The sequence below is a fragment of the Leptopilina boulardi genome, unplaced genomic scaffold (assembly GCF_019393585.1).
Source record: "Leptopilina boulardi isolate dan_hultmark-lab unplaced genomic scaffold, ZJU_Lbou_2.1 LbouV2_261, whole genome shotgun sequence".
Lineage (NCBI taxonomy): Eukaryota > Metazoa > Arthropoda > Insecta > Hymenoptera > Figitidae > Leptopilina > Leptopilina boulardi.
This window is the reverse complement of record NW_026137820.1, coordinates 110-64428: the sequence shown is the minus strand read 5'-3', so window position 1 is coordinate 64428 and position 64319 is coordinate 110. Positions and strand designations below refer to the sequence as shown.

The following is a 64319-nucleotide window of genomic DNA, read 5'->3' as shown; positions in this document are numbered from 1 at the left end:
AATGTAGTTCAAAAAATTAATCAATCAATAAATAAATTATTTATATAATTATAATATAAATCACTATTGGTAATTTTTTTACTTCCCACAAAGTAGTTGAAATATTTGTATAAAAGAACTATAATAGTAAATTATATAGAATACGTAAAATGAAATTTATATATATTTATATATAATTCTAACATATTTTATATGTACATATTTATGTATTTCTATAATTTACAAATAAATTATATAAATACATAAATATGTACATATAAAATACGTTTGAATTATATATATATATCTACATATATATATATATATATGTTTAGCAAGCGGTCACTATTGGTACCAAAACAATAGAGAAACGTGCATTACTAGGACCGTACGGTAATTAACGGGACGTCCCATTAACGCACCTTCCTTTTTAATTATTTGAAGAGACTTATCAGTACCGTGCCATTATTTGATCTTATGTGAGTAAGGAGATTTGTTTCAGAATCGGTCATTATAAAGACATAATAAAATTAGTACATATCATTAACAGTCCATATAACACAATACTTATATGTTCAGACCTACTAAATGGTACCGCACCGATAATTACCTGTACATCAGATGTAATACTATAATTTATTTAAATATTGTATCCATTATTACTTTATGATCTTAAGTTATAAAGTATGAGAAATAATATTATTTTTAATTAAATCATTTTTCAAAATATTATTTCTGTATATAAGCATTACATAAAAATGTCATATGAAGGGTTCACTATCTAAGCCAGATAGGTTATAAAAATGTTAAATTAAAAATAAAATCTTTGTATTCATATAATTAATTTGTCTTATTTTAATCATTGTTTTGGTATATAAATAAGTTTGTTAATAATACATAATAACCATAATATTTTGAAAGAAATTGAAAGTTGGGGCATATGAATATCCCACAAAAATTATTAGTTGGAATTATTGTTTGTATACATTTCATTTATCAGCATTTATTTTAAAGCGAATTTTCATTTTCAAATTAGCATTTGGGTTAATTTTTTTATAAACTAAATTTTATTCAACATAATTTTTATTTTACCACATTTTTTTCAAACTTTAAATTTAAGAGGAATATGGTAATTTAAACCAATTTTAATTTATCGAATCTTCATGTGTCCAAATTTTTATTTACACGCATTGTAATTTATTAAAATTCCTAAAAGTGCAAATTTTCATTTGACAAAAATTCAAATAACAATTCGTGTAAATAAAATTTGAACAAATGGATATTAGATGAATTAATAATTCTGTCATTCGAATTACAAAAATTCTGTTGATATTAAATTCTGAACATTTAAACTTGGATTAAATAAAAAAAATTTGTTAATATAAAAATTATGTCAAATAAAAATTCGATAACTAATAATTATGTTAAATAAAATTTCCTTTACAGAGAAAGTAACTCAAATGCTAATTTAAAAAGTGAAAATTCGCTTTAGAAAAAATTCTGTCAAATGAAATGTATACAAATGAAAATTCTAGCTAATGATTCATATGGGATATTCATGCTTCCCGATATTTTAATAATATATTCAACAATAAATAAGTACGTGACTTATCTTTAAGTAAGTTACATTAATCTTCCTTAATAATATTAAGAAATTTTCAACTTTTTCGATACAAAAAAAGTAAAATTTTTTTAATGAAGATGAACATTTTTAATTGCAATTATGTATAAATACAAGCAAAAAGACGTTTGATTTAAAAAATGGTTTAGTTCTAAAATTTAAAAATTTCGAAGTAACTTATTAAACAAAAATTTTTCAATCAAATTAATTTTTTTTAATTATACAGAAGGAATTGTTTGTTTTTCAAAAATTTTAATAATGTGCGTATTAACATAGACTAATTTTTAAATTTAAATATTCAATATATCAACATTCACAGAAACATATTAAAGGACGTCACTTTAATGCACCATCTTTTTAATTAGTTTAACGAGACTTATCAGAACCGTACCATTATTTGCCCTTATGTAAGTGAAGATATTTGTTTCAGAAACGGTCATTATAAAGACATAACAAAATTAGTACATACTATTAACAGACAATGTAACACAATTCTCACTAGATCAGACCTACTAAATGGTACCGTATCGATAATTACCTATGCACTAGACGTAATCGTATAATTCATTTAAATATTGAATCCATGATTACTTTATTAATTTAAGTTAGCAATGATAAGAAGTAAAACACTTCTTTTTATCACTTTTCAAAAAATTATCTCGTTATTGAAGAATTACATAAGAATAATAAATTGAAGGTCCATTATCGAGGTCAGATATTATATTAAAAAAAATCGGACAAGTGCGAGTTACACTCGCATTAAAACCGAGGGTTCCGTACCCCTAATCCTAAAATTTGTTGTGGAGTGGAGGTCTTTCTTCTATCATTTATTTATTTTCAATATCATAAGTTTTTAAAAATTTTTAAATTTTTTTATCATTTAACATTTTCAATTTTATGATTTTTTTTAGATTTCACCAAATAATAAAAATATCAACAAATAAAAAATGTCAAAAGATAAAAAAATAGCAAATGGTAAAAAAAAGAAAATGGCAAATTATAAAGAATGGCAAAACACTACAAAAAATAAAGCAAGCACAATGGGAGTTCTCGCTATATTTTTTTTGTAATCTACACGCAAAAATACGTAAAAGTGAATGAATTTGAAACTCTTTAGATAAAATATTCTTCGTTTTTGGGGAGAAATCATGATTTTTATCGAAAATTATCAGTTTTTCCTTGAAAACACTATGATAATTAACTCCAATCGTTCTCGCTATATTTTTTTTGTAATCTACACGTAAAAATACGTAAAAAAGTATAAATTTGGACCCCTTAGGATAAAATTTTCTTCTTTTTTTATTCGAAAAATCCATGATTTTTTCTAAAAATATGAGATTTCCTTAAAAACAATATGAACATTAACTCCAATTGTGCTCGCTATATTTTTTCTGTAATCTACACGCAAAAATACGTACGCATACTAAATATGAACTGCCTTCGTCAAATATTGTGTGCGCTAGGAGGATTAATCGCTTTTTTTCGAAATTTTTTATTTTTCCTTGACAACGCTATGTAAATTAATCCGAATCATGTTCGCTATATTTTTCCTGTAATTTTCACGTAAAAATACATAAGTGTACCAAATTTGAGCTCTCTATGTAAAAAGATGTGGCAACCAGGGGGGGGTACATAGTCATTTTTAGGGATTTTTCTGAAAAATTCATGGTTTTTCCTTGACAACACTATGATAATTAATTCCTATGAGATTCGCTATATTTTTCCTGTAATCTACACGCCAAAATACATATGTATACCAAATTTCAGCCCTCTAGATAAATTCGTGTGGCCGCTAGGGGGGGGTACATGCCTTGCTTCACTAGTCTCATTAATAGGGTTCCCCCTTCGAGTACGGAACCCTAAAAAGTAGAAAAAAAAATCCTTCTATTTATATACCTAATTTAAGTCTTGATTTAGTTATGTGTGTATAAAATGCAAAACGTTGATAATAATAATAATAATCAATAAAAATAATATTTCTGGAATTGAATGAATTTGATTTTTTAACCCATCAACTTATTTATTTAAATCATTTAAATTTTCGCAATCATTATAGTAGTTAAAGGTTTTTAGAGACGCTAATTACGAATTCGATGTCAATTTTAAAAATTTCAAAATGACAAATCGAATATGACTGACGAAAATTTTAAAAATATCTGCTTCGGGGTTTTGTAGTTAATATATGAAAAATCGGACAATCGTTACACTCTCATTAAAACCGAGGGTTCCGTATACCTAAACCTAAAATTTGAGGAGGTTAAAGTGTGAAGGTCGATCTACACGTAAAAATGTATGAATTTGAAGCCCTTAAGATAAAATTTTCTTCTTTTTTGCTTCCTCTTCTCACGAGGAAGCTCTGTATTCGTGACGATTTTCGATTTTTTAAAAATGGGTTATATTGTCTTATTTTTATCTAGAATGCATGTATTTGAAATTAAAAAACTGATTTCTCGCATTAAAACAAAATTGATTTATCTATATAAAGTCTATATTTTACTTAAAATCTAAAAATTATATCATTTTTTAATTTTTGAAAAAAAATTATTCGCATTTTTTGAAATAACTTTTTTTTATGACAATTTTTAATAAATTTTGTAAAAACCGTATTCCTGGCACAAAAACGAATCGATTGATGTATATAAAGTTTACATTTTAGAAAAATTTATAAAATTGATAGCTATTTTAGTTTTATGTTAGATATATTTTATATAGAAATACTATATTTATCGCTGATTAAGAATTTTGAAAATCACGAAATTGAAGAATTCGACTTTATCAGCAAAGTGACATCTATTAGATGTCATTAAAACTCCTTGGTTCAGAGTTAGGTGTTTCATGTGATAATTATATCGATATGATTTGTCGACAAATAATTATCAATTTTGAATTAATTTTGATCTGAAAAAATAAGCTGCGTGCTCGAGTACACTGTGCATCTGTGAGGACTCGAACCTCCTTAGTTGCTGCCTAACGCGGGACTTCTGCCGACTAATGCACCATGCCAACACAGCCTGAACGACCAAGCTTCTTATATTCTCAGATCAAGCCCATAACTAGTCAAGAGCTATAGTTAATGTTAGATATATTTTATATAGAAATACTATATTTATCGCTGATTAAGAATTTTGAAAATCACGAAATTGAAGAATTCGACTTTATCAGCAAAGTGACATCTATTAGATGTCATTAAAACTCCTTGGTTCAGAGTTAGGTGTTTCATGTGATAATTATATCGATATGATTTGTCGACAAATAATTATCAATTTTGAATTAATTTTGATCTGAAAAAATAAGCTGCGTGCTCGAGTACACTGTGCATCTGTGAGGACTCGAACCTCCTTAGTCCTTAGTTTTAATCCTTCTTTTAATCTTGAATATAAGTGTATCATAATGAGGAAGCTAAATGGTCATGAATTGAACACCTTTTTATTCGAAAACTCCATGATTTTTTCTAAAATATGAGTTTTCCTTAAAAACGATATGATCATCAACTCCAATCGTACTCGCTATATTTTTCCTGTAATCTACACGAAAAAATACATATGTGTACCAAATTTAAGCCCTCTAGATAAATACGTGTGGCTGCTAGGGGGGGGGTACATGCCTTCCAGTGTAGAAATTTCCACATTTAGTCCAAGTTACCTATCAGGTCCTGATCAGGTTTTCCTAATGCGGCCCCTACAGGGCCTGAAGTGGTGGGGCGAAACAGGAGCTTCATCACCTCAGAGTTTGTGTACATTTGTCAATATACATATTATATTACATGCATAATTTAATTATAATTAAAATATGCCGAAAAAGAACAGTACTCAGCGTGTTAAGTTGCATCGTACATTTAAAGAAATTGAAAATATATTTATACGTATAATTCTTGTTTCAAATTCGTATGTCTTATTATACGTATTAATATACGCGTTTTTTCAATAGGGAAAGGACGTTTTTTATGGTTTCCAAATTTCTCTGAAATAAATAATGATTTCGGGTTAAAATATTCAAGACTTGATAAAGGAGGATGCAAAGCATAGGACTGTTCTTCACTTAACGTAAAAATAATAAAAATAAAGCAATAAATAGTAAAATAATGTATTATATTATAGTTGATTCAGCGGCCACTCCCTCGAATTGGTACTGTTTACTGGAGCACTGACACACTCAAGCTACGTCTATGTATGTGCCGCCATCTTTGTTGTCATTTTCGTTTAAAAATTAAACTTTTTAAACTTAGTTTTTAAAGAATTTAACGCAAAATTAAGTTTTTCAGGAGAACAGCGCGGTGCATTGTACCCAAATCTATCAACCCTCAAAACTTTAGCCTGAAATCTTTTTTCATTTTAGAGAAAATTGGGATATTGCAAAACACATTTTTCCATATTAGGTCACGTGGGTTTCTCCCATATGCCGTTAAACCACTCTAGAATTTTCAAAAAATCAAAAAATTTTCCATTAAAAGGTGTCTAAGGGTATATAAAATAAGAAACATTGTCAATTATAAGTAGAAACATTTTTTAAGTGCTTGAATTTGATCCCGATCGTGGTCCTCTACTGCGTGCTCGGCAGAGGTATTAAAATTAATAAAAATTCCACTGATTATATGGCGCAGGCATTGCAGATTAATAGTGTATGCAACAAATCACAAGTAAAATTTTAAACGCGTTTTTCTCAAAACTTCATTTTCAAAAATGACCTGAAACATAACTTTCACAAATCTTAACCGATTTATCTAAAAATTTAACTGTAGCTTTACTATACAATTATCTAGAGAAAGACGTAAGGATTTTTTTCAGTTGCATATTTTTATAGTTATCAACAATTTAGTGCCTATTTTTTAGAAACAAACTCTGTATTTTCGAAAAATGTTCGCCATTTCTGCAAAAGTTGATGTAATCCCCTAAATCAAAAATCCTCTGTCTTTCTGTAACTTTTTGAGTTTGTCTACGTCATTTAGCATTGGCTCATTTTGAAATGCAACAAAAATGAGACTAGGTTTTTTCTGTGTAGGATGAAAATTGTAGCCAAAACCTTTCAGGTCATTTAGTGATTCTCCTCAAAAAGGGTTTTTATTATGTACCTGTAAACCCGATATTAAAAAAAAATTATAAAGTATTTTTCTTCTTTAAAGAGGCTGCAGAAAACATATGGGTGATTCTCCAGAAACAGGTCACTTTTGAATAAGGAATTTTTTTTTCAAAATTATTTAAAAATACATGTTTATTGCATCCTTTTTATTAATTATGATTGGAACAAGTGATTCTAATAAATATTTGAGCTTAAAAACCGTTTTTAATGTAATTTTAACGATAAATATGTATTGTAGTACTTTCAGCGCAATAGCGTAGCAAGGGCGGCCGGGGCCCCAGGCACCATTGTTTTTGCGCAGACATGTAATTAAATTTTTAATATTTAATTTTTCGAGAACAAAACAATAATTTCTTTGCAAAAATTAATTGTTTTGTAGAAATTTATCTCGGCTTTTTTTATAAAAATAGAGAAATAAAATTAAGTTTCTTAAACGCAAGGGAACTGAAAAGCTGAATGACGGCCCTGTAGTTGAGTGTCGTTTCTGCTCGCGCGAAACTTGCGCATGCTCAATAAAATTTCGGGGGCCGGAGTTGAGAGAGCTGGAGTTGAGAAACAAATGAAAAACATTAATTACTTTGTTAATTAAGGACTAAATAAAAAATCCTTTAGGGATTTTATACAATTTTATTACTTTTATCGATACTATAGGTTGAAATTCAAAATTATTTTGAAAAACGATTGTTTTAAACAGGTTCGGAGTTGAGACATAATAAAAATACGCAAATTGTATTGTTTAATAATATAAATTTAAAAGTTAATTAGTTAATTAGTACCGTTGATTTTTATTCAATTGGGATTTTTACACATATTTATCAAAAAATTGCTTTAGTTACAATGAAAATAACAAGCAAAACCTCGAAAAACTAGTCAAATTCTCAACTCCGGATCCAGAAAAAAATTTACGAAGAAACATTATAAATAAACATTTTTTTATTTAAATGGACGAAAAATTAAAAACCCTTTTAGGGAATAACAGTTTTTCAGCCATACTTTAAAATGACTATAATGACAAATTTTATTTTTTTAATTTTAATGTCAAAAATCTTATTCAAAAATAGCAAAATCCATGTGTGGAACGAGCAAAAGTATATTTTTAGCATATTTTAGATGACAAAATAAATTTTGGGAAGTAAAATATCATTATATTGATAATGAGTTTATTAAAGATCCTTAAAATGAAGAAATTAAAAAAAAATAAACCAATTCTAGATAATATTTATTAACTAATTAATCAAAGAATCAAAAGTGACCTGTTTCTGGAGAATCACCCATTTAAACTCATTTTTCATTACTTTTAAACTTTTCTTTTAAAAAATTATTAAAATAATGCCTTTTTTCAACGCTCTAGAGTGGTATAACACCACGGAGTTGACATTTTTTCTGATAGCATGGAGCTGACATTAAAAGTAACCTAACTTTAACAATTCTGCAAAATAATTATTTTTAGGGTAGGCAGATCATTTGTTTCTAATGCAATCTTCAAGAAAATCGTAATAATTATAATAAAGAATGTTCACACTGAAAAAAATTTATTTGATTCAAATACTTCAAATTATTTGAAAAATATTTAATTGGTTCAAATACTTTTTATTTGGATTAAAAAAATATGTATTTGATTCAAATAACTTGAATTATTTGAATCGCATTGATTTGAACCAAATAAATCGTATTTGATAATACCACGGCACTTACCACTTTTTTGTACATTTCATATTTAAAAAGGCGACTTTTTCTAATGTAGAACATCAAATTTTATAACTTTTTTTATTGTTATTTATTGCTAATTGGTCTTATTTTATATTGTAATTCTCAGATAGCATTAAAATGTATCATAAACACTTAATAATTTTCAGACAGCTATAACTCTAAAATTAATGAATGAATTTTAAAACACCCAGAAAGTTTTTTCTGCAGAATTTCCTAAACTTTTAAACTATGTACCACAGAAATTAAAAAAATATATATTTCATAGAAAAAATAAAAAAAAAAATTTTTTTAATTTTTAACCGCTTATGCCCTTTTTGATTTTTTTCAAAACTACCTCAAAATGTTCCTTATTTCATTACCTTTTTACTTTCTAAAGGGAATTTTGGGACATAAATATTTTTATGAGTTATAAATTAAAAACCAGCTCAGCGCATCGCTCTTAATCTTAACTTTGCTTACCTAAAATATATCAATAGAAGAATAAGAAAGATACCCAGTGGTATTTTTTAGTACTCAAATTCTATACACGACAGCATTTTCTCAGGTTGATAGAGTTGCGATGAGCTGGTTTTTAATTTATAACTCATACAAATATTGCTGTCCCAAAATTCCCTTTGAGTGGTAAAAAGGTGATCAAATAACGATCATTTTGAGGTAGTTTTGAAAAGAATCGAAGGGGGCATAAGTGGTTAAAAATTAAAAAAAAATTTTATTTAAATTTTTTCTATGAAATATTTTTTTTTTAATTTTTACGATACACAGTTTAAAAGTTTAGGAAATTCTGCAGAAAAACTGTAGGTGTTTTAAAATTCATTTATTCATTTTAAAGTTATAGCGGTTTGAAAATTATTTTTAAAAAAAGTTTGACCCCTGCCAGTATGGCAACCCCGTATTACTCGGACCTGAAATCATGTTTTTTATTTTAGTTTTTACATATGTATACTAAAACATATATCATTGCCAAAAAAATTTTTTAAGTGGCTTTTTCAAAGAATGCCTCATACACTATTTATGTTAAAAATGCTGGGTTCCCGTTTCGTCGTTTTCAATAAAATTTTTTTAATTAAACGTAAAATTTTTAAAAACGGACACGCCACGGAGCTGACATTTTGGCGATAATACTGCAATTTATTAAAAATTATAATATCTACATGTTCGTATTTTTGGTTGTGAATTAGTTTTAGGTATATCTAAAACCTCTACACGGAAAGAAATCCTGTTAGAATATTTAATATTTTGACACTTATATTTAGTATAGATTGTCTTAAGTGTTAATGTGTATGCAATAAATAAATGATGAATTTCAGACTATACCCAATATATGTTAATTATATAATTAATAATTTTTACATTTTTTCCAAAGGTCGGCCTAACTTTGGCAGCCATAGTTGGCCCGACTCTTTTAGCCATTGGTCGGTCCAACCATTTCTACCAAAGGTGGGCCAACAATGGTTACCAATGTGAAGCCGACCTTCATTGTTTGCCGACATGGTCGGCAAAACTTTGGCGTCCATGGATGGTCCGTCTTTGGTACCAATGGTCGGTCCAACTTTGTCAGCCATTAGTCGGCGGATGTTATCAATTCGCTAGTTCGGCCGACCATCGGCTGCCAAAGTCGGACCGAACATTCACATGGTTGGCCCGACCATGGCCCGACCGACAATTCGCACCTGGGTATATTAAGTTACAATTGCGGAAGATTTTGGGGTGGTAATAGATTTCATTACTATTTTTTAAGAATGCCAAAAATAAAGATAATAAAGTTTAATATATTTAGAAACAAAAATTAGAATAGTTTTTGCGAAATTCATAATTGCATTATGAAAACTCAAAATGTTAAATTCTAATACGCCCTGTAACAAGTATTAGAATAAAATATTTCATTTTCTGTATTTAGAATTCCTCAAAAGTACTGTAATGATTTTCCCGCCAGTGCGGCCAACAATTTAAATAAAAATGTATCTCTTTAGCTATTATGGTATTCAAGATATTTAAGAACACGTAGTGAATACACATACACAAATCCAAAAATCGAATTTTTTAAAAAATTCGATTTTTGGATTCCTGAGATTGAAAAACATATAGATCGATTTCGGAAAATTTCTGAAGGTTGGAATGAACAAAATGTTTCTTTTAATCTATAATAATAATTAAAAATTATAATGTCAATGTAAAATTAAGCAGTAAGTTAAACAAATAAGAAATGAATTACTTCTTTTTAGATATTTAAAACAATATTTTGTAATAAAATTCGTACTTTAAGAAGTTGCAAAAAATATTTTGTTCATTTGAACTTTCTGAACTTTTGGCTCATGGTATTACAATGCTTCCTCCCTGAGAAAACAATTAGTAATAATTAATGTTTTTCAAAATATGTTTAAAATTTTTTTCCCTAATTTTACTGGATACATCATTAGCCTCTATACATACACGTGCGCTCATGCTGGTGTAAGTAGTACTTCCCCTAATCTAACAATGCATTAACCTTAAAATTATTCATTTTTAAACTCTTATATCTCATAAACAAAACGGTCAATGTTGTTGATTCTCTTTGTTTTAAATTATATAAATATTTATTTATAACGTACTAGGTAGTTTTTGAAAAAATCTATAGAAAATTTTGGAAGTCATTTAGTGAAATATGCTAATTATGTGCACTCTACTTTGTTTTAAAACAGTGGAAATATTTAGATCTTGATATTAACTGTTAAGATATTACATTTCATCCAATTCCAAGAAAAATGCGATCGCGCGATTACATCCTTAAAGGACGTTCAGTTGATACACCTTCCTTTTTCATTAGTTTAAAGAGAATTATCAGTACCGTACCATTATTTGCCCTTATGTAAGTGAAGATATTTGTTTTAGAAACGGTCATTATAAAGACATAATAAAATTAGTACATATCATTAACAGTCAATATAACACAATCAGACCTAGTAAATGGTACCGTACCGATAATTACCTATGCACTAGACGTAATCGTATAATTCATTTAAATATTGAATCCATGATTACTTTATTAATTTAAGTTAGCAATGCTGAGAAGTAAAACACTTCTTTTTATCACTTTTCAAAAAATTATCTCGTTATTGAAGAATTAAATAAAAATGATAAATTAAAGGTCCATTATCGAGGCCAGATATTATATTAACAAGGAGGGGGTCCTTTATGTTTACTTCATAAACATTTTGCTTCCTCAGTGTGTGAAGCAAAAAATTTGCTTCCTCGTGGAGGAAGCTATAAATTTCTCCAGTGATTTTTTGCTTTTAGGGGTAAAAACAACCCTTAAATGAAAGTTGATAGGAAATCTTGTACAAATTAATAATTTTTTATGAAACCTGGTATCTCGGGGTTTTCTGGGTCGCTGATTACGAATCTGATGTCAGATTTTCAAAATTCAAAATGGCAGATCCAATATGGCGGTCGAAATTTATAAAAATTCACCAATTCATTTGAAAGTTGTTACTTAGGGGTTTTTGGGGTCGCTGATTACGAATATGATGTCAGATTTTCAAAATTCAAAATGGCGGATTCAATATGGCGGTCGAAATTTATAAAAGTTTATCGAATGCACTTGAAACTTGTTACTTGAAGGTTTTTGGGGTCGCTGATAACGAATATGATGTCTGATTTTGAAAATTCAAAATGGCGGATCCAATATGGTGGTCGAAATTAATAAATGTTATTAATTTTTTATAAAACTTCGTATCTCTGGGTTTTGGGGGTCGCTGAGACCCCAGATGACCCCCTACAAAACTTAGTTAATAAATATACAAATTTTCAGATTAAAAATCACTTAAAATAAAAATTTTAAAATGTTGGCTTGCAAATTTTAACAAAAAATTGATTGAACATTTAAATTTTCCAAATTATTTTTCAGATTTGTGATCTTCACCTTTATTAGATTTGGCGTTTTTATCCATTTTTCTAATCTGACATCAATTTCGTACTCAGAGACGCCGAAAGCCATTAGATACCAAGTTTTATAAAAAATTAACAATTTTTATAAATTTCGACCGCCATATTGAATTTTAAAAATCTACCATCAGATTCGTACTCAGCGACCCCAAAAACCCAGAGATACGAAATTTTATAAAAAACTAATAACATTTATAAATTTCGACCACCATATTGGATCCGCCATTTTGAATTTTGAAAACCCGACATCAAATTCGTATTTAGCAACCCCAAAAACCTTCAAGTAACAAGTTTCAAGTGGATTCGACGAACTTTTATAAATTTCAAACGCCATATTGAATCTGCCATTTTGAATTTTAAAAATCTGACTTCAGATTCGTACTCAGCGACCCCAAAAATCCCTAGATACCAAGTTTTACAAAAAATAATTAATATTTATAAATTTCGACCGCCATATTGGATCCGCCATTTTGAATTTTCAAAATCTGACATCAGATTCGTAATCAACGACCCGGATAACCCCGAGATACCAGGTTTCATAAAAAATTATTAATTTGTACAAGATTTCCTATCACCTTTCATTTAAGTGTTGTTTTTACCCCTAAAAGCAAAAAATGACCTGATCTAGCAAAACGGCCAGACACGGGTATCTTTTTTTTGGTCATAATTTCTGAAAATCATTGATTTTTTCGTGTGTGAAAAAAAGTTGAATTTTGTCGGACGGTGTAATATTATTAATTGTCATTAACAAGCACCATAAGCAAGTGATTGTAAATCTTGGTTTTTGTACAATAGTTATTTTCGAATACATAACGTCTTCAAGGCAATAGTTAAAACACTACTTTTATGTATCGAAAACTTTATACGAGTTTTTCTCGAAACGTGTTTTTTCGCGCGCCCTGCAATGTAACTCAGCCAATTTTTAACCGATTTTAATCAAACTTACCACAAATCTTCTTTATCTTACTGGCTATTGCATGACATTGTTTAAACAAAAAGTGTTTTTTTTCAAGATGGTTCCAAATTTAAAAAAAAAATGTTTTAGTTTTCTCTTCGCCATGCAAACCGTATTTGCGTATTTTAACGGTAAAAATTTTGATTTTTAATTTTAGTTGAGATTTGTGACCTGTAGGCTGCACGGCGCAAAATCAAAGTTGCAAATTCAAACGCCTGTAACGCCGCCGATTTGTAATATTTTTTAATAAAAAAATTTTTTTTATAAAGCTTATATTGTGTTATTTAAGGTATGCTTTATTTTAATTCAATAAACTTTCCCAGTTTTTTAAATGACCCTCTGTGGACAAAAATCTACCGACAACACAAATCTTAACCGATTTTAATATTTTTTTTAAATATACAACTGCGATAAATTTGATTTATTTCAAACTAACCTTAAAAATGATACGTATATATGAAATTACGTTATTAGGATGGTTTAAAAAATGAAAAAATGATCAATTTTGATATAGCAGAGAGTATTGTGAACCCTTTTTGATCACAGAATGCGAATTTGACATTAAAATTGCAAAATTTTAAAATTTTAAATGGCGGATGCAATATGGCAGGCAATGTTTTATAAAAGTCACCAAATTCACTCGAAAGTTGTTATTTAGGGGTTTTTAAGGTCGCTGCTTACGAATCTGCAGTCTGATTTCAAAAATTCAAAATGGCGGATCCAATATGGCGGATGAGAAAATCAAAAACTAATTGGATTTGCTTGAAAGTTGTTACCCGGGGGTTTTTGGGGTCGCTGATTACGAATTTGAAGTCAAATTTCAAAAATTCAAAATGGCTGATCCAATATGGCGGTCGAAATTTATAAAAGTTCATCGAATGCACTTGAAACTTGTTACTTGAAGGTTTTTGGGGTCGCTGATTACGAATCTGAAGTCTAATTTGAAAAATATAAAATAGTATTAGATTAGAGTATTAGATTATTAGTATTAGATCTGCCATTTCAAATTCGTAAACAGCGACCTTAAAAACCCCTAAATAACAACTTTCGAGTGAATTTGGTGACTTTTATAAAACATTGCCTGCCATATTGCATCCGCCATTTTAAATTTTTAAATTTTGCAATTTTAATGTCAAATTCGCATTCAGTGATCAAAAAGGGTTCACAATACTCTCTGCTATATCAAAATTAATCATTTTTTCATTTTTTAAACCATCCTAATAACGTAATTTCATATATACGTATCATTTTTAAGGTTAGTTTGAAACAAAACAAATTTATCGCAGTTGTGCGTTACAGGAAAAACCTCTCCGAGTATTTAAAAAAAAAATATTAAAATCGGTTAAGATTTGTGTTGTCAGTAGATTTTTGTCCAAAGAGGGTCATTTTTTTTCCCACTGTGCCTCGTTACCATTGCGTTAAATGCGTTTTTTTAGAATTTTTGACCCCCTCCCCCCTAAAATAGGTAACGTAGTTTATGGACGACCCCTTAACTGTTATGGCGCAAAAATTTTTAGACAGCGGAAATGCGGCAAAACGCGATAGTTGCCTTCAGTCACAAACTAATTGATCAGATATGATCGTATTGCGCATAATATGGAACCAATATAACATTTTTCAGGTTGTAAAAACATTGAACGATTATACCACGCTTTTCTTTGTTTCACGAAAAAAACTGTTTTTGGCAATTTTCTTCTAACTTTTCTATTTTGTTCAAAACGTTTTTTTGTAAATAACAGCATTTTATATAACGTTTTTTGTTTTTCATAAGTGTCACTGACTACTCTAGCAGGTAATTAATTATTTAATAATTACTTATTTGTTTAATTGTTTGTTGAATCTTTTTTTGTTGGTTAACTTTTTAGTGTAATTAGAAGGGGCTAGATGGGATATGTAGTTTATTTTATCATATAATTAAAAGCGTATTACTGAAACTACAAGCGTCGAATAGTTTTGTATAAATATTTTATTTTTCTTGTAGAAAGGTAAAAAAATTATAAAAGAAAGACAAGTAAAGACGATTGGTCAGTAGAACGCATAAAAAATGCGGTGAGCGAAAAATGGGTTTCAACCTAACAGTAAAAATACTTTTTGTCCCTTAAATCACTTTGGAAAAAGAGGTGAAGATACAACCTTTATTTTTCAAGTTTGCTATCAATATTAGGTTGATTTTTTTATAAACACAAGCTTGCTTTTTAGGGAATCCCATCTTACTCTTATATTTCACTTTTCTACGTTTTGTTAATTGTACATTTAATTATGTAGCAAATGTTTCTAATAAGACTGTACCACTGATAAGTGATTTCCAAAGATGATTATTGTAATTAAATATAGATATAATGTTAGTTTTATTGAGCTTCAAACGTTAACTATCCCCTCTTACCATCTTTTCCCCTACAATTGTACTTTTTTTTCGTGTATATCTTTTACATTACAACCAACATCATTTTAATGATACAACCGCCATATAAAAATTTATTTATTACATTTTATGCCACTTTTATATTTTAGGTCAAAAGAAAATCCATTTTGTATCGAAAGTAAATCACTTATAAAACTTTTTGTGTCGATTCATTCGTTTCGGCAAGTATAAAATTTTTTTTTAGCTTTTATTAACGAGTAATTTTACTTAAAATTCGTTGTTAAATTATTAACAATAAGCTGAGAATTTTACATTTTTTAAAAAATGCAGTGCGGGGCAAAACAGGGTGTATTCAAATACATATTTAAATTTTATCGCAAAAGAATCGACATTTATGTTTCGAGATATCTGTACTATCGATGTTTGACTTTCGATTTTTTACCATATTGATGAATAAACTATTAAAAATTAACAAAATTGTTAAAAATTTTATTTTTAAAGATTTATCTGCTGTTATTTATTATTAATATAATATATAATGATTAAATTTTATAATGTATGTGATATATGTGGTATAATAATAATTTAATAAAAAGATAAAGAATATTCCACGATCTATTTATTTTCTTTATAGTACCCGGTTGTGCTTTACTATCGGGTCAAAACCGGATATTTTACATTTTTTTGAAAAACCTGGTTTAAATTGTCAAAAAAATTTTTTTATGTCATCACCTTGATCCCCTCATCTAAAATCCTTCTTATAGATAAACTTGATGTATGGCATTAAAAGTCAATTAATTTTATGTCTCCCAATGAGTAATGCTCTTAAAAAATGTATTTATTTTGGTTTTATGTAAATCCCTATATATGTGGTAATGTAAGCTATACACACAACAGGGTTTCTATTTTCTCTTCGCGAAATTCCATGAAATGTAATTTCTGTATTCTTAATGTCGGTAAATAGATTGAACATTGAGTTAATAATAAATAAACAATTTTTAAAAAATAGCAAATATTTTTAGTTTAATAAGTATTTAAATTATTTATACTGTTTCTCAAAACAGTTTTTATAATTTTTTTGAACTCGATTAAAATAATTTATTCAACGACTTATTCAAATTTTTATTTTAACGCTGGTTCATTTAAAACAGTGTTTCAAACATGTTACAATATATTTTAATTCGAATTTTATTACATAGAACGAGACTTTAAATTAATTATAATGCACTTAACTATTTAACGGTTTAAATACCTGTACAATGTATAATTATTATTTCTACATATCGTAACTAATTAATGTATTTTTGAAAAATGTTCTCTTCCTCTTAGGAATTTTTTTTGCAATGTAATGTTTTAGTATAAAAATAATAAAAAAAAATATATTAATATAATTAAATTGACGTGTTTCTTTTTACGCTTCCTGAAATTACATTTCTTTTTGACGATTATTAATCCATAGTTTTATATGTAAAGGTTTTCTATTATTTAAAATTTTATTATTTTTAATATCATCTCGAATTTGTTTCTCACTGGGAAGTTTGCCTTTCATAGTCAAATATTCTCCATATAATCGACGAATTTCTTCTTTTTGCTCTTCGGACATTCTCATTCTTTTAGCCTTTGTAGGAGCTACTTCTGTAAAAAATTATGTAATTTTTAATAAGTTAATTTGTCTAAAATTTTCAAAGCATTAAAACTAATTCTTACACTTATTTTTAAAGATAATAGAGCTGTTGCAATAAAACTTTAAACTGTTCAAATGTTGATCAATTTTGAATTTATATCACATGATGTAAAGTTTTGAAAAATTAAAAATATTTTAAATTAAAAGTTACTTTGAATATTTAAGAACTTTCGCATTAAAAGGGAACATTTTCTCACTATTAGACTTATTCCAATGGGAAAGTAAAAAATACTAATAACCTCATTTAAAAGAAATAAATATGAAGCTCAATTCCGCAACGTTTTCAAAAACGACAAAAAAATTTAACTTCATTAACATCTAAGATGCGCACTAATTATTAAGAATTTAGCTTTTTATAAAAAGTCATTTAACTCCGATTAACTTGAGTTGAAAGCTAAAAATAATACATATCATCCCATTTTTTTCGTTTTTATAAAAGTAATAGGCATCAGCCTCATTGTCATATTCAAGACAAAAGATCAAAAAGTTTAATCATTTTTTATCTACCTTTTTAAAAATATTTGCAAAAGTGTTCCCTTTTTTAAAAATGGGATTTTTATTTAAATAACGGGAGTTTTTTAATGAAATAAACAGATGATTAAAAATTTTTCTAAGAAAAAAAGTACTTTTAGAATTATATATTTTATTAAAACAAACCTAATGATCTTTTTAATCCTGGCTTTGAAGATGAAGTTTTCGAAGTGGATTTGCGAATTTTCGGTTTTAAAACAGTACTGCTTTGACAAGCAACCTGATTATCATGCGATGTAGTCTGATCATTGTTTGAATTAACAAAATCATGGTGCAAATCATTTTCATTATTGTCAGTATCATTTGGACCACTTTGAATCTGCTCATCGTCAGGATAAAATTGATCATTTTCGCCTGCGATTTCTTCGTCACTTTCATCGTCGGTGTTATATCCTCCTTCTGGATCTTGAGCTTTTTCAAGCATTGTAACGACTTTTGCGATTTCTAGCTCAGGAACTGGCATGCGATATATATCTTTATGAATTTTAGGGTCGTGACCTAAATGATTTGCGAGATCATTAATTTGACAATCGCTTATATTGAGTTTTAAACACTGAGTTGCGATATGTTTCCTGAGTTTTGTAGAACGTAATGTTTCGGGATTGTCAGCCCCGCATTCAACGCTGAATTTTGATAGTAATTTATAGGCTGAGAGATGTGAATTCTTCGTTTTGATTTTTCTTTTAATTTCTTCTATTTCTTTATCACAAGGAGTGCCGAAAACATACGGGTTATCTTCTGGAACTTGAGCATTTTTTCGATTTTTCAGTATTAACTTAATGCAGTTTTTCAAAAAATTTGAAACTATTACAGGAACTGATCTAGTTAGTTTTCCGCGAATAGCAAATCGTACGTAATTGTTAACTGCTTTTTGGGCTTCCTTGGATAAGGTATTATATACATCTTTATCTGAATGTTTATCGACTGTGGAGTGACACTCAAAATCAGAAATAAAAACACGCTCCATTTCTCCTGGTCTTCTTCTGTTAAATAAAAGCATTTTAACCAACGTTGTTTCGCTAAGAGACTTCCATTCATCAATCGAAAAGCGATTTGATAACTTTAAATAAGCTTCTTTTCCTTTCAGATCAAGAAAGTCATTTAATTTTTTAATGTCTTCTGATTTAGGAAGTGTAACTATTTTTTGTCTAGAAAGTCTTTTTCGTGTTTCTATGGCCGCTGTAGAAACTGTAGTTCTAAATTCTTTAGAGTGTAAGGAAAAAAATTTTTGGATATTTTTTATTGCATCTTCATCATCTTTTCTAATACAGTGGTTATTATACACTTCCCCAATTTCCTTAGTATACGTGCCAAGATTTGATGCAACTGCAGGGGATCTATACTCACCAGTAATTTCGTTCATTCCAGCAACTTTGTGAACCGCATTGATGTAGGTATCGAAATATGAATGATGGAAAATCATTTTAAAATTTTCAATAGGCGTATGCAATTTTTTTATTTCTATTAAAAGACGAGCCAACAATCTTAATCTGCTTCTAATCATATAGTTCAGATGATTTGATCGATATTTTAAACACAAAAAGTTGCCGTATAAAATTATTAACTCGTCAAATCTAATAGTTCGTGAAATTAAATCATCACGAAAAAATGGTAAAATTCTTTCTCGCATTGGAATGCTTGCTTCTTTATCGAAACTGTTAAAAGTCATTTTTCCTAATTTTGTTGCAACTCTATCATGTGTATTATCAATCCCAGTACAACGTTTGAAGTGACGCTTTAAAGTATTTCTTTTGAAAAATCCAAAACATCTTGCACAAGGTAAATAATTGTCTCCCGTTTGGGAGTCTTTTGTTCTGCTCATTACAACTAGTTTTTTATTTTCCATAGCATAATTGTAATTTCCTTTATTTCTTAAAAGATTTAATGCATCATTGCGATCTTTACAACCTTTTGGTAGAAGTAGTATTTCGCGAATTTCTTTTTCGTTTTTATGAACAGTTTCAAGATGTCGAGGCATTTTAATAACTTGAGCTTTACAATATATACAAAAGTTATACTTTGTAGATTCAGAACAACTTTCTACTATCAATTCGGCATCGTTTGGTCCAGCTTTGCCAGCAGGCATTATGTTTTTTGATACATTTAAAACTTCGGTTGTTTTCAAATTTGTACTTTCAGCAGGAGGCGTTTTTTCTGCAGACATGTCAACATGCATTTCAGATAGATCGTCATTTTTAAATGTTTCTTCTATATCGTGTGCACTAATACTTTGACTCAATTCCGAAGGCGCATAATCTGGGTCGGAGGAATCTTTATCCGATCCTTGAACGTCTATTAATAAAAGTAATTTTTTAACTGTTATAATTATCAGTCATTAAATAAATACATGGACAAACACATTAACTGAAATCACACATGGGAGATTTCACGTAATTTTTTGATATGTAGTGTAATTCTTGGTAAAAATATTTTCTTGTTTAAACGATGGTCACTTCACGTGAAATCTCTTATATGTTAAAGTAGATGAAATTAATTTATTTATTAATTCATGAAAGAATAGTATATTTTTTGGAAAAAGGGTCATACAAAAATTAATTGGCATAGAAACTTTTACATGCAAAGAAATAAAAGTGTTCAGAAAGTACAAAAAATGAAATGGAAACTAAGAGATACGTGACAGAATACCTAGTCTAAACAAACACAAAATAAATATTTAAAGAAAAACAAGTTTTACTTACAATCAGAAAAATTTGTGTCATCAATTAGTTTCTCGAGTGGTATATCATCTGAAGGGCCAGCTATAAAATTAATGTAATTAAATACAAATATACCACAAGAAATAAATACTATACACCATATTAAACTCTAATATTTTTTTTAAATATTTATAAAAAGGCATTTTATTGCATAATTGAAATGACTTACCAATGTTTTGGTCCTGGAAAACTATTTCATTTTGCAGAAATGATGTTAAACTATCATCAATAAAACCATCAGTTGATGCAATCAGTTTATATGGTTGATCAGAAGTGTCCTCTTAAAAAATAATTATTTATTAGACAATAATATTGGTACTCTATAATGTTTTTATTGTTTAAATACAATTTTTTATCATAATTAATTTACAAAATGTATTTTTACGCAGCTAAATATACTCTATATAAAAGTGTACGCCAGTTATACAAGTGAAAAATTTTGAGTCTATTTATTACTTCGTAAGTCGAAAAAAAGTTTATATTCAAGTATTCAAAAGTCGTTTCCTATTAAGAGTAAGCCAACATTTGATGCCTTTTTAGACACTAAACTGCATTAGGAGATTTTGACCAATACTTTTTTCTTGTCCAGAATATTTTTCTTTTATAACGTTTAAATCTATTTTATATTATCAGAATTCACTACAGAAATTTAAAGTAAATCTTGAAGTGTAAAAATGACGAGCAGAAAAATTTATGCAATTTAATTAAAAAATTCTAAAAGCTAACTATTATATCACTATTATATGTACTATTCGATAAAATAAATTTAGTTTTAAAAAATTTTAAACATCGGCTAAATATTTTTTTAAAAATTCCTTTTTTTGATGCTCATAAAGGTATATAACCCCTTAAAACTTAATGTTTTATTACTTAGATATATAGCTTTTTTATAAGCCTCAGTATGCCCAAGATAAAACTTTTTTTTAAATAATTTCTTATTTTAAACTTCCTATGTAATTTTTTAAAAAAATTTTGAAAATAGGTTTTAAACGACAGTTTTTTTTAAAGTTCAAAATAGTAAAAGTCTGCCATCATCCAAGATAAAAATTGTTTCGTGTAAAATAAATACAGCTTACCATTATTCTCTTTTTGATCATAACTTTTACTTGTCTTTGGTACAATGTAAGTATCATTTATCACTTCATTTAAATCTAAAAAAGATAAAAAAAGTTATTAATCTTTTCAAATAAATATTTTCGTTAACAAAATATTGTATATAATATATAGTATATATTTTAACAAGTAAAAGAGTGATTCGTAAATACAATAAAGGCAATGACGGTATACTTACTAGGTTCCACATGATTAAGGGATGATTTTCCTCTGGGCTGAAAATCACCGTACTCTGAAAAAGTGTTGCATATAATTATAGTAAAAACGTCAGAAACGAAAATCACATTAGAAGTATAAAAGGTAAGAAACGAATAAATTCCATTAATATTCAAGTAATTTTCAGTTTTACAATAAAATAGGCAAAGAATATATAATTAAAATGTTGATATATGACTATTAACGTACATTGAAAAATTTTAAAGTAGTTGTTTTAAAACTTGGAAAGTAAAGATTTTCATTTTCTGTAAATGTGACATATTTAAATTGGATAATACTTTGAAATATCAAATTCTCAATCATTTTTTAATATTACTCAATTTAAAAATGGCACTATTAAGGACAATAAAAAACTCTTACTTTCGAAGTGTTAATATTATCTATTTAAAAATGTCATTTTCCAAAAGTTGGAATTTTTTATGTTGTTGGCCGGAATTCATCTTACAATGTGTAAAAATGAGGTGTATATAATATATAGAGCTTGTATTTACAATTAAAATGAAAGATCAGATATTATAAAGAATATTATTTTTAAATTAAACTTTAGAGAAAACAAAATTTCAATTTACCAATAATTTCTGTATTGTCAACAAGACATGTTACACTTAATTTCTGCACTTTCAACATTTCCTGCGCGTTCACATTATTATTCATTAAATCTAAAACAGGCATTAAATATAGTATTAAGTGAAGTATTTTTAGAAAGCATAAAAATATAAATATTTTATACCAAATAACACATAAACTGACCAGGAAGTATTTTAAGTCTTAAAAAAAATATTGTAATATCAATAAGCCTATTATGCATTATTTTATTGACTGCAAATATAAGTGAATTTTATGTAAACATTTTGAATCTAAAAGACAAAAGAATTATAACTCTTTTTAGAGAATATAAATACTTATCTTTGCAATTAAAAAATGATCAAGTAATAGGAAGAATATTATTTTTAAATTTAAATTTACAATTAACAGAATTTTAACTGACCAATATTGCACTCATTGCTTTCTGTATTATCCAGGGGAGTAATACTTAAATTAGGTGATTCCAACGCATCTTGCACATCCACAGTTTGATTATTCATATCTGAAAACGAAATCAAGTAAAGTAACAATTTGAAGATTATAAGAAATGTACACATATACAAATATTATATCCCAATTATTTAACCCAAATAGAAATTTCCCTATCTTAAGAGAAGGCTCCAATTGCGGCTACAAAAAAATAACCCAAAATTTGACATTTTTTTGCAGAGAACAGTTCTAAGTTATTAATATAGTTTTTTATAAATAAAAATACATCTTTGAACTTTAAAAAAATATTTTTTATTTTAAAAAAATTTTAAAATGGCGGATAAATTGTCGAATCTAAAAAAAGAATGTTTTAAAAAGAGTAAAATGGGGTACACCCTGTAAACGACAATTTTGAACGTAGAACTAAAAACCGAAAATATTTATAGATATCCTAAAGAACAGATTATACCTATCATCATGATTTTGAAGTCAGATTTAAAAAATTAGAAATGGCGGATTAAATATGTCAGACAATTTATTAGAAGAAATGATAGGATTCGATTAATAATAGTAAAATAACTTCACAAACATATTCTACACATATATAGCTTTCAAAAAAAGAAAAAAAATCAATTTTTTGAACTCCCGTAATGAGAGCCTACCATTAAGATCTAAATTATGTGAATGCCGTAGAAATAATAATATTTAATTTGCAATTAAAAAAGATTGTCAGATATTAGGTAGGATATTATTTTAAAGTTTGACTTTAGATCGTACAAATCGTTTTAGATCGTCAAATTTTAACTTACAACTTACCAATACTGCACTCATTGTTTTTTATATCGTCAATGATAGACGGCTCACTTAATTTTTGTGCCTCTAACCCTTCCTGATCGACCGCAATTTTATTATTCAAATCTGAAGAAGAAAATAAATAAATGTTAAAATAAAATTGAGTTTTTGTTTTTTGTAGCACTTCAATCAAACAGATTTAAATCTAAAAGAATTTTAACTTACCAATATTGCACTTATTACTTTTTGTATTGTCAATGATAAAAGGCTCACTGAAGTTTTGCGACTCTAACCCTTCCCGATCATCCGCAATGTTATTATTCAAATCTGATGAAGAAATTTAATATGTTTAAATATAAAATTGCTTTTTGTTTTCTTTTATCACTTCAAACAAAACGATGAAGAAGTAACCAGTTTCAGATAAGACTATTTCTACTTATTCTAAGATTTATCTCTTATAAAAAATTACACTTTTCTAATTTCAATTAAAATAGATTCAAGACTTGAGAGTGGGATGCTACACTCTATAGACACAAATTAGATCTATTAAAATTTGTGAAACAAAGTTCTCAAGAAATATGAGATGTTAGGAATTTGTCACTACGTGGAAAATTAGATGTACCTTAAATTTTGATTTCATACTAACCATTAATAAAAGTAAGGCTTTTTGAATTCCTTGAAAGATCACACCTTTCTAATTCTATTTTCAGATCGGTAGAACACTGACTTGAGGCTGAAAAATTTCAATATAAACATGTATGAACATCTTAAATATACATAATAAACATCATTCAATAAAATATGAACATCTTTATCTGTTATTAAGTCTCTCTTTTTGTTTTATTTTACTCAATAAATGTTAAGTATTTATTATTTATAAAAATAATATTACCATTACTTCTGGTGAAACTTCGCGTCTCTTCTTGTGATAAATCCGATTTCTCTAGGCTAACTGACGGAGTGTTTGCATTTAATGATGAGCATACCATTTTTAAGTTAGACGCTTTACCTAAAAAATATATGAATTTAACAGATAAGTTTTACTACTTAAACTGCTCAATAATATTTGACCACCTTACAACATATCAGGGCTATACAAAAAGTTTAGTATCTTTAATTCTAATAAAGATATAATCTTCGTCATATATTCATCTTAAAGCTTACATCTTTGACTCGAACGATACAAAAAAGAAAATTAAAAAAAAAATTTCATTGTTAATTGTTTAAAATGAAAAAAATTTTTCCATTTTTTTTGTAAATTCCAAATTGATACAGTTTGTAAAGAAATGATTCGAATTTAAGTCTGGATACGTCATTTGAAAGCTTATTTCATTTTTTTTGAGCCAGATATGACTATTTGTTTAAAAAATAACCATTTTTTCAATTGTTGATAACATATGAACAATTTACTTTTGAAAAAAATTGTTTAGACAAAAAATATGCCTTATTATGTGCAGAATTAGGAAAAAAATAATTAAAAAATTTTTTAAATAATTTTTCTTTTCTCTCTTTTTGACTTTATATAATTTTATGACAAATACATGAGGTCAAAATGAGAGAAAAACAAATTATTTAAAAAAATTTTTAATTTTTTTTTCCTAATTCTAGACATAATTTCTTATTTAAACAAGTTTTTCAAAAGTCAATTGTTCATAAGTTATCAACAATTGAAAAGAAGGGTTATTTTTTTAAATAAATGGTCATATCTGGCTCAAAAATTTTCGTAGAAAAATTTTCAGAAAAACATTGGAAAGATGATGAAATAGGCTTTCAAATGCCATATCCAGAATTAAATTCTGATCATTTCTTAAAAAACAGTATCAATCTGAAATTTACAAAAAAATAGAATTTTTTTTTCATTTTAAACAATTAAACAATCAAAAATTTTTTTTAATTTTCTTTTTTGTATCGTTCAAGTCAAAGATATAAGGTTTAAAATGCATATTTGACGAACATTATATCTTTATTAGAATTAAAGATACAAAAATTTTTGTAAAGCCCTGATATGCTGTAAGGTGGGCAAATATTATTGAGCGGCACTGTATTTATAGTACTAAAAGAATTTTTTAAACTTTGCGAAATAACTTTACTTAAAAAAGTACTGCAATATAACAGAAAAATATTTTTATTATTAATATTATATTATTAGAAATTTAGAAAATTTCCTAAAATTTAAGGTAAATGGGGACAGGATTGTTTCTAAGAAAGGTTTAAGAAAAAAATTTTCTTAAATATTACTGTATTAAGGGATGAAAAAAATTAACAAAATTTGTAATATGGTGGACGAACTTTAAAATTTTCTTATAAATTATTTAAATGTGCTTGATTTATGTCTTTAATTTATTTTTTTTATTTCAGTATTTTGTCTCGCATTTGAAAAAACAGGCTCAAAAATTATTCAAAATTTTTTCTTATTCCTTATGATTTCCATAACAGAAATTAACTTAAATTTTTCTTTTTGTCAATTTGGTTAATAATAACAAGTTTCACTTTGATTTTCAAATTTTTATGCATTGAGCGACAACTTGAATTATCTTGCTGCCAATTGTCAAGATATTATTAAATAAATAATATATTGCTTATTGTTAAGAATGATATGCCTAAGAGTATACAAATTACTTTTTTATAAATTATTTATTTCACAAAAAATATGATAACTTTAGTAATTTTACGTTATATATCCAGTCAACGAATAATTTACTATAATTTGGTTATTCAAATATCAGTTCTTAATTTCAGATAAAAAAGTAACGCTTAAAACAAAATTAAGTTTGTACTCTTAGGACACTTCACCCTACAAGTATTCAATTATCAAAAAATGAAATATTAAACTATTGGGATTATTGAACTTTTATATTTCAATTGTTAAATATCTTAAATATAAGATCTTGTGCAAAATTTAATTTATATGTAAGTATAATTAATTTTATTAGTTTGTAGTAGGAAGAGTAGTCTAGGATAGCTAGTAGGGTGGTCGAAACATTAATGGAATAACAAGTCAGAATTCTTCACTTTCATCTTCATCTCGGATTATTCCACTTCTCTTCAGATATGTTCAAAGAATCACATCTAATTATTTCATTAACAAATTTTTTATTTTTAATATTTTATCCAGTTTTCAAATAACCCCATAAAATCAAAAAACGGTAATTAATTTCCTTTAAATAGTCATCATTTCTCCTACAAATTTTTAAATGTTTCGGTCAACTTTCGTTTTCGAACATTTTTAAATTAACTTCAAATTATTGATGAGCGACCATAAAAATCTTCAAATAAGAAGTTTTAAGAAGAATGATTCGATTTTTCAAAAAAGGTAACCGCTATATTGCACTTGTTAATTGGAAATTTTTAAAAATTTATTTCAAATTCGTAATCAGCAATCCAAAAAGTTTGTAAAAACTTCATTCGCTATTCTAACCATCTTTAGTAAATATATGAAAATTCTAATGTCTCTTAAATAATCGCGTGAGTCGAACCCGCGTATATATTATATTAATAAATATAAAACAAAGTCTCGCGCAGGATTAAAAACATTTTTCTGTAAAATTATAATTTTGGCTTAGCATAGAACAAAAAAAATTGGGATTTTTAACGATACTACGATAATAAGCATTTTACTGGTACGCGGTTATATAGCTACAAGCGCACTATTGGTAATCTTACTTTTTAGAAGAAAAAATCTATTTTATAATTTTCCTAAAAACATTCATTTTCGATTAAAATAAAAATATATTTTTTTTAATAATTTAAAAGATTATTTCTGCTCTATCTAAATTTAATATTTCCATATATGTATGTATATAATGTTAGAACTATTTTTTGGTAAACAGAGTCTTACTGGTACCACGGTTATATAGCTATAAGTGCACTATCGGTACTCAAAATTTTTAAAAGATAACTAATTTATAGTTGTCCTCAAAAGATTAATTATTTTTAAAAAACATGATTTTTAATACTTTAAAACATTACTTCTACTTCAAAATTTAACGCACCTGTATATGTCACTATTTAAAAAGTTTATTCTGTTTTTCCTAAACACAGTCATAACGGTACCGTGGTCCAATAGCTAAGAGTGCACTATTGGTACTCTTACTTTTTAGAAGAGAAGATCTGATTTATAATTTTCCTAAAAACATTAATTTTCGATTAAAATAAAAATATATTTTTTTTAATAATTTAAAAGATTATTTCTGCTCTATCTAAATTTAATATTTCCATATATGTATGTATATAATGTTAGAACTATTTTTTGGTAAACAGAGTCTTACTGGTACCACGGTTATATAGCTATAAGTGCACTATCGGTACTCAAAATTTTTAAAAGATAACTAATTTATAGTTGTCCTCAAAAGATTAATTATTTTTAAAAAACATGATTTTTAATACTTTAAAACATTACTTCTACTTCAAAATTTAACGCACCTGTATATGTCACTATTTAAAAAGTTTATTCTGTTTTTCCTAAACACAGTCATAACGGTACCGTGGTCCAATAGCTAAGAGTGCACTATTGGTACTCTTACTTTTTAGAAGAGAAGATCTGATTTATAATTTTCCTAAAAACATTCATTTTCGATTAAAATAAAAATATATTTTTTTTAATAATTTAAAAGATTATTTCTGCTATATCTAAATTTAATATTTCCATATATGTATGTATATAATGTTAGAACTATTTTTTGGTAAACAGAGTCTTACTGGTACCACGGTTATATAGCTATAAGTGCACTATCGGTACTCAAAATTTTTAAAAGATAACTAATTTATAGTTGTCCTCAAAAGATTAATTATTTTTAAAAAACATGATTTTTAATACTTTAAAACATTACTTCTACTTCAAAATTTAACGTCACTATTTAAAAAGTTTATTCTGTTTTTCCTAAACACAGTCATAACGGTACCGTGGTCCAATAGCTAAGAGTGCACTATTGGTACTCTTACTTTTTAGAAGAGAAGATCTGATTTATAATTTTCCTAAAAACATTCATTTTCGATTAAAATAAAAATATATTTTTTTTAATAATTTAAAAGATTATTTCTGCTCTATCTAAATTTAATATTTCCATATATGTATGTTTATAATGTTAGAACTATTTTTTGGTAAACCGAGTCTTACTGGTATCATGGTTATATAGCTATAAGTGCACTATCGGTACTCAAACTTTTTAAATGAAATCTAATTTATAGTTGTCCTCAAAAGATTAATTATTTTAAAAAAACGTTTTTTAATACTTTAAAACATTACTTCTACTTCAAAATTTAACGCACCTGTATATGTCACTGTTTAAAAAGTTTATTCTGTTTTTCCTAAACACAGTCATAACGGTACCGTGGTCTAATAGCTAAGAGTGCACTATTGGTACTCTTACTTTTTAGAAGAGAAGATCTGATTTATAATTTTCCTAAAAACATTCATTTTCTTTTAAAATAAAATTATATTTTTTTAATAATTTAAAACATTATTTCTCCACTATTTAAATTTAATATTTCCATATATGTATGTATATATTGTTAGAACTATTTTTTGGTAAACAGAGTATTACTGGTACCACGGTTATATAGTTATAAGTGCACTATCGGTACTCAAACTTTTTTAAAAAGATCTAATTTATAGTTTTCCTCAAAAGATTAATTATTTTAAAAAAACGTTTTTTAATACTTTAAAACATTACTTCTACTTCAAAAGTTAACGCACCTGTATATGTCAATATTTTAAAAGTTTATTCTGTTTTTCGTAAACACAGTTATATCGGTACCGGCGTCCTATAGCTAAAAGTGCACTATCGGTACTTGTACTTTTTGTAAGAAAATATTTAATTTTTTTACTTACTATTAGAAGCAATTAACTCGACCATGTAGTGCACATTTTTATTCCGAAGAATTATTTTGTTTTTTTTAATTGATAAGACAACGGAATTATTAATCACTTTATATCGATCGTTAATTTTTATTAGATGATACATTTTTTATCACGAATAGCGAGGAGTATCAAGCAGCAATTATATTCTCTATGTCGATTGCAGGGTTGGGAACGTGTATATTCTGTGTATTAAAGTAGAACGTCCGAAATATAACATTACTGAGAAGACTAGAATAGTGGGATAGACGCATATAAAGGTGTTTCTACAACAACGCGAACGTGGTTTATGAGATAGAAAGGGACACAAATTTATATATATGTCCTTTTTTACCTCATTTATCTCGTTCTTAAACAACTTTTGCGAATCTATTGTGCATTTTCCCTTAGTTAACGTATAAAGGTCTAAGCAAAATAAAGTTAGATATGCAAACAGGTCATCAGATAGAATAAGACAGAAATAGTCTCTTTTCTGTGCTATCCCTATACTTTAAAACTGTTTTTAAAAAACACACTATTATGCTTTTAAATTAAATACTTTATAATTGCACCAAATGTTTAAAAAAATTTTTTCTACAGTAAAAGCAGTAAATTATACTTGTAAAAAATTTTCTAACTTGAAATTATTAGTTTTCTCTAATAATTAATTTAATTTAATAAAATTTTTGTAGGAAAAATTTTTAATGTTATAGAAATGTCAGGAAATTTGAAAGCTTTATTGTTGATTTTGTGAAATTGTAATAATAATGATTTAAATTATAAGATTTTTAGTAAAATGGCTGTCATTATGTGTTTTTATTTCTGTACCTAATTTTTAAAGAAAAATGGAATCTTTTTTACGATAAAAAAGGAAAAATTAAATATCCCAATTAAAGAAAAAGTTAGAACACTTAAAAGATTTTTTTCTTTATAGGAAAGTATAGTTAATACGGTTTAAAAAGGCATGTTTTTGTGAATTTTTTTTAAACGCTCTGGTTTGAGGAAGTGTATTTATCAAATTTTTTGAAAATATATCATTTGAAGAATATTGGGTAATTTCAAAGTAATATCTGGAAAAAGAACAGATTGGCACTCGATTTTCAAAGACAGCTCGAAAAAAACTGTTTTGCGTGTTCATCATAAATTGTAGCTGGATCATTCTAAATCAAAAACACAAATTTGTTTGTTAGCTGATGAGTATCCTGAGATAACGTTATCGAGTTTTCTTTTTTTATCTATTTTTGTATTTTTAGTACCACTTTGAAGACAAAAAATCGATTTTTGTTGTAAAATGGCAACACATTTGTTATTGTAAAATGAAGAATAATGAAAAAACTCTTCAGCGTTATCTCGACATTTATGTGGAGAAAGATTATTTCGAAATTTCTATAGGATTTGCGCTGTAGATTTTGAGTGCCTATCCATTCCTTCTTCAGATATTACTTCGAAATTTTAAACAAATATCCTTCAAATGATGTAGGGAAGAGTGGTGAGTTGTGCTCCGGGTTTTGATTTTCAATCAAAATTAAGATTCAATTTTTTTAACTATTCCATTACAGTAAAATCCCGTTTATCTAGAGCTCGATCAACCAAATTTTCGATTATCAAGACAAATTTTCATTTCGTTTTTTGCTTTTTTCCTCCATGAGGAGCGTTTATATTTAAAACTTTTTTAAAAATATTTGTGCAAACTTTTCTAAAATAATTTTTGTTAAATATTTATGTATTTATTTATAATAGTATAGAACTTTTAGTACACGTTCAAACACAACATTTGGCATGATCGATTAATTAAAATTCAAACCGGAAATATACATTTTGCTTGTTTTTCGAAAAAACTAGTTTTATGACTTTTAAAAAACAGTGAAGAGTTGTGTTCCACCGTTGAAAATTAAAGAAAAAAATATATTTTTTAAAATATTCTTTATTTAAAATATGAAAGAAAAAGTAAGATAATTTATATGAAATAAAGTAATAGATATAACATTAAAATCTTAATTTTTAATAATTTAGATAAAATTAAATTATTTTAAAAATAATTGACTTAAACTAGGTAAATAATTTCATTTACAGTGAATACAGATGTAAAAAGTCTCATTTCACTAAAGAACAATATTTAAATTGCATAAGACATTCTAATTACATAGAAATAATTTGAAATAAAAATAGAGAGTGCTTATTAGAATCAAAAACTGTTAAATATCATGTGAGGCACAACTCCGTAACAATGCTGGAGTACAACTCCTTATTTTTTACATTTTCAAAATAGTCATAGGATAATTATACACTTTTTTTAATCAGGGCGTCAAAAGAAATTCACAAAATATGCCTTTTTACACCGAATTGACCCCGTGGAGAAGTTTCCCTAAGTTTCCTTATCGAAAACTAAAATTTGGTAATTTTCTGATAGGGAAAAATGCAGAATTCTGGTTAGGTCCTGACGTTTTTGGTGACGCTTGTCTTTCTCAAAAATTAGTTTTAATGGTTAATAGTGAGAAGAATAACAAGAACCCTTCGATTGCCCTTTGAGAACTTCCAATTTAACTTTTATTTAACTTTCAATTTTTCATTAATTATAATTTCAGGTTATATTACTATATTATTCTTTATAAAAAATATAATTAAACTGTAAAAAGAAAATTTGTAGTTTATATAATTCATTAGAAAATATAATGAATTTAAATTATTAAAAATGTGAAAATAATTTTAAATATGCAGCAATCAATTCGAAGATATTAAAAAATAAAAATGTCTTATTTAATGGTAAAATCTCCTTGAACTTTGAGAAATTATTTTGTATGATGTTTTTGTAATACAAAAATTATTTTATTAAACGTTAATATATTACCATATATTAACTATTTAAAATATTTTAATCCCAAAAATACAATTTTTTAAAAAAATTATTAATATACTCTGGCACATGATAACAAAACCTTTTACTATTTTTGAGTTGTCAAAATCTGCGCAGAATATATTTATATGTGAAATCACAAAAACAAACAGAAAATGTTTTCCCGCCAAAAATTGATTTTAATTAATCATATTATTCTATTTGCTGCTCTTTTTTTAAGCCCTACACTTATAATGTTATTTTTGTTCCTTAATAAATATATATGACAGTCATAATTTTATAAATAAAAAAGAGTATATATCAAAAAAACATTAAGGTGAGATTTTAAATATTTTCTTGACAAAAACAATAAAATATTTTGTTTATAATTTTCTCTTTTACAAATTATTGATCGAAAAATTAAGTAAAATAGTTTTTATGCAAAAATATGTAAACATTTAAATAGAAAAATATTTGTTCTTCTAAATCGTTGATTAGAAACGTTGTGAACCTTACTAAAGTAATTTATTAATTATTAGACTAACTATTTGATTTCAGCACATGCACAAAATAACAATATTCCTGGTAGCACAATATAAAAATCTTAATTGTAAGTTGCGTGTTAAAATGATACTGGTCCAAATTTTCTACTATTTACAATAAATAATATAACCTTAAATTATCATTCAATAAAAATGATAGTAAGTTGAAAGTAATCGAAAGACGGTCGTAGGGTTCTTGTAGGGTTCTCACTATTGGGTACTATGAATCATTTTTATAAAAAATCAAGCGACACAAGAAACCTCTGGGCCTAATCATAAATCCGCATTTTTCTACATCAGAATCATACAAGTAATAGGGAAATATTACAAGGCCCTTACGATTTCCCTATTTAAGTTTCTCCTCGGGACTATACTCTCCCATCTCTGTCAGTTTTGTTCCGATCTGCTTCCAATTTTTACAAAATAATCTGGAAACAGTGTAAATTAAAAAAAATTAAAGAAAAAAAGCTAAAACACTATACCCTCCCCTTAATTTTTAGAAAAACGTCAATTTTGACTTAAACAAATTAAATAAATAAATGAATTTATTATAATAAAAAAAAAGGATATACAAAATCTCAGTTATTATTATTATATTTAATTTCTAAATGAAAAAAAATATTCGTAGCTCTTCTATCTAATTTGATATACCTTGACATCTCTCTTATTGTTAGTTTATTCATCTCTTCACAGCAGATTCTATCTACTTCGAAAAAATTTTATATTTACTTTACCAGTGTAAAATCAAAACTACTATGACATAGACTTTTAGACTCATTGTTCTCCGGTAATTAAGTTTTATATAATTTTTATAACAATTATTACAAAAATCAATATGTAACGTCCATTAATAATAATTATTTAATAAATTTTTAGTTTCTGAAGAGTGTAGCTGCGCATTCGAAAAGTAAAAAATTGTTTTATTTTAAACCTGACTCGGAGTGACCGTTGAATTCAGTTTTTATATTTAAAAAAATTAAATTCATTGTAACTTTATTAAAAAAAAATGTTTTCAGTCATAATTGACTATTTTTCAACGACATTTTTTTCCATGTAATTTAAAGTATTTTTAATCGCAGAATCCCTCTTATTGATTTTCAACAATTAATTTATAAAAAATAAAATGCTGAAATGGTCAAAAAATAAAGCTTTCTTTTTTTGGCTACCTAATGTTTTTAGGACACAAATGATGCAAGAAAGAAAATATAACCTCGTTTAATAATTTATAGTAGGTCAAAATTAGGGATGGTGCCTCTACTTAAATCCCATAGGCGCGTACGAAAACCTTTAATTATCCGATATTTTAACCATGGGGGCTAATAAATAATATTAGACTATCCAAAACCGGGAAAACCGTGAATTTTCATAAACCTCCGAAAATTTATAACAAAAATTACAATTTTACAGAATTTTGATTAAGGCAAAGATTCAATGGCTAGAATTCAAAATACTCTTAATCATGCAAAAATAATATGAATCGTATAGAAAATGCAAATGGTCGAAAATTAATTTCACAGATTTTTTGCTCGATTTTTAAATTTGACTGATCAAAAATTATCAAAAAAAAATTGTGATTGCAATTGTAGTTTAGTAAGCTGAAAGTTTGCATGGCATTTTTAAAGTACATTTCTGAAATCAATTTTGTTGTCTTTTGAATTGTTTAAATAGTAGTTAAGTACTCTAAGTGTCCAGTTATATGCCTCTTAATAATGTAAATTAAATTGAACTTGTTTTAAAAAACGAAATTATTTTGCTTTATTATTTAAGATCTTATTTTATAAATAGAAACTCCTAGAGGCAACTTATATTAAAAATAAACAATTTTGCTACCTCATGAGAAAGCTTTGCATTCGTGACAATTTTCAATATTTCAAAAGAAGGTTACATGGACTCTTTCTCATCCAGAATTAATATATTTGAAGTTCTGAGCAAATGTCCAGATGTATGTGTATATCACAAAATATTGTCTACAAATTATCTCAGAAATATTTTGACGGATTGGCCTGAAATTTTGTATGGTTAATGCAGTCATTAATACTTAAAATCTGATACAAGGATTTTCGAATATATTCACAACTTTTTTTTATAATTTTTTCAAAATTTTTAATATTTTTTTCAAAAAATTTTTTTCATTGTAAATTTAATTTGTTTGGTAAAAAAACTCATTTCTTGCATTAAAACGAATCAATTAACCTATGTAAAGTTCATATTTTAGTAAAATCTATAGATTACATAATTTTTTCATTTAAAAAAATCCTTTATTGTATTTTTTAAAATAACTTTTTCTTATATAGAAATTTTAATTAATTCTTGTCAAAATTGTATTTCTGACATAAAAAGGAAATGATTGATGTATATAAAGTTTACATTTTAGAAAAATTTATAAAATTGATCGCTATTTTAGTTGTAATACTTCTTTTAATCTTGAATATAAGTGTATAATGATGAGGAAGCTAAATGGTCATGTAATGAACATCTTGTTTGAAAATAAAAAAACCTCAAATAAGAAATTTCAACAAGAATGATTCGACTTTCCAAAAATGTACCCGCTGTATTTCATTTGTTAATTGGAGTTTTTTAATTTATTTCAAATTCGTGATCAGCAATACAAATAATTTTAAAAAAATTTATTCTCTATTCTAACTATCTGTAGTGAATATATGAAAATTTTAATGTCTCTTCAATAATCGCGTGAGTCGAACCCGCGTATATATAATATTAATAAATATAAAAAAAGTCTCGCACAGAATTGTTACAATTGTTCTGACCGTAAAGTAATTATGGTACAAATTTTGAGATTAAATAACTCAGATAAAAAAATTTTTGTAATAAAAATTTGAGAAAATTTTTAGAAAGATCTCCACAACAAGACTATACAGGGTGTCCAATTTTAATCTATCAGGCGAAATAACTTTTAATCAGTTGATTTTACAAAAAAAATGTTTCAGACAAAAGTTATTGTGTTCAGAGGGGGACATCCAGTGGTAAAATTGAATTTGACCAAAATTCTTGCCCTGACGATTCCTTGCATAAAAACTTGATCTTTCTTCATGAAAAATTATTTAACCTAGACTAGACCTAACCAAGGCATTGTAGGTCAAATTGATTATGACCTATTTGACCTGAATAGGTCGACCTGTCGAAAAATGTACTTGGACGATTTCAACGGGGAATTTCCTGCTCTTCCGATTTGTAGCATGAAAAGTAGATGGTTGCATTAAAAAAATGAGTTGATATTGAAATGACCTAATGAAGGTCATTTAGGACAAATTGAAGGTCATCACTGAATACTCCCCTTCAAGCACAACAACTTTTGACTGAAACATGTTTTCGTAAAATTAATTAGTTTAAAGTTATTCCCCCTAATACAAAAAAAAATAAATGACCTATTTGTCCTAAATAGGTCGACCTATCGGAAAAAAGTGCATCAACGATTTCGACGTGGAACTTTCTGCTCTATTGATTTCCGGCCTGAAAAGTAGGTGGTTCCATTTAAAAAAAATGACTTGACCCTGAAATGACCTAATTTAGGTCATTTTGGTCAAATTCTGGTCAAATTCATTTTGGTCACTGGATGTCCCCCTCTGAACACAATAACTTTTGTCTGAAACATTTTTTTGTAAAATCAACTGATTAAAAGTTATTTCGCCTGATAGATTAAAATTGGACACCCTGTATAGTATGAAATATTTTTCTATAAAGATTAGAATTTTGGTTTAGCTTTGAACAAAAAAAATTGAGATTTTTTTGTACCCCAAAACAGCGATGACGATACTTCGAGAATAAGCGTTTTACTGGTAGCGTGTTTTTACAGCTATAAGTGCACTATCGGCACTTGAAATTTTTAGAACAGAAGACCTGATTTATAGTTAATTTACGTATATCTCAAAAAAGTATTTAAAATTTTTTTTTTTAATTGTCTCAATAGAAAGCTTGACTAATTTCCTACAAAATATGTAATTTTCAGAGTGGGATCTTTTATAGTTTTTGAGATAGAAACAATTGATTACACGCGCGCCGTCACGCCGCTCCAAGTGTTTTATGTAATACACATGAGCAATTCGATGTGAAATTGAATGGTCTTTCTTTAAATAATATTTTGTAATTAATTTTCAATTCTTAGTAATACCGTAGTTCTATCCCTTCTAGCAAAAATCGATTGAAAACGATTGAAAACAATAGAAAAGAAATTTCTATTGTCCCCAATCGTGTTTCTTAATCGTGTTCTTACAATGGAGGACGATTGACTTTCTTATTATATTCAATCGTTTTCAATTGTGTTCTGTAGATTGTATTCCATGCACTATTGTTTGGCGGGATGTTTTGAAAATTTTTAAAAATGCAACTAATTAAACAGTCTAGAAAAATATGATTTCAAAGATTATTATCCGAACTAAAAAATTAAAATATTTATCAATGTATTTGTCACCACAGAAATAAATCATATATTTTGTCAAAAATTAATTAAAAGTTATTTTTTAATTTATCTTTGAATGAAGCTGCACAAGACGAAATGTTTATAATTTATCAAAAAATGTTTAAAAAATAATTTTTGACAAATACATCAAGTTTTGTTTTAAATTGAAATTTTTATTAATTGATGAAATTTTTTTTTAATTTCAGTCAATATTGAATTTTTTTTTAAATAATTGAATATTGGAAGATCTACAATAATTATAAGATTCGTAGAAATAATTAAATTTCAGGTGATTTGTAATTGAAAATTTTGAAAATATTTAAATGAATGAATAACTTTATACAAATGTAATGGGTTTAACGTCCGTTTCTAGCACTGAATAAGTTTGTAAAGAATTTTAATTTGAAATTTTTAGAAAAAATTGATAGGGTACTCTCTAAATTTGAATCAGTGAAAAAGTCACTGGTCTCAAATCAGTCGCTAAATTCTAGCTATTTGAATCAGTAATATTTGACTGATTTTCACTCAAAGTTTTTGTCAATAAATTTTTTGAAAAAATTTCGCTCTAAATATCGACTTTTTTCTTAAAACTGACAAATCCACAAAAATAATATTTTTAAAATATCCTACGTACTATAAAGCTAAATCTATCACAGACTCAGAAATACTTTAAACTTTTGTCTTATGTTAAACGGTCTGACCAGAATCTTGCCCACCAATTTGCCCTATAGAGAAACGAGACCAACTTTGGCGCCCTCTATAGGCAACAAATTGAAACTTTTTAAAAGTATAAATATATTTCTCGTAAACTTAAAAAGTTAACAAATAAAGTCATCGAAACCAAATTTTGTTTACTTTATTCCTGTGTTTTAAAAAAATTCATGAAAAACAGGTTCAAAAGAGACCTCAAAAGTGTCACTTCACCTTAAGTAAATTTCAGATTTACGTATTTTACAGATTACTTTTTGTCATTTAAATATTAATCGTAAGTTTTTGATTTTTTTGACCCAATTTTCACGGTTTGCATGCTGTAGGAAAGAATGTGGACATGAATTGTTTTTAATAATTTCAAGTGTATAACATAATACTATTCTAATGAGTCTAAGAACGTTGAAAAATATTAATTTTTTACAGAGAAATATAAAAAATAGTAAAAACAAAGAAAATTGGGATTTTATTAGATATCTAATTGAAAAATTAACATATACTGTTGGTCAAGTTGTAATTTCTTTCAGATTTATATTAGCTTCTAGAAAATAAACAGAAAAAATCTTAGTTTTAATATTTCTGAAGATTTAAACTGTTTTATAGTCACTGAAAAAGCAGAGGTAGCATAATTCCCGACGGTAGTGTATATATATAATGTTATTATTATTTTTTGTTAAACAGAGTTTTATTGGTACCGTGGTTCTGTAGAGATAAGTGCACTATCGGTACTCGTACATTTAGCAGAGAAAATCTGATTTATAGTTTTCCTAAATTATTAATAAATAAAATTTATATTGAACCCCTTGACAGTCCATGGCCCATATATAGACAGAAAAAAGTCATGCAACTTTATATCCATGGCCCATATGTATCCATTTTTAATTTTTTAAATCTCACCTCAAATTTGGATTTAGCGTTTTAAAAAATCTTTAATACGATGATATATTTTCTAGAAATTTCATTTAGACTGTTTTGAGCCCACAAACGATTTTTACACTAGACTGTGAAGGGGTTAATAGTTTTAAATATTTCTTCACGCTATCAAAATTTAATATATCTATATATGTGAGTATATAATTTTTGCACAATTTTTTGGTAAACAGTTTTACTGGTACCATAGTTCTACAAAGACAGTTTTACTGGTACCATAGTTCTACAAAGATAAGTGCACTACTGGTACTCTAACTTTTTAGAAGAGAAGATCTGAGTTATAGTTTTCCTAAAAATATTATTAAAAAAAATTAATTTTTTTATACTACAAAATATTATTTCTACTCTGCCGAAAATTAATGTATCTATATATGTGAGTATACAATGTTTATACTATTTTTTGGTAAACAGAGTTCTACTGGTACCGTGGTTCTATTCTATAGAGATAAGTGCACTATCGGTTCTTGTACTATTCAGAAGAAAATCTGATATATACTTTATATTTGCACCAAATGTTTAAAAAATTTGTAATAAAAGCAGTGAATTACACTTATTAAAAGTTTTAATATGAATCCCGCGTAGATTTAAAAAAGTTTTTAATTTTCTCAAAAAAAGGAAAATATGAGTTAAAACATCATTGCACTTTCCCATCAAATATGTATCTTCTACCACAATTTTAAGTATTTTTAATCGTTAAATTAAAATTTAAAATAAATTTTCTTTTACCACCTTAGGTTTTTAGGACACAAATAATCCAAGAAAGAAAATATAACCTCGTTTAATAATTTATAGTAGGTCAAAATTGTGGGTGGTGCCTTTACTTAAATCATAATTTTTGCGAAACGTTGTTTCGCAAAGTTAATTGTGCAGACTAGTTAATTCAAAATACTCTTAATCATACAAAAAGAATAGTAATTTTACAGAAAATGCAAATAGTCGAAAATCAATTTCACATAAATATTTTGGCTCGATTTTTAAATATGTCTAATCAGAAATTATAAAAAATTTTGTTAGGTTAATTTTAAATTTAGCTTCAAAGCAGTTATGTTAAATTGCTTTTCCACCATTTACATTTTCTATATAATTAATATTCGAACAGATGAATATTTTGTTAAATTAATATTCTTTTTTTTATTCTTTCTGCATAATTAACATTTTTTTAAATTATTAATTTGCAAAATTAATACTGCACGAAACAACGTTGCGCATAAATTGAGATTTAATAAAATTGAATTTCCAGCTAATTAATTTTTGTCGAAATGACAACAAAAATAAAAAAATTTCAATTGGTACAACTATTATATATCTACTACAACTTTTTTTCAAGTTTTTTCAACCCTTAATACAGTAATATACTTAAGGAAACTTTTTTCTTAAAACTTTCTTAGAAACTATGCTATCCCCATTTACCCCGAATTTTATGAAATTTTCTAAATTTTAGGGATAATGGGGACAGTCAGTTTCATGCGTTTAAAGCTTATCTAAATTTTTTTCTCCTGCATACAATTAATCCTGGGATTGTAAATAACAACTTAAAAAAAATAAACCAGCAAATATTACCTTTTAAAGGAAGAAACTTACGTAATTTGTGAAAAATATCGGTTTTGTCCCCATTTACCCCAACTGACCTTATTATTCTGCAGAAATAATATTCTACAGAATAAAATTCTATTAATTCATAATTTAAAAAAATTAAATTTAATGTTTACTCATGCGTCCCTGTAAATATGAATAAGTGAAAATTTAAGTAGAATTTGTCAAAGGTTTTTGTGCTGATTGGATATTAAAACCTTATGTAATTTCTATGTATGCGAAACACAAGGAGACACTCTTAAAATTACTTCTGAGCGTTTTTTACAATATAGATATTTATGATTATGTAATATAAGAGAACTTACCATCATCTATATTAAACTCTTTCTGAATCGAATTTTCCAATTGATGTAATTGACATTCATGACTACAATTATTTAAAGTCTCTTTATCGACATCTTTAAAAGTCTCATCGAATGTGTCTTTGTCCCAACTGCTACCTACAAAGTCTAAAATTTCAGACGCTCCGCTATTTGGAGGGCTTGAAAATTCTGATAGAGATGAACAATTCTCGGCTTCAGAAGTTATGTCAATGTTGACCTCATTCATGGAAGATTTTTTCTTTTCAGAAGTTACTGCTATACATATTTTTAACTTGACATCAGGGTTTAATTTCGTAGGCAACATGACATTCGTATTATCACTTGATGAATTTTTGGATAAAAACTTTATTAATTTGTTCTTCTGTACATTTGAATCTAAAAAATACGTAATATTTACTATGTTAATTATCACATTATAGGGGAAGGTGGAGGAATTGGAGCCCCTTAAAGACAATCATTATAAAAACTAATTTATCATTACCTATAATAAAATATTGTTTTCGGCATTTTTTACTCCTTTTGTTATATATCTTAAATTATAATTGATTAGAAATTTACAACAAAAAAGTAAGTTTGCAATAAAAATGTTTTCTAAAAAAATGCATATTCTCCCATTACCCCATCTGTGGGGTTTAATTTTCAAAAAAATAAGAAAAGCCATATCGAGGTAACGAAACTCTGCTGGCTGGCACAATTTTCCCATTAACACAAAAAATTTTCACAGGCCACAATTTGAAAAAAAGGAGAAAAAGATAAACAAATTTAGTATAACAGAATTTATCACTCGGTAAAATATTAATACATATATTCCTATATATGTATAAACAAATTTAATTATTACCTCTATTTTTATTTATTTATCTAAATCTACACATATTTAACTCTATAATTAAAAAATAAATTTTTAACCATTTACTTTGATCTCCGGAAATATTTTCCATTTAAGAAGAAAAACTCGAAAACTTGACCAAACTAATTTTATACTTAAGAGTTTATTTTATTATTAAGTTTTTTTAAAAGTATTGTTTCTGTGATGTCTCTTGAATAATTTAAAAATTAAATGATTGAAATATTTCTTAAATTAGTTATTGTATTTTCAAAGAAAGTTTTAAAAAGCATTTAGATGAAATTTAACTGCTCATTTATTTCAACATTCTTAATAAGTACCGTCAAAGCGGGTAACTTCGGACTGCAGGCTAAATCCAGACACTCGTAAATTTTTGAAAATATTTTGAATTTCTCTTCTATCTAATAGTTTTCAGAAGGAGTTAGCATTTACTTTATTTTATTGAAAATCCAAGAAATATAGTGTGACAGATTATGAAATACTGAAATAAATTCAAAACAAAAAATTAATTTGGTAGAAAAAAATTTTTGGAGGTTATTGCACTTTATGAAAAAAACCTGCATTTAATCGAATATATGGGGTAAAATTCCTGTAGCGTACTAAGTAAAAAAAATAGTTGATCGGATCGGGCTGTAACTTGCACATAGTTTAGCCCTAGGAGCGAGTACTTTAACCACGAAGAATTGTTAGGATTTTTCAAAAACTGTAGCTACGAACTGAAAGCTGACGTAATTTCGTATGCAACAAGCCCTATTTGAACTACTTTGGATTAGAGGATTTTTTATAAACAATTGCAATGTTAACCAATTGTTTTTATTAACAATCCACTTATCTAAAATACTTCATAAAGGGCTCGTTGGATGCGGAATTATGTTAACTTTAAATAATAATAATTATTATAATTATAATAATAATAATTATGTTAACTTTAAAAATACGAAATTTTTAATCCGCTTTATCTTCGAAAATCGCTTCAAGACCAACGCGAAATTTTTAGTGAATGTATATTTAGTGTGTATTTAACCTTCGCCGGACTGGATACTTTTTATATACACGGTTGACAAGATCCCACCCAGGGTGGGCCAAATGTTTTCTTCTTTGTATATTGCAATAAAAACTTAGAATCATTCAGTTTATTTCCAAAATTGTTATATGTTACCAAATAATATATTTTATTAATGTTTTGTTGATTTTTTATTTGTTTAAACAATTTATTATTAATAATTCATAACTTTTTCAAATATACATACGACAGTAGAAGAATTTTATAAATTTGTTACCTTTTCTTCGTAGTTATTAATTCAAAGGTTATAAATAAAATAAAATATATAATTCAATTTGCAACAACTATTATTATAAATTGTTTAAACAAATAATTGTTGCTATTTATTAACATTCTTCATAATATTCCTAGAAAATTGCAATTTTTTTCTAATTTTGCAACTTAACAAGCACAACATAATAACACTGTTACGAACGAGAAAATTAATTTATTAATTTTTATAATTTTGAACAATTATTTAAAATTTTCTATTCGCCGGAGGAACCAAGTTGCCATTAAAAAGTCAAAATGAACATTCAACTTAATAATGTTTATTTTTAATGTGGGTTTGATTAATTATATCGCCGATAGAAGACGAAACTGCCAATTTAATCTTTAGATCGTAAATAATGTTTCTTAGCTTTGAGATGAAAATCCACACTATTTTTGACAGCACAAATAAAAAGGTCTATTTGATTGAATAGAACAATTGGAATTTTAGTTTACAAAAATTTATTAAAAATCAAAGTAAAAATTGCAAAAATTACACATTATATGCTTTCTTTTGTAAAGAATAATGTTTTTGGAACGATACAGTTTTTTTATTACTTACGGCTAGATTTCTCTTACACACTACCGTCGAGAGAGCTTGTTGAGAAGGGAGAATTCTCGCGATCTCGTCACACAATCAACGGGCAAAACGAAAGAAAGGTGTTATGCGTATTTCCGCGTCTCGAAACGCGGTACCGGTACCCTATCAGACACAAGCGGCGCAGGTACAATCCGTACGGACTGTCCGGTTTTAAGAACAAAAAATTATTTAATAAATTATAAATAATTTATCAAATAATTTCTCACTGTACTGATCAACCGATTGGGACTCAGCCGGTTCAAGGTTCGATTTAATTTTACGTCCGCCCAAAGAAAATAGAATTTAAATTGGAGCCAGCTCGCAGACGGGCTTTATTCTTAAAATTAAAAATTGGCTCAACGAAAATCTATCGTGATTCAGCAATTTTAATTTTAGAAATTTAAGCACTGCTGTTAATTTACCTGGCTCAACGAAAATCTATCGTGATTCAGCAATTTTAATTTTAGAAATTTAAGCACTGCTGTTAATTTACCTGGCTCAACGAAAATCTATCGTGATTCAGCAGGTATATTATTGAGCTTTCTCCACAGTTTAAACTCTAAGTTCACTTTTTAAAGAAATAATGCAAAAATCAGTAACACGTACTAAGTGATTGACTGAAGACGAATAGGCAATGAGGCCCTATGAGCTTCTGCTTATAAAGAGCATCGCGAGATGCACTTAGTGGGATTAGTGAATCAGGGGTAGAAGGATTCTGGGGGTTTCAGGGGTATCGATAAGAAAACTTAGATCATCGTCCATCGATATTCTCAGAACCCATGATTCTTGTTATTCTTTTCTCTGTTGACACTATTGGAACTGCACATCTCCATATGTGTAAGTGTATATGTGTGTTTTTAATAAAGTATAACTCGCAACCTTTGTTGAATTCCAGAGCGGTCATAGTTCTGCACAGATTATCGTTTTCATATTAAAAATGAAACTATTTTCCTTTTTATATATGCATATACATTTTACGCATACACACGTACATTTACCTTAGTACACATATATGCACGACATACATGTCTCAAAAATTTTCTTCTCTTTTTTTTTTATATGCATTTTGTTTTTTTTTACAAAATTGACCCTCTTAAAATAAAATCTTAATTGTTGCGAGTTTATATGTGTTTGGAAAATGTGACATGTTCCAATTTAAGCTATCAACAATTATTGTATCTTTATTTCCTTTTTTTTTAATTTGAAGGTATTATAAGGAAAAGAATAGGGGAAGGAAGGCAGTGTTTGCATCGCGCGATACTCCTCAAGCGCCTCACACATATGCGTTACGCAGGCTATGGGGAGTCCGTGTCTGTGTGTACCGCATCCACGCTGCGAGACTCATTGCACCTGAACGCGTGAGAAAGAGAGAGAAAGATAGATAGAATTGACATATGCGATTCTTCTCCCTTCTTATAAAATAATACATTTTCGTAAATATAATAATTACAATATAATAATCACATTATTGTTGGTTACTATAATATGCGTAGAAATGTGCAACCAAACAATGTATACACATATATATGCATATCACTTTGGCATACTATGAACACACGTACACACGATAAAAATAATGCACACGCATACGTGCATATACAATGCATATTCTTTGAAATAATATTTGATAATGATGATTCTAATAAGTAGAAAAATAGTATTGGTAATATATCCAATTGTTTATAATAATAATTATGATTAATTATTAATATTAATTTTAGTAAATGTAATTAACAATGATAATAATACGATTTATCATTATTAATAAAAAAAATCATGAATTAACAATAATTTGCATATTGTTAATTAATTAATTACTGCAAATTATTAATAAAAATGAGTAAAGTATAATTGTTTTATTTATAATAATATTTTAGTATCTTTATATAAGGTAAGTACACTATATTATATTTTTCATGCATATATTTATAATATTCAAGCTTGAATATTGGTATTAGATAATTAATATAGTTTATAATATAGCATAATATAATATAGTATAAATCATAATATAGAATAATATAACATAAGATAGAATAAAATAATATATTATAATATAACAGTTTAACAAAGTTATATTATAATATCATAGTCATAGATACATTTTTAGAAGCAACGAGAATATAAGACTGTGTGTGTGGAGTATCACTCAACGCGCGCGATTATCGGGGATTCAAATTACATGCCTATATACATTGTGGCATCGACTTGGAGATTTTATTCTTAAATAATTTTCAATTATTCTTGAAAATTATTTATTATCATTTTATTTATCTTTTATTTATAATTTCGTTACGATAGTTTGTAACAAACACAAAGATTTTATATGAATTTACTATTTAACCAATTGTTTAAACAAATAATTGTTGCTATTTATTAACTTTCTTTATAATGTTCCAAGAAAGTTGCAATTTTTTTCTAATTTTGCAACTTAACAAGCTCAACATAATAAACATGAAGATTTTATATGAATTTAGTATTCAAACGATTGTTTAAACAATTTATTGTTGTTATTTATTAACTTTCTTGTAGTGTCCCTGCTAAAAATAAAATCACAAAACGTCAAAAAATTAGTCAGGATCTCTGACGTTTTGAGACTGTTTTTGTTACGATTGCAGTCACAGAACACCACAATAAGTGAGGTTTAGTCAAAGAATCGTCAATAGTAGTCAGATTTTTTATGAGGGTCGGAGACCCTTTTTTTTGCCATACCATAAATCATTAAACCCTGTGACTATTTGTGATGTTAAATGACATTTCTTTCTATAAAATAGTTTTGAAGATTCCTGACTTACTTCTCATGAATTCTGACTACAAATATTTAAAAATTAAAAAAAATCAATATTTTATCATTAAAAAAATAAATTATCGTACAACATTTTTTTATCTTTACGTTACACATTCTTAATTATTATTTTTACAATTTATTATATTTATTTACTCCTATCGAAGAAAATCTCGCAAACGCAGGGAATCGAACTCACAACCTAACGAACGCAAACCGAATACCTAACCCCTGAGCTAAACTAACCTAACTGAGATCTTAAAAATAGAATACGGTTTTATGAAAATAGAAGATCTTATTACTTTTTTTCAATTTTATCAACATATTTTGTTGATAATTATTATTATTATTTTTAAAAAATTTTATAATTTTTAAAAATTAACAAGTAAAGTTAAAATAGGTATATTGTTATATTGATCAAAAAACATTTGTAGTCCAATTATCATATATTAATGTATTCAATTAATAAAATTTGCTTCAGCAAATATTTAATTAAACAAAAAATTCGTATGTAAATATTATTTGAATTCGAACTTAAAAGAATATGTGTAATATACAAATAAAATAGTCTAGAATAATAAGATACTGCCGGATTGTCTCAAGTAAACTCTGAGCGAATTTTATCAGGTTTTTCGCTCACGTTTTAGCACATTCATCACTATTATAATTAATTATAATGATAAGAATTAATTAATATGCATATATTAATTACTATATTATTAAAATTCAATTTAACATAATTCTTCCACAAATCAACTAAATAATTACTAATTTTAATTTCTCTTTTTAGCATACTGCACTATAATTAGATGTAATATTTGGTTCAAATCAAATTTATATTTAGTGGAAACTGGATCAAATTCGCTCAGAGATTGATTGAGCGATCAATTCATATATTCTATTTTACAAGAGACCAGAATGTTTTTGCTCATCTATAGTTGTAAAAAAATAAACTTTTATGTGAAATAGCCAGCGATTTCTAATTTTTTTCAAATATATATATATATATAGAGTTAACACAATGGTAAGAATAGGTTTTCAACATATGTTGCTTTCTTATAACTAAATGTAAGGAAACTAGCTTACTGTAAAATAATAAATACAAATTTGAAGTAGGGACTTTAAAAGTATAGTCGTAGTCATTGACGCCTTCCCTTTTCTGTCCTTGTCTTACAAACTTGATTCCATATATATTATATGTACGTTAGAAAAGGACAAAAAGAAAAGTATAGGCCAGAAGGATCTTTTATGGTTTTATGGCTTTTCATTGCAAAATTAAAAATTGTTGCATTTGAAAAAAATGATTTTTAAATATTATATTCGTAATGTACATGTTAATACAATTACAACGATATAAAATTTTTTGCAAATATTTTTAAATTATTGAGAATTAATTTTAATTAATGGAGTATTTATTGTATAATCATTATGTAATTTTAGAGTTTTTACATAATGTTTTATATCATTGGAATCGTTAAAATCTATAAATTACAAATATAACATTTAAAAAAATATTTATTTAAATTTAAATAATTTTTTATTTTGCATTAAAATGTCATAAAACCTGATGGACCCTCGAAAGGACCCTTCTGTTGGAAAAAGGGAATATATAATATAATAGAGTTATATGGTGGGTTTGAGTGGCCTTGGTACCTCTCTTGGAACCCTTTTTATAAAAAAAATAAAACGTAGTGAGAAATCGTCACTTTTTAGAAAACGTCAGGCCCATAAAAACTATTTAAGTCAGAATTAGTCAGCAGCATCACAGAACATCAAAATAGTCTCAAAACGTCAGGATTTCTGACGTTTTGAGACTGATTTCTGATTTTATTTTTAGCAGGGGTACCTAGAAAGATGCAGTTTTTTCCTAATTTTGCAATTTATCAAACCGAATATAATATAGCCAGACAGATTTGACATAAATTTACTAATTTAACAATTGTTTAAACAATTGTTGAATTTACAATTTTACATCAAATCTATCTTTTATTATATTCGGCTTGATGAGTTGCAAAATTAGAAAAAAACGGCAACTTTCCAGGTGCTGTACAAAAAAAGTTAGTAAATAACAACAATAAATTGTTTAAACAATTGCTGAATTAATAATTTTACGTCAAATCTATCTTTTATTATATTCGGCTTGATAAATTGCAAACTTAGAAAAAAAACTGCATCTTTCTAGGTGCAGAACAAAGAAAGTTAATAAATAATAACAATAAATTGTTTAAACAAATGAAAAATGCAATATAATATTTTTTATATCTATTATTTGACATCATAAAACACTCACAGTGAAAAGTCTGCATGATTTCAAGTCTTTTTGTAAAATAGAATTAAAAAAATATCTGAATTATCCCGGTTATCTCCGTACATACATTGATAAAAGTTATAAATAATCAAGAAGAAATTTTTTTTAAAAATTTGTTTTTACATTTTTTGAAAGTTCTTAAGATTTTGTTCAGTGACTTAAAATCGCGATTCAATTAAGGCAAAACTTTAGAAGATATGGCAATTTCAATTTGTCTGGCCCACCCTGGGTGGGCATCTTGTCAAGCGAAGGTTAAATAATTTTCGAAACCCCATGTTTTTTCATTTTTCTGCAAGAAAGTTATTGACTTTCAAAAATAGTGAAAATGAACAAAGTGGCTATTTTATTTAAAAATTTTTTTATACTTATGAAGAAAAAAGAAGAATAGTGCAAAAAAATTCTAAATGTTTATAACAAGAACTTCATATTTGGTAAATTTTTATTTAATTTAATGTTTCCTATTTTTTATAATTAATGAACAAAAAACGCCAAATTAGGTTATTTGACAGGTGCACTTGAAAATCATATTTTATATGTTATTTCACATCTTTAATTAAGTATATCAATTGATAATGATAAATTTATTCATTCTTAATAAATTCCAATATTTTTTTTTATTTTTATGGTAAATTCTATGTTTTTTTTGCATATTTTGTAATAGCTAAAAAGTTGACAGTTTTCAGCACCTCGCATACTTTAAATTCATATTTTACAATAAATAATTAAATTTTTAATAAAATTCTTTTCATTTCGTGATTTTGATAACTTCAAAATCATTCCTGCAAAGTATTATAATTTTTAAAAATTAGTCAGCAACGACTTTATTCGAAATATAATGGTTTGACCCAAAAAGAAAGGTCAAAATTCGAATTTTTTGAAAAACTTTTGCACCATTCGAAAGAGCAGGAGAAAACCTTTCGAAAACATAAAGGTCAAAATTTTTTTATCTTTCTGTTTAAAAGTTACAAGTCTTTAAAAATTCATTGGTAAAATATTTCAAAAACAATCATCCCTCTCCTAAAGTTTTTTAAAAACCTAAAAATACTTCGTAGTTAAAGTACTCAACCCTAGGGCTAAACTATGTGCAAGTTACAGCCCGATTCGATCAACTTTTTTTTCACTTAGTACGCAACAGGAATTTTACCCCATATATAAAGTAAGTTTTATTTCTTTTTTAAAAATTTGATTTACTATTCATGGACATAAAATTTACAGTGATTTCAATAACCTAGAGTCATAGAATATTTCCTAGTTGTGTTTTATTTAACGAAATGTAATTTTGTGGGGTAACTTCGGACACGGGACGAATATGTAACGTAGTTGGAAAAAATCATAATTAGTGTCATTATTCTGACAACACAATTTAAGAAACCTTTTTGGGGGTGAGGAGAAATTATTGAGCATTCGAAAAGAATCCGAAAAATACAATGTTCCCGAAAGTAAATTGAGCGATCAATTAAAAATTCAAATGTATCTACTATTAATTTATTTTAATTGATTTATTTTATTTATTTTTGTAAAAAATTATAGAAAATAGTCTGAGAGCTTTGTAATGGTTTATTATTAAAACAAAAATACTTTAATAATATAATTATCTTAAATACTTTTGAATTACGGAAAAAATTATTCAATGTCCTAAGTTACCCGCCCTTGAAGGCTAACTTCGGACACTTGTTTTTCATTTCAAAGAAAAATTTTTGATCTAAATTTTTTAATTACACCTATCAATACACAAGACCCTAACGATTGTACATTCTTATCTTCAAGTCCCTAGATTTTTTTTCATAAAAGATAGTAAAGAAAAACATCAAAAACTGTCCGAAGTTACCCGCTTTGAAGGTAAGATTTTCATTTACAAAATAATAAACTCGTTGATCGTAGCGTTACATTTATTGTAACCAGTTTCAGAATAGTTCAATTACACAGTGAATTTTTTTCACTTAAAATATAGTGCAACTGCATTGTAACTGTACAGAAAGTAAATAGTTTTCATATACTTAAAGTATCCGGAAACTTGTTGGCCGTAGCGTTACAGTTCTAGTTAAATTGTATATAGTTTAATTTTCGAGTGACTTTGAAAAATACTGCATTACTACCTACGTAATAAATTTAAATTTAAATAAATTGTAGATTAATAAAAATTTCTATTATCCTAATTGAATAGAAAATAGTAATAATAATAATAATGAATGAATACAAAGTTGTAAATATAATTAAAGTATAAAATAATATTTAAAAAAATATACTAAAAATTTTAATTATTTAATTTTAATCTTTTATAGAAAGATAAAAAAATTTCTTATACAGAAAAAATGGTTAATTTTAACTAGTCAATTAATAGTACCAACAAATCCATTTGAATATGTTATCTAGCTAATAATTATCTATTAATTTTTTACGTATCACGTTGTTATTCTATTGTAAAAGAACATTTAAAATAATATAAATAATATTTCTTACTTCAATTATCCGAGTGCGATTTATTTATGATCATGATTTTTAAAGAAATGTTATTTTAATAAATTGTTTAAATTATTACTTATAAATTATTGTTCATTATAATGAAAAATATTTAAAATTTGTAAAAGAAGGATACTCTAAAACAAAACATTCATTTACTATTTTTTAGGTTACCAACACGTAAATAAAATTTGATTTTTTAAACTCTATTCTGTGCTACCGTAAATTATGTCCGATTGAGAACAATATTCGTATTTTTATAAGTATTATACTTAGAATCATTTTAATGCATAAAATTACTTTTGTTATAAATATTTATTTTTAAAACTTAAAGTGTCCTTCCGACAGTTGAATACTTTGTTTTAGCACACTCTTCAATTATTACAGGTTGCGAAATTACCTTTTTTCTCATTATCTTCTTTTAACCAAGTGCACAACTGTAAAATTTCTTGACGTTTTTCACCATAGTTCCACGTGAGTTCGGTACCAGGTTTTATATCTTTTAGAGCCTTAAAAAAAATTCTCGGTGTCTCATTTATTATCTTCAAAAAAGGTTTTACATTTGGGCAAATAGAATGGTTCATTAGACGCCCTTTATCTTTTGTTTCTTTGGTTGCATCTATAAAATGTTTTTTATTATTAAACATAAAGTCTAATACGTAGGAACCTAACGACTCTTTAATATAGATTTTTTCTCGCTCTTTCATTACTGCGGATGATTTTATTAATTCTCCGACATATTCGATAACAATATCTCCTTTTGCAATAAACATTTTATTAAATAAAGCTCTATTTTTCCCGGATACCTTTCTAACTTCAAAAGATTGTTCATTTATATTTTCAAAATTTATAAAATTTTTTGATTTGACATCCTTACTGCGTAAATGCATTATGATTGGCGTTAACTGTAAGAAGATATATTAATTTATTAACATTAAAAATTATTAATGTACACTATTTAATATACTATGCTATAACATTAAAATTTCTTTTATAAAAAACATGCAAGTAATTAAGAGGACCCGGCGTAGCTCATTAGAGATAATTTTTAATTCACTCATTATTAATTAGGACCAAACTGTTAAGAAAACTTTAAACGCGTTTTTCTCAAAACTTCATTTGAAAAATCGGTGGGCACTCTAGCTGCCACAAATTTCAATCGATTGTCTTAGTTTTTTTATTTTGTATGTGATATAATTATCTAGCGAAATACTTACGGATTTTATGAAATATTAATATTTAAATTACTTAGACAACTTTAAGGAACGAAATTGAGGAAAAAATAAGCACTTTTTCCTTCAAATCGATGCCATTTTGCGTAAATTACAATTTTTTAAACGGATACGTATTTCGCTAGATTTTGAGCTGCAGAATCTAATACTTTTTTTATCTAGCTCAAATCTGGACAGAGTTATAGTGCCCACCACACGTCGATACATTTTTGAAACACTCCGTCATATCTTCTGTCAAACTGACATTATTGAAAAAAAAATTTTTTTTTGCAGTTCAAGAGTAGTATAAATACCCTACTGTATTTTAATTTTCTTAAAAAATTTCTATTCTTCAATAAAATTGTTAATAAAGCGTATTTTCTGGTCGGGTCAAAGTAGTGTAACCCTTTAAGAATCCAAAGTAATATCTGTTGTTTTTGTGATACATTGCAGTGGATAAAATAGAAAAAGTTTGTATATGTTGAATTTGCGAATATTTTGCTTCCTCATAAAAAATGTTCTTTTTTTTTAAATTAAATTGTTTTGATAGAAAAATAGAGATCTTTTATGTACGAAAAAAATGTTTTGTAAAGAAATTTACATAATAATAATAATAATAATAATAATAATGATGAGTTGACATTTTCTTAAAAATTTGAAATTTTGCGTCAAATTGATTAAAATAACTTATTTTATGAAATATTATATAAAATATTATATCACCTGGAAAAAATTAAATCAGAAAAATCCACTGTTTAAATTTCGTTATATATCGAGATTCGATTGTAAGAGATAAATATAATAAAGAAAAACTAAAAGTAATATTAAAAATTTTTTCAAATCAAAAACTTTCCAAGTATAATGAGAATTAAAAACTTAATAAGGATTTAATTATTTTTATATTTTTTTGAATATAAAAACGAATAGGTATTTGTAATAAACTGTACTTATTCAATATTTTAAATTAAGTTAATTAAATATTCCTGGCAATGAAGTATTATAATAGTTGTCAAAAAATTTGATATTTTAATTAATTTATTGTTATTTACGAAAGAATATTAAAAACGGGTAAATTCATTTCTAACAATTTTTTATTATATTAATAAACTTTAGTGTATATTAATGAATTTTGTATATTTAATAACTATTTTCATTTAAACCATACTTTTATGAAGTATGGAAAAATATCATATGAAGTCCTGGAAAAGTTATGGAATAATAATAATCTGTTTTACAGTGTGATTAGAGAACTGTTACTATCGAATGCTTAAATTTTCCAGATCTTCAAAAATAGTTTTTGGACATTTTTTTTAATAATATAATTATGAAGAACTGTATATTCGAAGTGCTCCACCTTAAACACAAATATTTTAAGTGGTTTAAATAAGCATTTTTTGAAAAGAATTATCTCGATTAAATTAAAATTGTTGTTAATATAAATTAGTTATTGTTGTCAATTGTCTTTGTAATTAGTAAAAGTCATTGTAAAATTTTTGTTTATTCTGATTGATATGATTTAAAAAAAGTATTTTATTTGTATAAAAAGAATTATTTTTAAGCTAAGCTTCTAAATATTATAAAACACCTCTCAGATTTTGAAAACATTTCAAAATAAAGTTTAATTTTTTTTATTTTTATAAGGCTTATAATTGTCATTCCAAATGATTTTAAAAATAACAATTACACATAAAACAGATTAAATTATAATTTATTTTATTTAATCACTCTCGTTTTTTATATTTTTTTTAAATCAAATTCGTAAATTCAACATATAATAACTGTATAATCAAAAAACATACTAAAAAATACAAAAAGGCATTGTAAAACCTAACCTATCTAATACGCTATACACAACTTCATTGAAATCTTTATATTTTAAATATTTTTTTTTAATTAACTCAGTATTTTTCACCACAAATTGATGTTTAACTTATAAACTTCTTTGTGGAAAAGTTTATGAAGATTAACCTTCAACAACTTGACTTACACATCACGTGTTATTTTCTCTAATACAAACAAGCACAAGTTAAAAATATGAAGTTTGTATTAAACGTGTCGATTTAATAAAAATTTACCTGATTTTTTTTGGCACTAATGAAATATAATTTTTCAAAAACAAATATAATCTAATTATTATCAGCTTCCTATAGAAGACATGATGTAAACTTGAATGCTATTCAAATAAGAAAATGAGCATTGAAAATGAAGAACGTGAATAGAAGGGCGAACTCATGAGGTCTAATCTCAAGGTACCATTCTGTGTCGACGTGAAAGCATCAGGGTACGGTCACAGTACGGAAGCTCCTACGGTTCACCAGCGTCTGAGACGCAAGTGGCGCTATTTCGTACCACTAGTGGGACGGAGTTCGTCCGACTATAGTGGAAAGTTGTTCATTTTGTGCCACTCGTTGCTCCAAGAAGACTAGAACAAGGAGGTCTAACTCAGGTAGTGGGGGTATGGTAAGTATACCGCACACTCTGCCTTTCGGCCTACCTCGAAAACCAATTCTTTACGTACCCCCACTACCTGAGTTAAACCTCCTTATTATATAAATGACAGTTTGAATACTTATTATATATATATATATATATTATACATTTATGTAAATGACAGTTTGAACCCATATTATATCTATTATATGGATTTAAACTGTCATTTATTTAAATATTCTTCATGCAAAAGTTGTTGTGAAGACCCATTCAAAAAAACCACTTTCCACTAGTTGGACGGAGCAGCGAGCAAGGAGTGGCACAAAATGAACAACTTTCCACTAGTTGGACTCCGTCACACTAGTGGTACGAAATATCGCCACTTGCGTCTCAGACGCTGGTGAACCGTAGGGGCTTCGGTAGTCACAGTATGTCATGCATGCACTGTGCATGGTGCAGAAACATTTGTCTGTTCACACTTCAATGATATTTAGTAAAAGTTTAGTAACTTTCTAGTAATTTTTTAATTTCGATTATTTTTAGAAAGTTACTAAACATTTACTATAAAGGCCTAAACAGAATAGTTGAACGAACGTGAAACTTGAGTTAAAAAAGGACAGAGATTTATTTATATCCTTTTCTATCTCATGCATCTCGTTCGCGAAGTATTGTGTGTTGGCCTTAAGAGTACGGCCACAGCTCAGCAATCTAAGTAGGGTCGTCATGGTATCGTATAAGAGTAAAGGCCAACGCACAATAGGTTCGTGAAAGTCATTCACATGCATGACATAGAAAAGGATACGAATCTATCTCTGTTATTTTCTAACTCATGTTTTCCGTTCGCGAACGTTTTTCGCGAAGCTATGCTGCTTAGGGAGCGTTCATAAACTACGTAGACCTATTTTTGTGACTTTTTGACACCCCCCTCCCCCCACGTAGACTTTTGATGACCCCCCCCCTCCCCCCGTGTTTCACGTAGTTTTTTTTAATATGCATTTTTACTACATATTTAATTATATTCGCATATTATACAAACAAGTCAATTAAAAACAGTAAAATAATCTGAATAAAATATTTTATTCTTTACATATAGAAATGTTTAAAATCAACAAATACAAAAAATCTTTTAATACGAAGATAACATTTTTTTTTAATTTTCTTAAAATTTTTTTTTTAGAGATCTTCGGTACACCTCTGTCTTTTTTATTAGAAGTTCGAACTCCCGCGCAATTTTAAAAACGCACTCTCTAAATCTGAATTAGTAAAAATGTTTACTAATTTGAATTAGTGACTCACTTTTTGCTTCTGAATTAGTAAAATTTTACTAATTATTAGTAACTTTAACTAACAATTAGTAAAATTTAACTAATTCTAAAGCAAAAAGTGAGTCACTAATTCAAATTAGTAAACATTTTTACTAATTCAGATTTAGAGAGCAAAGAAATTAATTTTAGTATATATTACATAGTTAGAATCGACACCCCCCTCCCCCCACGTAGACTAAGGTAGAATTTCGCTTAACCCCCCCCCTCCCCCTAAACATGCTACGTAGTTTATGAACGCCCCCTTAGGCCTTAAGAGAAATAAAGAATGTTCTTATATCATTCACTCCTATACGTTACCATGTCGACTCTACTTAGTACGTAAGTTTCTATGCGCCACCACTAAGCACTCACTCGCGTTACGAGGCACGATTCAATTGACCAAGTCGTTTGTACCCTGTAGTGTGCTCCGTATCCGTATCTTGCGGTTACGATTCCGGCTACGTTTCTATTCTGCTTAGGTCTTTTTTAGCACTGCCTGACCCGTCTGAATTCAGTCGTTTCCTCAGTACAAAGTTGTAAACAAAACAAGTTCTTAAAAAACAACAGAACAAGCACACCTGTTTATGTCAAAAATATGAAAAACTAGCCTGTTTCACGTGCACTTCTTAATTACAATATTTTAGCCAATCAGAATAAATGAATAATGAAATTTTATAAACAGGTTGAGTACCTTTTCATGCTCATTGAGCACTTATAGCGAGAATTCTCTAGTATACATTTTATCAAGTATGTGCTAAAAATCTGAATTTGGAAACGGCCATAGTTTATGCTTTTCGCCAAAGCTTTTATAACGAAATCGGATGGCACTTTAAAGGTTTTTTAATATCTCCGGTTTTTAATAAAAAGAATCGACTCCTTGTTTTTATTCTTTCTCACTTCAGAATTATGGTGAAATATGTGCCTGTATCCGTATCATACGGAAGCTTTAACGGTGCTCATTTGGTTTGATTGTATTTTTGTATTGTTTTTTATAGGTACTGGTTAACATTATCGATAGAATATTATTTATAGTGAGTAAATATAATAAGTGCAAATATGTTTACGTTTATCCATTTGTTTAAGTTTTAAAATATTAATTTGTTTCTACATAAATTACAAGTTAAAAATCAGATAATAATTTCATTATGAGAAATGAAGAAGAGAGAATTTGAGAATTTTCATTTGTTAAATATACATATATTGTTGTTATTTAAAACTTGATAAATATAGTTATTTTTTATTTAACGTATTAAAAGACAACTTTATTTTAAAACCTTTTTATTAGTAACATATTTATCTATTTTTTAATATTTTCTTTGAAAATAATTTATATCAGCAGATATATGTACACAGAAAAAACCTGAATTCAAATTGAGTATAGATTCTATACTCAATTTGATTCGCAACAAAAATGAAACTGGTTGTTTCATTTCGAGTTCTAAGGTAAAAGTATCAAAATGAAACAGGCAAGTTTCATTTTGAGAAAAAGAAAAATGGAAAAATATTGTGAAATAACGAATAATTTTGCACAAAAACATGAAATATAATAATTACAAAGAAGTAAATAACACGCTAAACTTAATATATTTGCGAGGGGCTGTTCACTGAAAATCCAATTGAACAATATTGGAGAATTCATTAAAGATTTTTAGGACTCGTACGTATTCGGCTTCGGATTCGAATGGAATCGCACGGACTCGTTGATATTCACAGTATTTTCACAAATTCCTTCTTTGCGCTGCTTCGTGTTGCAGACTAGATAATAATAATAATAATAATAATAATAATAATAATAATAATAATAATAATAATAATAATAATAATCGGCTGCCGCCGAATTCGCTCGTATTTCTCCGTAACCATTCGTGACTCGCAACAATTCTTACTGCATGACTTAGGATTTTACTGTAATCGACGAGATTTGTTGGATTCGCATAGTATTCGACAAATTCGAACGTCCTTTTCAGTAATCGCCGGTAATCTCCACTTAAAATACAATTTATTCAGAATCAAGAAATTTATATTTTCTTATGTTAATTGATGAATATTCGGAAGATACCTAGTATATTCTCTACATTACAAATCGGGTATTTGAGAGTGAACAGCCCCTCGTATATTTGATTAAAAATTGCTTGTAATCGCGTAATAAAATAATAAAGGAAATATGTTTTTAGGTTAGAAAAATGAAAACATGTGTTTTGACAACAGGAACGGTACTGCCAACTTAAATAATAGCGGTAAATTTAAAAACTTATGAAATTAATTATTATCTACGTAAATAATAATAAATAATTTTTATTTAAAAACTTCTAAATATTCGCACTGGTCAAAATAATCTTTCTGGTGTTGTTGAAATATTAGAAACAATAATTGAAATACAAAATTACTCTGCTTATGATGCCAACTTAGAAATCTGAAATTCCAGCCAATATCATTTTGAATAACATGAAGTTTGTCCCATACTCATTTCGATACCCAAAAGAAAATGAGTTGCAACAAAAATGAGTCCAAGTTTTTTCTGTGTATATAATATGACAGAATAAGTATAAAATTTTTAGAAATAATTCTTTTATTTTGTTTTGAACAAAACAATCATACATTAACCTAAAACTAATAAAGCGAAAGCACATTTAAAATCCAATTGTTTAATAATATCTATCAAAAATATAAATATTGTTTGATTAAGTATGTCAGATAATTTTACATTTGATGTCAGGTAATATCACGGTAATAACAATAAAATAATTATACTAGGTTTGCAATCAATACAAATAAGCATCGTCAAAGCTTCCATAAGATACGGATACGGAGCACGCTGCAAAGCACACTACAGGGCACACACAAGTAAATTTATAAGTTTCCATACTTTTTGAACATCCTGTATATATTTGAACATAACCTTATATAAAAATGAATCTATATATTATATTATTTTATATTATATAAAAACACAAAGAATCCAGCTCACTTTAAAATAAAGATATTCTCCATATTTAAAATTAAAAAATTTAATCAAATAATTCAACGTAAGAAGTATTTCATCTTATAATGATTTTATAATGAACAATATCGAACCACCTAGCAGTCGAACCATCGAACCAACTTGTGTGTTCTTTACGACAAGAACATTGAAACATCGATGTTTTGTATGCTAAATATGAAACGAGCATAAGTTGGTTTCGCCTCGTTACTATGTGGCGTGTAGAAGCTTCCGTACGTAAGCTATGTAGGTCTGAGCCGAATAGAAACGTAACCAGTATCGTAATGGCAACCGGATGAATGAGTTAGAAAAGGATAGATAGATTGTTTGTCCTTCTCTCACTTATTCTTCCGGTTGCGTTTAAGATTACGATTCGGGTTACGCTTCTATTTTGAATTGGTCTTGTTCGTGAATCACTTCGCGAAGTTAGGTAACGGTCACAGTTCAGTCTGTACGACTTAAGGCACTTTTACACATTGGTGGCTACCTGCCTACAGAAGTTGTTATGGCAACATGCAGAAAAAAGTGAGAAGGAAAAATCTATTACTGCTGTTAAGACGGAGTCACAGCTCTACTGCCTGTTTTCCTGCGGGAAGACAGGGCAAGGGGGTGACAGGCAATAGAGCTCTGACTATGCTCATGATCCAACAACGTACACGTCTCGCCGAAGTGGGTCCAAACTTAGCACGATACGCGTATCATAAAAAAATCACCTAATCAAAGCATTCACTGTTAGCACCGGCAATATTGAAATCCATAAACGTGATAAATTTTTAATTATAGTCAGAAACATTATATTTGGTCATTAGCACAGCTAGTTTTTGGCTGTTGCAGCAACAAAAATAAAATATATTTTAAAATTGAAGAAAATTGAAAATGTCCTTAAGAATCGTCTTTAAAAAGGGTTTGCACCCATGATTCAATGCTTTTTATAATCGACATTGAATTACTCCTTTGTTCACCCCGTAAAACAATTTCATCTGGATCGAGATACAAGGAAAGAAACTACCTATCCGTGTATCACTTGTGAAAAGAAATAACGGGGAATACCCGTCAAAATGTATGCAAGTGAAAACAGTTACATTATTACTTCTTGTGATTATTCTTTTTCTTTCAATTTACTATGAAGGAAAGGTAATTCACCGCGGAGTTGAAAATCCCAATATTTGAAATATCAAAATTACTATAATTGGTATATTTCTATTTTCACATATGTACTTTCCTCATGTTAAAAGTAGTATTATTACTAGAGATATTAAAACAAAAATTGCAGTCTCTGGGAAAAATTTGCTTCGTCTTTTCACAGTGCGCATTACCTTGATATACGGTGGTTATTGGCTCTGATTGGCTCTTACTGTCTGCCGGAGATGCACAATAGCTTCGCGAAAGTGGTTCATAAGAAAGAAGAAGACACAAATATATCTATTTCCTTTTCTAACGCATACACACGGTTGTATATACAGGTGCGGAATCTCTTGAATGCCTACAATGGTAAGGCGGGTTCTCGCGGCGAAGTCTACCGATAGGTGGCTACGTGTCGTAACGTAACCACTATCTTTTTTAGTAGCCATCTATGGGCGGGCTTCACCTCGGGACCCCGCCTGAAATCACAAGATTCCGGAACCGTATATGTGCCTTGTTCGCGAACGACTTCACGAAATTATTGTGTTGGCCGCATACAGGGTTGTGCAGTTACGCATAACTCGAGGTTTTTGACATCAGGGAAGATAACCTCACTTTTTGCAGTTGATTATAATTTCGTAACATTTTCCAATAGTGAAGAAATTAATTATTTTAAAATGTCTCAAAACAAAAAAAGTGCCTCTTTGCCAATACCGTATAAAAAATTAAATTTTGAGTGGATGAAATTATACGGGAAAGTTGTTATAAAGTGTATCGTCCAATGTTAAAAGGCACTTTTTTGTAATAAATAAATTTCACTTATATTTTGTTTTTATAAACGAATTTAAACATCAAACATATTTAAAAATCCTTAAATTGCATATCTACGATTTCTTAACGTAACTTCTGTCGTGTTAGTTAATGTGTTTTTGCTCACTACACAAAATGCACCCACTTTTCCATTCACCAATGATTTTTTTTGTGTAGCCAAGTTCTTCTCATAGCTTATAATTTAAAGGCCTACCACCTAAATTCATTTTTAATTTTCTACATAATTCTCAGCATACAACATAACAAAATGTTATGATCATCTGTATGCTTGAAACCACGTGCATGTAAATAGACAGTCTACAACCTCTCTGACCACGTGACTAGCAGTAACATACCTAATGTAGCAAACAAAGTACGTAACATAATTGCCCTTCTGAAAATCTCTTATAAATATATCTTGTAGTCTGTCTACGAGTTCTGATACAAAAACCTAAGCTTTTAACACTTCGCCTACAAACCTGGGGATTTCGAGCCTGACTGTTTTTTATGTGCACTAAGAAAATTCAAACAAAGTTTTGGTAATATTTTAAACCTACAATTTCATAGATCAATTATAAAAAGTAAAAAATATATTTATGCAAGTAGTTATCAATAAACATGAAAAAATTAATAAAAATAACACACTGAGAAAAATGTTTAGTCAGAGCAACCAAAATTTTGTTGATATTTAAGAAACCAAACTGATTGTTTGAGTCAACCAAAAAACTTCGTTGAGTGTTTTTTGTTGGCATAACAAAAATGTTTGGTTAGCTCAACCAAATTTTTTTGTTAGGTCAACAAAAATGTTTGGTTGATCAAACAAACAGTTTTTTTGTAAAATTAAACCTTATATTCTACCTTATTTATTTTCTTCTTATCTTTTTTTATTTATTATCAGTTTAACATTGAATTTATATTTATCCAATTGAAATATTTGTGAAATTCGAAAAATCTCATCTCCGCCTGGGATGGAACCTCTGTTATGGAAATGAAAGTCGGGAGCTCTGACCACTGGACTACCCATCCTTGTGAGAGGTTTAAACTAACTGTTCTCTTAAGCTAGGAGCTGAGAGCGAATCAAATTATTACTATTGTGAGGTTATTTTATACACACATTTGAGAGTATATTATGATAATTTTTAAATATTTTAACCAAAAATGAATAATAATATTATATTTTGCCGCACATTGTAGGTCCCACATCCCCTCAGTGGTTTGTGTACATTGTGGGCATCACAATTTTTATCTGAAATTAATTATACAAAGAATAATATCTTCTATGAGAACCTCAATTCCATAAAAAAAATTAATATCTAATTATTGGAGAGATGTGAACGAAAAACATGATTTTTTATCTTTTTTTCATATACTATATTTTATTTAAACAAAGATATTGACCAGTATTGAGGTTTACATAGAGTGTATCTATATAACGAAACTACATGTCAAATTTCAGAAAGATTGATTAAAAACTTTTCGAGCTAAAGTGCAGACAATTTCGAAAAATGTCTTTTCGAGATAAACGTGTTTGAAAAAAAGTGTCAGAGGTTAACCCATTTGAATCACGCCATTCGGAAATAATCGAAATGTTTCAAACAGTACTGTATACTATGTTTTCGGGGTCGTTGATAACGAATCTGAGGTTAGTTTCTAAAAATTCAAAATGTCGGATCCAATATGGCGTGTTTTTTTGCCCTAGCGCGCTTTGACTCATTATAGAGGGACACTCACTTAATTGTTTATAACTTTTAGACGGCTTGATATTTTTGTTTGGAATTTTTAGAGTATATTTTTCAATAGTTTTACAACCGATTTATGAAAAAAAAATGAATTTTTTGTAGCTCTACACCTATTTCACCCCTTGATGTAAAATATCTAGATAATACTATAGAGAGAATAGAAAATACTTTACAATAAAACTTTACGGGGCTTTTGGTCAGCAAAGTCATCAATAATATCAGAAGAAGAAACTTTTCTTAATAAATCACTTCCAATACTCAATATGGAAAAATAATTGAGCCGATCTTGACCCATTGATGACCATAATCGATGTTTCATTAATTTGAGTTTCGAAAACAACCTCTCATTAGTACGCACTAGCAGGCTAAAAAAATTTTTTAAATACTTTTTGCAGAAAATATTTTAGATGGTGGGGACCTTTAGGCGGTTGCCTAGTTTGCCTATATATAAATCTGGCCCTGCATACTTGATGTGCGACTCATATGCGGCACATATGAGGGTACATCTGTCTGATCTAGTGACAACACGCATGCGGATCACATCGGAACGTTGCGAAGGTGTATGCCTGGCATATTACTAACATTTTTCTATCTGAGGTATATACTTGGAGAAGTATATGATCTCTTTGTTCCACGTAAGAAAACAAAAACGACCAAGTACCTTACTTAACAAGTATATCCTTGATTTGAGAACTATGTAAATAGTTCCTATTCCAAAACGGCAATAAAATTTTAATGAATTAAGGAGAAGTACAACTATGGAGTAGTATCAAAAGACCGAACGACGTACACACCCAGATAGCACGGAAGCTTGCGGCAATCTTGCCAGATCTAGCCAAATGTACCACCCGCGGCAAGATTTCCGGGAAAGGTTCCTGCTATCTTGCCAAGAAAAATTGCTGCAAACTTACTACGAAAGATTGCAGCAAGCTTTCAACAAGCTTGCCGCAATCTTTTTCAAAAATACTTTCTAAATAAAAAAATTAATTATTTATTTTATTATTTAATTATTTATCCTCTTTCGCCTTATCGAAAATACCCACATGGGAAAGCATATGGAAATCCACATGGGAAACCATATGGAAATCCACATGGGACACCATATGGAAATGCACATGGGAAACGGAATACGATTTCATGTGCATTCTTCCAAATGATAAAAGAAATAGATTTATTGAAAATTACGAAATTGAAGAATTCGACTTTATCAGCAAAGTGACATCTATTAGATGTCATTAAAACTCCTTGGTTCAGAGTTAGGTGTTTCATGTGATAATTATATCGATATGATTTGTCGACAAATAATTATCAATTTTTGAATTAATTTTGATCTGAAAAAATAAGCTGCGTGCTCGAGTACACTGTGCATCTGTGAGGACTCGAACCTCCTTAGTTGCTGCCTAACGCGGGACTTCTGCCGACTAATGCACCATGCCAACACAGCCTGAACGACCAAGCTTCTTATATTCTCAGATCAAGCCCATAACTAGTCAAGAGCTATAGTTAATGTTAGATATATTTTATATAGAAATACTATATTTATCGCTGATTAAGAATT

The 64319-nt window shown here is 27.5% G+C and overlaps 1 protein-coding gene across 1 annotated transcript; it reads right to left on the bottom strand.

Annotated features, from left to right (window-relative positions):
• Positions 1-16962: 16962 nt before the first annotated feature.
• On the bottom strand, positions 16963-51938 carry LOC127281033 (uncharacterized). The gene is made up of 14 exons (XM_051304517.1): positions 51566-51938; positions 40856-41248; positions 24584-24700; positions 23917-24018; positions 23716-23817; positions 22874-22972; positions 22455-22544; positions 21848-21901; positions 21633-21707; positions 20726-20836; positions 20539-20598; positions 19442-20131; positions 17966-19210; positions 16963-17259 (listed from the first exon to the last, which is right to left on the bottom strand). Exons 1-14 carry the CDS (start codon positions 51936-51938, stop codon positions 17051-17053), a joined length of 3720 nt encoding a protein of 1239 aa, XP_051160474.1. The 3' UTR covers positions 16963-17050.
• Between the last annotated feature and the right edge of the window lie 12381 nt (positions 51939-64319).

Bases quoted from the DNA above. Each gene is read 5' to 3' on its own strand.
- LOC127281033 (XM_051304517.1), bottom strand. From the start codon at position 51,938: ATGTTTATTGCAAAAGGAGATATTGTTATCGAATATGTCGGAGAATTA. The intron at 41,249-51,565 runs GTAATTTCGCAA...CGTATTTTTTAG, and splicing joins AGAAGATAATGAGAAAAAAG to ATTCAAATGTACAGAAGAAC. The intron at 17,260-17,965 runs GTTTGTTTTAAT...AATTTTTTACAG, and splicing joins AGGATTAAAAAGATCATTAG to AAGTAGCTCCTACAAAGGCT.